Genomic DNA, 68,433 nt, shown 5'->3' on the forward strand with positions numbered 1-68,433 from the left:
AGTGAAGACAAATTATTAACACAATAAGAAGACTATAGTCTAGATGCTTTTGGTTGATGGTTCATTATTTGTACATGAAAAATATTTTAACCACAAAAATATTCCACAAAATTAATCCCAAAAAAGTAAGCCTACAAGCTGACATGGCTTGTTGTGGTATGTTAGATTCTAAAGCTACTTTAATTATAAAATAGACTTAACGTATCATATGAAACCATGACAATTTGTAAGTTTACTTTTCATGTGTGATCTATTTGTACATAACTTTACTGTATTGCATATTATTTGTACTTTATCTTGATCGATTGGGTTATGCTAATTCATTATTTTTCACAATGTTAGAAGGCCTGAATTAAGGAATATTAACTTAGATATCGAGTATTATAAAAGGAAGTTAGAACATCTTTTAACTTGAAGATACATACTTGTGAAGGGCTTCCAATCCATAATCTTTTCTAAAACAACTCATCTTTTATACCTTCCAATAAGGATGGTCATTCTCGAAAGCAAAATAGCAATTCATCCAAATGGTCGTGTCTGCCATGTTCTGAAATAAATTATTGAATGAAAATGGGTTGTGTTTACACAATATGGTGATACTCCCGTAAGAATATTTGTCCCACAACTTGCTAATAGATAGAGGAATTGCAAGTGCTCAAATTGTGCACAAATGGTCTCTATTTTTAGATCACAAGACACTGGTTGGCAAGGGGCACAACCATTGATAAGGAGCAAAGCTCAATCAAATAATTGTGTTTCCTGAGATTTTCTCAACCAATACCTCCATAGGAACTATCACCATGTGGAAAATACAAACTTAAGGGGTACATCATTTGGTATGTGATCACGCCTCAAATCTATATCACCCACTTGAGCACACAACAACGGTGTTGAATCCAATTGAGTGTTTTACGCTTGTATGGATATAAGTTTTCCACAATTTAACTCTCTTATGCAACTTCTACAGATCAGCGTCAGAGCATGACAAGCTTTTACGTTTGCACGATTTTGTCATTATCTTATCTGACTGCACTATTTACCATATTTGCTCACACTAATCACATATGTGGCACCTCGTCCCTCGTGAAAGACTAGGTGAGGTTCTGTGGTACCAAAGATGTCGGTCAATCGATCAACACTCTAGAGAAAATTTAGGCGTGTAGTAATCCAGAGAGAAGTATATGTGTAAGATATTCGATTTATGACATCGTGGTGGAATGTAAACAAAACATGATGTGGGAATAATGTTAACAAGCAAGTACCCAAATGCTAAACTCCATAGAAAGGGGCTTCTTGCCCTTCATTAACCTCAAAACATTACATCATTTAGAGTATATAAAGTTAGTCACCATAAGTGACAAACTGATTACAAATGAACGCTAGGTTTAGTGTTGTACATCCTACGAAATGCACAAGACAACTATGGCAGGTACTGGAGCTAAGACGAGTCCTAGTCTTCTTAATCAGAACTCGGGCGAGATTGATTCTTCTTCCTCAAGCATCATGCTAGGGTCTATGCCTGCATCAAAGTCTATAGTCCCGAGAACAAAATCATAGGAAGGTTAGGTGACTATGACAAGATTGTTAATGCGAGATAATACTGCCGAAAATGTTATGAAAACATTTCAGGAACACGTATATCCTTGGAGAGGAATCACCCTCACTCTTACAACTACATGTATTCTTAAAATCTGGCAAGAAATCAACCTCTCAGTGAATATATATATATATATATATATATATATATATGCATGGTAAGGAATCACCTTGGGGACATTACCTTCTATTTGTGTAAAATAGACAAAAACACATTACTAATATTATGGTGAGGAATTATCCATCTCCATATAAGTAGAAAACCTGTAAAAACCAATATTCGGCCTATTCCAGCCAAGTAAAATTCTTTCAACACACGGTTGCTCGCTACACAGATATTTTCTCATAGGCTTTGCACATAGGCATTCATTCACCACACAGGCAGACATATTTGTTTGTAGGCATACAAATTTGCTTGTAGGTACATGCACACACATACTTCTTGTACCAAGGATGCTACTATACACAACCAACCAACTCAAAGACGCCAGCACGTGATATGCTGGGGGTCCTCACATCCTGACTATCAACTGAGGCCATATACAACTTCATTCCACCCCACAAGGCATTCTTCTTCCCATGTGATGCACATAGTAACGCTTCGTGGAATGGTCACAATGACTTCTACGTCTCGTACCATGAATAGAGACTCACACTGATTGCTCACACACACACACTTCACATACTCACAACGATATCCAGGGTGCCCACATAGGGTCTTATCATTAAGTATAGAAAACAATTAAAACATTGAAGCATTATAAAGCAATGAGTAAATATAGTTAGAAACATAGTGTTAGAAATATTTATTCATACTTATAGAATGGGGAAGAAGTTACAAAAATAATGCAATGCCTCTTACACAACATTCACCCCCACATTACACAGCACTTTCTTAGAAGCTAACCTACCTTTCCACATTAGAAGTTCTCTCATTGCCTCTCTACTGCTTACTTTCTGCAGCAATTGCCTTTTCGAGCTTCTTAGTGAATAAAGTCTCAAAAGTAAGATCTTTTCCCATGTCTAGTTCATTTAAATAGAGTGATATTATCATATGTCCTTTTTGATGTTTCTCTGACTCCAGCTATGCTTGAATGGGAGTCCATCATCCCTATATGGTCCGCACATCGTACTGTCTGCCAACTGCTCAGTCCTTCCTTGAATGAGGGTTCTCCACATAGCGCCATCCATACTTCTGAGTTCTAACAACACAACTTGTTGTGCCTTCACCTTTCATTGTAGAGCCACTCTAGATGGAGTGTGGGCTTCGGCATCTGGTGCTGACCTTTTTCTAAGCCCTTCCGTGTTATCTCGAAAAGTTCCCATGTCTGGTTTGGGTCAATCATTGACCGTTGCTCCTCTTTCTGGAAAGTAATCTTATCTCGCATTGGGCATGTAGCTTGTATCTCGCTCGAGCTCACCAGTCCCTTCAACTCCTTCTTCTCGTCCTCATGGTAGGCAACTTTTCTAGCTCTTCTGCCATGGTCGAGATGCTCATCTCCACCTCGCTCTAGGACATGTCAGTCGACCTCTCACAAAATGCTTGCTCGCCCAGATGTTAATCAAGTTGCACTATGCATCTCTCGATGTTGATTCCTTAGACCATTGGAGTGTTGTTCTTCACTTTTGTCTTTCCGTCAAATCCATGACTGGTTTGTGCTTTTTCGCATTAGATGAGGCCCTCACAACTTATTAGTGGTGACTTCATTGTACTAAGTCTTTAGTGAATGGAATCAATTCTCCATAAGTGAATAAATATTTATGTCACAATTGACAATTTCAGTCGAATACATCAAACATGTATTGACATGCACTAAACATTTAATAAGTACTTCCTTTAAAGTCCATTCCTAAGACTTTCTTTAATCACCTTATCAACGACTTTATAAATGTTCAGCCTTTCACCTAGGTAATCCACCTGCACTGAACTTTTATTAAGTACTTTCTCTGATCTCATTCTTGAGACTTTCCTTAATTATCTTATCAATGACTTTACAAATGACCAACCATTTATTAGAGTAATTCCCCATAACTCTATTTATTTAGGCATCCCCAGAACTTCCTAAGTTATATATGTTAACTAAGGGGTTATTTTACTCGGGTATCTTCAACCCCATTTTGGCAACATGTTCACTAAATTTCTCCAAATATAATCTCTTGGTCATTAGATCTACTACCATCTCGGTCGACGGAAAAAAATTAACATTGACCTCACATATTTCCACTATATCTAAAATATAGTAATAATACACATCAATGTATTTTCCTTTAGAACTCTATGTTCCATTTTTTATTAACAAGATAACGGACTGATTATCACAAAACAAATTGATTGGTTCTATGGATGTTCATATACTTAAAATTTCAATAAAACGTTTCATCCACACCACATTACTCATTGTAGTACTGCAAGTAATATAGTCTATTTCCATTGTAGACTAACAACACAATCATGTTTCTTACTCAACCAATAAATGGTGGTTCCATAAAATAGAAATATATATCCACTTGTAAAATTGCTTTCATCTACATCACTTTCAAAATCAACATTACTATAGCCGATTAATTCTAGATCATTGATTCTAAAGCACAATCTCATATTTTTTGTACTTTGTAAATACCTTAATATATGTTTTCCTGCTTGCCAATGTTTCTTCTTGCATTAGATCAAAACTTACTTACTAAACCTACTACATGGCAAATATCAAATTTTGTATTTCTTATTGCATACATGAGGCTTCCCACAACTTGAATTTAGGGAATTTTAAGCATTTGCATGTTTCCTCCTTATTTGGGCATAGACTTTTACTCCAAAATATGACCTTTGCAAACAGGAGTATTTAAGGGTTTACAATTTTCCATACCAAATCTTATAAGTATTTTTTCTAGATATTTTTCTTGATCTAAATATAAGCGTTTTTTTAGTTCCTATCTCTTTAGATTCTTATGCCAAGAACTTAGGTGACTTTACCTATGTCTTTCATTTCAAACTTAAATCTCAAAAATTCTTTTGTTTTATACATCATATTCAGACAGTTACTTGCTAACAATATATCATCAATATATAATGATAATATTATTATTTTATTGTCATTTTTCCAAATATATACACAGTGACTTAGTGGACACATTTCGAATCTAATTTCCAAAATTGTCTGGTGAAACTTCAATTACCATTGTCTTGAAGAATGCTTAAATCCATACAATGACTTCTTCAACCTGTAGACTTTTTTTTCGTATCCTTCAATTTGGAATCCTTTTAGCCAAATCATAAAGATGTCCTATTCTAATTCACCGTTAAGAAAAGTCTTCTTTACATATAGCTGATGTAATTTCAAATTCATTTTGGCAACAATAGACATAATTATCCCCATGGATGTGAGTTTCACCGCAAACGAATATGTATCTTCAAAGTCTACAACTAGTTGTTGAGTGTATTCTTTGGCCACTTATCTTGCTTTAAATCTTTCCAAACTTTCATCAACTTTAAATTTTCTTCTAATTCAATTTTCATGGCCTCAAACTATTTATCTGAATCGACGTTATTAATTGCCTCAGAAAACTTTTATGGAGCATTTTCTAAATTTTTCAAACTAATATTTAGAGTATAATAATCTTGAAAAAATACTGATGGTCATTTGGTTTTTTACTTCCATTGACTCTAACATCCATACCTGAAGATTGATTTTGATCTGAATTTCTCTTATTTCCATTACTCTGTGTCTGAGTAACGTCAAGATTTCATTGTTAGATTCTGTGGAGATCTATTGATTTTCATAGTCATTCAGTAAGTCTATCCGATCAACTGGAGTAATCGGGTCTATATTTCGCAAGAAAATAACATCTCTACTTTCTTTGAATCCCCTATCAGAGTGATAAAATCAATAGTCATTTCATTTTTCTACATACCTAATAAACCTATATTCTTAAGTTTAACTTTTTAATTTATCCCTTAGTAACCTTGGGATGAGCACTTGTGCTAACCCCATACTTTGAGTTTACTTAAATTTGGTTTATCGTCTGTCCATATTTTGTAAGGTGTAAGAGGTTTCTCTTTGGTTTCAACTCTATTTAATATGTATGTTGTAGTTGACAATACTTCTCCCCAAAAATGTGTTGGTAAATCAACATATGTCATCATTGATCTTATCATATCTAATGGAGTTTTACTTCTCCTTTCTACAATGTCATTTTTTTTAAGGCTTATATGGCATAGCATAAATATGTGTTATAACATTCAATTTGCAAAAATTATCCAAAGTTTTAAATTCTCTTCCTCTATCACTATTTAGATTTTTAATGAGTCTACCCAACCAGGTTTCTACTTCTACTTTATATTTTTTAAATTTTTTAATTGTCTTAGATTTATATCTGAATAAGTAAATATACCCATATCTTGAATGGTCATCAATGAAAGTAATAAAGTATTTCATTCCCTTTTGTGTTTTAGTTCTAAAAGGTCCACAAATATCAAATGTTTTATTTCAAGTAAATCTGTAAGTTTTCAATTTTTGAAAAAAGGATTTACTACTTAGTTTGCCTATGAAACATGGTTCACACATATCAAAATGATCTTAATGTAGTTGTGGTATTAATTCACTTTTATACATTACGATCATTTTGTTGTTTTTATTTATATGACATAATCTTAAATGTCATAAATATATGCAACTAGTAGATACATTCAAATGATTAGAAATAGATATTGTATTAATATTAATATTTAGTACATATATATTGTGACTTTTGGCACCTTTCATTGATAAATCACCCATACTAATAATAATTGTTCCAAATTAAAACTCAATTATGTAGCCCTTCTGATCTAGTACAAAAACATATACTAAAGTCTTATGAATATTAGGTACATACAATCCATCATTAAACAAAATAATGGAATCAGTTATATACATAAAATTTGCATGTACCTTACCCCAAGACATCACAATATGTTTTATTATCCATGTACACTTTGTGTTCAGCTGTTTGTTTTCAAGTTTGACAAACAATTCTTTGTTCCTGCAAATATGTTTTGTTGCTAGAGAGTCAACCGGTCATGAATCTGACGTTAGTTCCACGACCATTACTTTTAAAACTGTCATCACAATTTTCTTTACTTTTCTTTTATTAATACATTGTGATTTGTAATGTCCATTTTTTTCACATGTAAAATAGTTACCAGTGAATGTTTTATTTTGCCTCTTTTTCAATAATTTCTTTTTCTTGAACTGTTTTCACTTTATCTTGTTTTGTGGAGAACGTGTGTCTTGAGCCATCATTAAATTGGATGATCCATTCTCTCTGTTCCTCAACCGCATCCTTTCTTCTTCAAGTACCAAAACTACTGGAAGTGAAGTCATTGTTATTTTCTTTGCACTATGTATTAAGGAAGTAACGATGTGATCTCAAGATAAAGAAATATTATTTTGTAAGGTTGGTACTTGCATTTTATTAGTAAGAGGCTGACCAACATCATATAATTCTTTCGCAATCAATTTCATTTGTAGTACATGATCGCTCACACTTCCATCCTTGTTCATGCAAGTCCTATTATACTTATCTAACAATAATTGTATATAAAAACCTTAATCCATACTTACCTTCAACTATATCCATGATTTCCTTAGCAGTTTCATAGTCGTCAAAAAGATAAATAATTTCATCATTCATGCAATGTAAAATCAAGACTCTTGTCCAACATTGTATTCTTCCCATTTGTCTCTGGTCCTTGCGCTGCTTCCACTTCCATTTTGACCATTTTTTTCATTTTCATATGATTTTGGTATTGTATTGTATATTAAATCTTTTCATAGGTTATAAGAAAATATATATGCCTTTTGCAAGTCCAAAAATTTCCTCCATTTAATTTTTCTATCCCCGAGAGATTAATACTTTTATTCAGTGCCATAAATAATAAACCTTAATATTAACAACAATATGTAGAAACAATAGATGTGTTCTATTGCATATATAGAAATACAATAGTTCAAACTGTGAGAAAATTAAATAATTACAAAATTAATAAATCAAATCAATGTAGGCAAATTAATAACACAACAAGAAGACATTAGCCTAGATGCTTTTGGTTGATGGTTCATTATAATTTGTACCTAACTTTTCTGTATTGCATATTATATATACTTTATCTTGCTCGATGATTATGAAACCTTATCATATGCTAATTCATTATTTTTCACATTGTTGGGAGGCTTAAATTAAGGAATATTAACTCAGGGATCGAATATTATAAAGGGGAGTCACAACTCACAACATCTTTAATTAACTTGTGCATGGCTTCCAATCCATAATATTTTCCAAAGAGAAACAAACTACGTTTGGGTAGTGAGAATATCTGAGAAGTGTTGAGAATGTTTGTGAATAGTAGTGAAAAAGTAATTATTGAATAGTAATAAAAAATAATGAATAGTAATAAAAAGTATGTGAAAAGTAATAATAAAGTAATGAATAGTAGTAGAGAATGTTGAGAATATACTTTTGGTACCCAAGTACCAATACAAATTGGCCAGGTAGGAGGTGCAACAACCAAACATTTGCACCCGCACACGAATTACTCATTTCATTTTCTACTCACTCTCACCCACGCATAACATTCCTCTTCTTCCCCCACCCTTCAGAACCTCCCGAAGTCCCCTCCCTCGAGAATGTGATTTCTCCACCCTTCCCTCTCACACAGTCACGCAGCTAGCATCGATTGTAACGTTAATTTTCTCACCCTCACACAGCGCATCGTCGATTTTCAAATGCCATTTATGGGTAATTAACCGTCAACCTACCACAGCTGGGTGACATTGTCGACCTATGCATTTCGCACTGCCACGTATCACCTCCATTTGACTATCTGTTGCCCATGCTATTAGTCATTCTCATCTTATGGGCTAAATCTGCTGAAATTATATACTGGATATTTTTGTGTTCTTGTGCATTGATTATGTTGTAATTGCTTGAAGAGAATCAGAAATGGTTACGTTTGTTGGTAAAGTTATTGATTTTATCCCAAACTTTATTTTGTTCTCTTTTTATTTTTGCTGGATTTTTGAGAAATCAAGTGGCAGCTTCGAATTTTTCTAGTTGTGGGGCTCTTTTTTTTTAAAAGTAAATGTATACTGAATGCGATTCTAATATTTTATTATCCTGATTTCCATTACCTGGCCGTCTAAACCGATTACTATGTGATAAATGGGTTGAAATTTTGCGAAGATGAGTGTCGTTGGTTTTGATTTCGGGAATGAGAGATGAGTGTAGTTGAGACCTGCTCGATTATTCAAAACATTAGATTGATTGAGATAATTAGCTAAAGGCATATTATCTGGCAACTATTAAAATCTCAAGTCCCACAATCATAGCGGTAAAGTCAAACATAAATACCAATCATATTGCTGAGAGAGGGAGGGATAGATGAGGGGAAAGTGGGACGGTCACGTGAGTGGGGGATGGATTCAATGAATTGTATTTATCATTGAATAGAGATACCTATGTGGCAACCTTCTAGCTGATCTAAAATTGTTTTTATACCCTCCAAAAGGGCTGTTATTGTCAAAGAAAAATAACAATTTATCCAAATGGCCATACCTGCCACGTCCAAGTCCTTTGTCAGGATGCTCGCTACTAGGCCATATTTGGTGTTGTCGGCCCTTTTTAAAACTGTTGTAGGAAGGACCAACTCAAACACGCTACATTGAGTCAAGCATATATAATAAAATAAAATAAAATAAGAGGAGAGAGCAACTCAAGCTCAACCACTACTCCATGCATTTATTTTATAAGAATTTTAATAAAAATAGTCAATTTTTTACTATATTTTTATCAGTCTATTATACAAATATATTTTTTTTATAAATTGAAATTATAAAAATATCGTTATTTTATAAAATATACCCACAATTTAAAATAGAATAAAAAAATAATTATAAAAAGGTTGTCTCCATGGAGTTACTATGAAGTAACTTGTGATTTTGCTCGCACATATATGTTGCTATACCTTCTTCTTTTTTCTTTTTCTTTTTTTTCTTTTTTTTTGTCTAATCAAGCTTGAGCATAATATAGAAGAAAATATAAAATCCTAGTACAGTTTTGAAAAGGAAAAACATTACAAACACTATAAAATTCCAGAACATATTCATGTAACTTAATAAGGGGTATGTATCCAAACATCTTGTTTGTAGCGGCCCATTGTGCCAAGTTATGTGCCCATTAATTTTGATGTTGATGAATTTTTTGAGTGGAACATTCCTAGAAGGACTCCAACAAGGATTAGTTGATATCTGTGGGTACATTGAGAATGGACCAATTCAAAGAGGATGAGGGGTTTATCAAAGCATATGTTATCACTTGACAAACCCTTCAATGATGATTTTTGAAATCTGTCTTATGGCAGCTTCTTTAATTGCTAATTTGGCTGTCATTGCTTCTCCAAAAGTTGGATTGGTAGATGCAATGTGTCTAGTGGCTGCGAAAATGAGTTCACCCTCAGCTGATATGCATATTGTAGTTGCTGTGGAATCCTCATAGGAGAGGGAGAAATGTCCTTGAGGGGGTGGAGACCACTTGCGCACGCGCCCCCACCAGGGGGGGGGGGGGGGGGGGGGGGGGGGATTGGGGATTGGGGGGAGATTTATTTTGCTTTTTTTTTTTTTTTTAACTCCACATGAGAAGGTGCTCATTGTAGATCTTGACCAATTTTTGAGAAGATGAGGGGGGATTGGCACTACTACTTTTGGATTATTTGATTTCTTAGAAACCAAATAAAGTCCATAGCAATAATGGCAAAAGGTTGGAAACTGTTGGTCAATTATGGGTTTGAAATCTGCAGCTTTGAGGGATTCAGGATGATTTTCAACCATTCAAAAGAGAGGTTGTGCTGCAAATTGAGAAATGTTGAGGGGCCATGGGGAGAGTTTCCAAAGGATTTGAGTATGAGCACATCTTAGAAAGAGATGGTCAAGGGACGTTTCAGATTCAGATTGGCATATTGGGCAAAGAATATCAGAATCTGAAAGTGATAAAGGGAATTGAAGTTTGATCCTGGTAGGGAGCATATTAGTGCAGACCTTCCAAAGAAATAACTTCAATCTGTCTTGGATCCTAATTCTCCATAGTTGTTTCCAGTCAGTTTTTGTGAATGGACTGGAGGGTTGAGAGGTATGCTATGATAATATGAAATCGTATGAGGATTTGACAGAAAATGATCCTGAATGATGATTGATCCAGATTGTTTTATCAGAGGCTTGTGGATTGACTGTTTCAAGAAGGTGGATTTTTTGAATTTCATTGAATGATTTAGAGGGGAAACGAGTGTCAAGAAGGATATCATTTCATCTCCTTGGTTATTCCAGACTTTTGTGTTTGCCCCATTTACAATTTGATAATAGAGATTTGCTGTTATGAGGGGTGTTTTAAAACACATTTCCAAAACTAGGAGTCTGAGGCCTTGGGGGTGATTTCCACGAAAGATGAGTTTTTAAGGTATCTAGAAGAAAGGAATTGATTGCACAGATTTGGTTTTTTACTGGCTAGATTCCACCAAATTTTTTAGATTAATGCCAAATTGTAATCACTGGTTCTTCTGATACCTAATATGTTGCTATACCTAATCTGTCGTTAATAAAATTGTTATTTACTGATAAAATAAAAATTGCCTGTAATTTTGTCAACTTTAACTGTTTTTATAATGGACTATGATTATGCCATCTCAACTACTCCATTGAATAATTGCCCATGATTTTACCGACTTATCACACTTCCATAGAAGTAATTGGCTATAAAGCGCAACTAAAGAACTTGTGTGTTGCAAACCCATTGACTTGAAACAAACTTCTGCGTCCTTAGTAGCCTACCCAAGATGGCCTCAAGTTCAAGCCTTGATCAGCATGAGCATGCGCAACATTCATCCGCCAATGGCACCGATATTAATGAAGTACTACAAGATCCATCTGCCAATGGCAACGATATTGGACTGCAAGATCCATTTGTCACTGATATCATTAACATATTCAGCACCAATCATGACTTTGAAATTCCTCCAGTTTGTGTCTTCTCCGTGCCCAAGTTCCTAAGCAACTCCAAGCCAGAAGCTTACTCCCCTAAGGTTATAGGCTTAGGACCCCTCCATCATTCCGAGTCACCACTGCAGATGCACCAGGTTGGTGTAGCGAGGAACATTCATAATGAATTCAGACATATTAAGTTCCAAGAACTCATTCAGGGACTCGTGAAGCTTGGGCCATACATCCGCGCTTGTTACCAGATGTACTTGACTGATAAGGACGAGAAGATAGCATGCACAATGGCGATAGACGGTTTGTTTTTGTTTGCGTTGCTTTGTCACCACAACAGAGGTAAAGTTGCTCTAACCTCTTCGGATACTTTGCTTCGCTTATTAACCCATACAGATATGAGCAGATTCCCCAGGGATGAGATCCTAGGGGATACGATAATGCTCCAAAACCAAATTCCGATTTTTGTACTGAAACATATCTTGCTCATGGAATGCTCGGAGCCACTAATCGTTGAGAAAAATCTTCCACGATTATTGTTGGGTTATTGTAAAGCAGTCTCTCCATTCAAAGTGCTGCAAAACTACCCGGATTCCATGGCTTTAAAGTGCACGCATATGTTGGATCTTCTGTACCACTTGATCACGCTCACAGAGCAACAATTGGAAATATTAATTGACAAAGAAGGAAGAGATAAAAAAGAAAGAAGAAAAGTCGAGGAAAAAAAGGATGATAAAAAAAAGAGTGATGATGGTGCAGCATATCATCCATCACTGGGGCCAACCGGAGTCCTGGATTTTCTCTCAGGTCTACCTCTGCCAAATGAACTAAAAAAACCAATTGAGTTGGTAAAAGGTTTGCTTGGTCTACCGTGGTCTTTGCTACTTTATCTATCCTTTATTGGAAACAAAGCTGGGGTTGGAGATCAGGAAGGGTACTTGATGCCTACAGCATCAAAGCTGTCTGATGTTGGAGTGAAATTCTCCCCGGATCACATCAGACACATTGGGTTCAAGCGTGAAACAGCCTCGATTAAGCTCCCGGTCATTAAAGTGAATGTAAACTCAGAGGTCATTATTAGGAACTTATTGGCATACGAAGTCATGTTCAAGCCTGTAGTCTTCCGGCGTTGGGTTTTTAGAGGGTACATTCAATTGATGAGTGAGCTGGTAAAAACTGGCAAGGATGTGAAGGTACTTAGGGATTATCATATTCTAGAAACTAATTGGTACATGAAGGATGACGAGGTTGCGAAAATCTTTAGTGGAATGAGGGAGCCCCTTTTCTCAACACGGGAACCAGCTGATTTGGACTGGATCATGAGAGACATTAACCACTACTACAATGGTTTACTGAAGGTTAAGGTTCGGAAATTCGTAAAGCAGATTCTAAAGCTTTTTGTGACAATCCTGCTCTGGTTGGTTGTGGCTCTCTACCTGTTTGGCTCGGTCTACGGCTATCCGCTTGTCTTCGAGAAGAGCAAATCTTTTTGTGGGAGTGTTATCTTGGTGCTGAGCAAATTACTTTCCTTCCCCAGTACGCGTATATCCTCATCTCAGCTGCTTTCATCAGGTATATATGCCCACTTCCTAATCTTGCTTATATATATATGCTCCCTGTTAATTAAGTTAAATATGAAAACACTAATAAATCATTTGTTTAGGTCACATCCCTCTTTCTTATTAATGCATATATCTGGCAAGTAATAATATACCTACAATCTTGTTTACCACTATAACCATATTTTAAAACGGAAATATTTATATAAAATGTAAATAAAACAATCCCAATATAGTCGTCTAAAATGTATCAAAATGGTTATATATCTATCATTTTACGTTCTCTAAATAAAACAATCCCAACGTCCTATCTCTTAAAGCTCTATAGCCAAGGGGAAGGGAGAAAGGCGCTCCCCCTCTTCTCAGCCTTGTACGGTGTACTTAGATTTCTTTTTGTCCAATTTTTCTTTGTCTCTTTTTGTTTTATGGGTGCATGGAAGACAGTACCTGGCTCAGATTTTCAAGATCTGATGTTCATTACTTCAACTCTACTGGTGTATAGGCTCTATGTGCGGGTGCAACGACACGCCTTTGTTACCAGATGTACGTATGATCGATCAATCCAATTTTTTAAGCTTCCCTTTAGAATTTAGATTAAACTGAAATCAATTCAGTTGAGTCTAATTTTAACTTGAGTCTAATATCTAAATACCTAACACTCAAATCATTAAACTCATATCAATTCAAAACATCTGTACATGTGAGAACCACAACTTTTTTCAACTCAACACCTCTTTACACGCGGTATCTACAATTTTTTTTCAACTCAACATCTTTTTACACGCGAGACTCACAACTTTTTTTAACTTTCTATAAATACATCTGTAAGGGCATTTCTCCCTCACTCATAAGCCCACTAGGCACTCAATCGAGAGTAGTGGACTTTGCCCTAATACCTGACCCCAGGGCTCAAACTTGCCCACGAAGCAACACGCCTGTAAGGGAAAGTAAGCAATGATGATTGATGGAACAAATAGGCCTAACGCCACTCGGCCGCATCCAACTCATGGGGACTCGTACAGGGCAAAACAGTAAAGACAAAGAACCTTTGATCTTCTGACAAGGGAATATCGATGGACCACCGAAGACACCAACAGAAGAAAGGGAATCGGGGGGAACCACACCACATTAGAGGTTGCTTTGTCCCTCATGCAGAGGAGTACGGGTCAGCCCTCGGCCACCCGAAGATAAAAACGTACCTTACTCGTGAGTGTCAACAAGGAGGAACTGGTCTAGTTACAGATTGCCCAAATAACATACCTCCATCGGGCCCATAAGGGCTGGTTAAGCCAAAACCCACCTTGTCCCTCCCGCAACGGAGAGCAGGTCTAGCCCCAAGGTTACTCGAAAAACTTACCCCAACCTTCGTAACGACGAAGTGTGGAATCAACGTCAGCCTGACCCAAACTTGCCATTTCTTGCAATATCAACAGGTGGGAGCGAGTCCAATCCCAAACTACCCGAACAGCCTACCTCCCCACGAAAGATGATAGGTGAGTAGAAGGCTCAACCTCCTAATCCAAGAAAGCGGGACCAGCCCCCCGGCGGCCCAAAAACTTACCCCGACCCTCATCGTGATGAAGGAGTGGACCAACCACATCACTGTCCAAATTACCTCCTCTGATGGATACCAGAGGGAAAGGCAGGCCAAACGGTTGTCTTATCCCTCCTGCGGTGGAGTGCTGGCATTCCTTAACTACCCGAAGGCAAACACTTACCTTCCTCGTAAGCGTCAACAAGCGAGAGTGAGTCCAGTAGTTGGCTTCCCAAACAACCTATCTCCCTGCAGATCAAGGAGACGGGTCCAGTCAAAGGCAGCCTTGTCTCCCTGCGGCAAAGAACGGGTCTAGCCCCACGGCTACCAGAATAACTTACCCCTATCTCCGCTACGACGAAGAGTGGGTTCAGCGTCAGCCTGCCCCAAAACTTACCCTTCCCTACTGTGTCAATAGGCAAGAGCAGGTCCAGTAGTAAACTGCCCCAATAGCCTACCTCCTGCAGGGAACAAAAGGACGGGTTGAGCCAGCAACCACCTTGTCCCTCCCACAACGGAGAGCGAGTCCAGCCCTAAGGCTGCTCAAAAACTCACCCTTACCCCCATCATGGAGAAGGAGTTGAGCAGCCACATCTCTGTCCGAATTACCTCATCGAAGGCAAATGGGCGTTTTGGCTTGAGGCATTTTGACCCCTCCCCGACAGAGTGCAAGTAGTCTTCAACTACTCGAAGATGAAAACTTACATTTCTCATAAGCTTCAACAGGAGGGAGCGGGACAGTTACAGACTGCCCTAACAATCTACCTCCTTGTGGACCAAGGAGACAGGTCAAGCCAGAAGCCGCCTTGTCTCCCCACGGTAGAGAGCGGGATCAGCCTCTAACTACCCGAATAACTTACCCTGACCTCCGTTACAACGAAGTGTGGGATCAACGCCAACCTGACCTAAACTTACCCTTCCATGCTGTGTCAACAGGTGGGAGCAAGTCCAGTTACAAACTACCCAAATAACCTACCTCCCGCAAGGAACAAAGGGACGGATTGGGCTAGAGGCCACCTTGTCCCTCCGGCAAAGGAGAGCGGATCCAGCCCCGAGGCTGCCCGAAAACTTACCCTGACCCTCATCGCGGTGAAAGAGCATACTAGCCACATCGCTGTCTGAATTACCTACTCGGAGAGCAAAGGGGCGGTTTGGCTTGAGGCGTTTCGAACTTTCCAGGATGGAGCGCAGGCCGGGTCCTTCGACTGCCCGAATGTTGCACTGGTAAAAAGTGGCAAGCACATAGCGTCATAGGCCAAAAGGCCTAGTTGCATATCAAAATGAAGCACAGCAACGCAAAATGGAAGAACTAAAGGACTAGGCGGAGTAAAGTGCATCCGAGAGATCGACGGCAAAAAAAGAAGGAAATTGGCTCAAAGAGAAAATGGAGAGATATCGGCCTCGTCAACAATACCGCGAAAGCCACCAATAGGATAACTGACTAACAAAGGAAAACGAGGACAATATAAGCATGAAGCAACCCGTTCCACGAACACTTCATCCTGGGGAAGCTCCCGCACACTCAAAACCCTCAGATTCCATAGAGATTCCGAAGAATATGAGTCTTCATCTTTTCGAAGCAATTAGTGTAACCAAAGTGCCAGGAATCATCACGAACACCATGGACATACGAAAGCTCCTCCCACAGACCCCAGATGGTAGCATCACGGGCCTCCAAAATGCATCTAGCTTCAGCCTGATCAGTCTCCAAGTTCCTCATTTGTTTCCTCTTGTCTTCCAGGGTCTTTCTCTTGTTCGTCAGAGACTGAGAGATTTTCTCAAACTCCCCTGACAGCCACTTGTATGACTGAGCGTCAGAGCCTTGCTGCTTACGCAGCTCCAAGTTTTAGACCTTCAGCCGCTCAAGCTCCTGCTAACAATTGTCGAATGATCTTTGTAGCCCATCCCTCGCCTCGGAGGCAAGCGCCACCTCAAGATGAAAAAGGCCAGCCTCATCCCGGGACTTTGATAAGTCAACAAGAGCCTCCTCAACCTCTTCCTTCTTCTTCCGCTCCTCCACTGCACAGCGAAAAGCCAGATAGGCAAGCGAGTGAAGTGCTCTATTCTTGCTCACCACCTCTTCTCAGTTTTCCACAATGAATGCCACCAAACCCTCCAAGCCCTGCCATAAAAGTCTTGGCCAAAATCAAAGAAGGAAGCAAACAAGAGGCACAGAAAGCTTACAAGTAAGGAACTTACCCCAGTAAAGAGCCTCTTGAGCCTGCTATCCGCCTTACGGATGCCGTCGGCGCAGCTCTCCATAGCCACTGACCAAAAGTCCTCCAGGACCTCATCAACAGCCTCCTCATCTGTACCAATGACCGCGGACGTCGTAGCTACCTCAGCCACAAGAACTCCCCCACCACCTCCTCGGCCTAAGCAATGGCCCATGCCACTTCAGCACCGATTGAGGCAACCTCGAACTCAGGAGAGCAGAGTAGAGGAGACTCCAGGATGGAAACCCGCTTAAGGGACCCCCCCTCGCCCTCGGTGAAATGATCCTAGGATAAGGGCGAAGGAACCCAATCGAAGGCAGTGCCAAAGGGCGAGGAGACAACTAAGGACCCCCTCACAACCAAAGGGCCCGGCAGGCTCGCAAGGACGGTTTCAACAACATATCCGAGAACTAGCAGTGCAGGTTGAACATCAGCAACAACTCCTCGAGCTAGCAACACAGCACGAGGAAGGTTCGCGATCGTCATCATTTTCTTCTGCAACAACGGCTCTGGCCGAATAACGATCACCTCCATGGAAGGACCTCTAGGAGGAATGGGAAAGTTGCCAGAGTCGACTCTGGCGAGAGAAACCCTTCGAGGTCTCTTCCCTTTCCCCTCCACCGGTGGGCTTGGAGAGTGGCTTCGGACTTGGGGCGTGACCTCCATTAATGGGAAGGCTACGTCGGAACGCAAATTGGTCGGAGGGGCCAGATGCCGATGAAGGTTGTCCTCAGCTAGCAAAGCCTCTGAAAGAACGTCGTCTCGATGGGCCTTCACCCAAGCACGGATGACCTCGATCTTGAAAGCCTCGCCTGGGGTCGTGGTAGAACGACAACTCTTGTCATCGCCCACAAACCCTCATATGGTGCAAACGGGGAACGCGTGCCAATTGGCTTGGCTAATAGGGAACTCCTACCCCTTGCTAGACAAAAAGAAGAATAGGCAACCCCACCCCCTCGCTTTGGTATACTACTACTCCAGCCAAACCAACAAGTGGACTGATTTGAAGCTGCAAATATTACGAGCTCGCCTCATAAGGTTGTGAGTGAGGAGGAACTCATGCGCCGTGAGGTCTGGGTAGTCAGCCCCGGCCTCCTCCAACGCATGACGCCAAATGACACAATACGATACAAGGATCCTCCACGCGCTAGGAGGAAGCTGAGTAGTCACCAACTGGAGAAGATCCAACACTTCTCACACTAGATGATAGAAAGACAATCTGAGACAACTAGAGAACATGGTGGGTACACTGCCACTTTAGAGGCAAAACCCTCGAAATCTACGGCTCTTTTGGTAGTGGAAGGCACCTCGAGTTTCAAGGTCCGAGAAATCCTATAGGTCTCCTTCAACAACTCCAACTCGACGAGAGTCACCTCCAAAGGCCATCAGAAGCCAGCAAACTCTTCTAGAATGGTGTCGCCTTGCCTGTCTGTGGTACGGACAAAGTCATAAGATCTAGCCATCCTGGAAGGGCACAAGGATTTCTTGGGGCCATTAGCAACTATGGAAAAAGAAGAGAAATCAGAAAGAACAACGCAAGGGGATGTGCTTGAAAAGGAGAGGAGAACACAGGATATTCAGTAGAAGAGATAATAGACTAAGTAACCCGTTATTGAGAAAGAAAGGGACCCTATATAGGCAAGCTCAATGGTTGACATCCCGAGGCAGTACAAACCCTGCCTCACGAAGTACAAGAATCACATGATCGCTGCGATTCCAGCAGAGCATATCCAGTGATGCGAAGTGGGAAAGAAGTAACCGCCTGAAGTGAATGGTGACGAAGGGAATGACAAGGTGCCATTTAATGCAGATCGGAACTGTCGAAATACAACCATAAAAGCTGAAGGCAAACCGTTTCCAGGTATTGTATAAAGACGAAAATGCCACTTGGATATGGTTGGAAAGCAGAAGTGCGACACGTGAGCATCATGAAACCCACAACTCCCCGTCCTCGGAAAGAAAAGGCCGCTTAGCCGCAGTTGCAAAAATTAATTAATCAAGGAAAGGAAGAATTCCCATCAGACCCATCCTATAGGAATTGGCTGGGTAACTGTAAGGGGATTTCCCCCTCACTCATAAGCCCACTAGGTGCTCGGCCAAGAGTAGTGGGCTTCGCCCCAATACCAGACCCCCAAGGCCCAAACTTGCTTTCGAAGCAACTTGCCTACAAGGGAAAGTAGGCAATGATGGTTGATCGGATAGATAGGCTTGACACCACTCAGCATCATCCCGCTCATAGGGACCTGTACAAGGGAGAACGGGAAAGAAAGAAAACATTTGATCTTCTGACAAGGGAACATCGACGGACCACCGAAGACACCAGCAGAGTAAAGCGAATCGAGGAACCACACGGCATTAATGGCACCACTACCCAAGCAACATGCCACATTAATGACACAATTGCATAGACACGCCGCATTTAAAGGACTCTGACAAAATGGACAATAAAAGGACATGAGCTCCACAAGGGCAGGCATGATCTGTCCCCCTAAACTCCCGGTATAAATAGCAACTTCCAAGTATAAAAAGCTCTCTAGACTCTCTGATTATTTACGAACTTCCAAAATAATTTACTGACTTTAGTATCGAAGACTCCCCGGTCCCAAGGCCGCCCTCTCCCAGCTTCTTTCTTCTTCATTTTTGCAGACCCAGTTTTGAAGTCCTGAGTTGATAAAACCTGGCCCAAAGGCGTATGAAACACAACGTTAACAACATCTAAACTCATCTTAACATCCAAACACATCTAAACTCATTTTAAGTGGGCCCCATAAAACTCATTTCACCATCTCAACTCACTATTATTCATAAAAACTCAACTCAACTCAACATCAAAATAAGACCTTGTCAATGATTTGGGAGTAATGGATGTTGAAAATTTCATTCATCAAAAGCCTTAAAACAACTGATCATATTAGTGCTCCCTTATAATTAGTAGCAATTCCCTATTGCTTGCAAACAACAGTATATAGAGGTGATCATCTCCTTGACATGACCAAATTAAAACATGTTGGCTTAGGCTATGTTTGGATATTGAGCTGATTTCAAATGATCTGTGAATACTAGTAAATAATGGCGAAAAAGATAGTGAATAGTAGTAAATTGTTTGTAAATAGTAATGAATAAGACTACTCTTACCAAACACAACTAGACTCTCTCTTCTTTTTTTTTTTTTTTTTTATCTAAATCAGCCTAGCTAATCTTTTATTATTTTCTTTATACATCATATAGAACTATGTATGATTTCTTTTGTTTCAGCATCTCATCTTCTTGAACGTAATAATCATTTAAATATTAATGAGGAATCTCATTCTTGTTCGTTTATTATAAATTTTCAGGCAGACCACCTTTGACCCTTCCAACTTAGCCATTCGGTCAAAAGATGCTGGAAAATTTAGTTTGAGGAGCAGATCAAGCAGATGAAGTGGAATAGATAAAAACAAAAAAAAATATGGACCACTAATGTATATCTACATGCAATATGTTTTGAGTACTGCTACTATGCCCTTCCATTTTGCCCCTTCATTTTGACCGCTCATGCATTTAGTTTTTTTTTTTTAATTTTTTTCTTTTACTTACTGATTAAGGAAGTGACTATTTGTAATGCCCCAATGGAAAGCCCAAACCACATGGCCTATGCTCCAAAAGGACTAGTCAATGATACAATTGGAGCCTCATTGGAACCTTATAAAGAGCAAGAACTTCTCCTTCCCAAGCAATGTGGGATCTCATACACCACCTACCCTTTTTCCATATCATATGGGGTATCACAATCTACCCCCCTTAAATTCCCGACGTCCTCGTCGGGCCTGTCCATTATAGGTGGCACGGCTCAAGTCCCACATTTCTGGTTGGGATAGTCTCTGATGCCATTTGTAACGCCCCAATGGAAAGCCCAAACCACATGGCCTATGCTCCAAAAGGACTAGTCAATGATACAATTGGAGCCTCATTGGAACCTTATAAAGAGCAAGAACTTCTCCTTCCCAAGCAATGTGGGATCCCATACACCACCTACCCTTTTTCCATATCATATGGGGTATCACACTATTAGTATATTAGTATTTTTTTTATATTTCTTAAAAATGTTTAAAATATTAAAAAAGTATGAATAAAAAAAACTAAAAAAGTAAATTTTGCCTAGGGGCAACACCCAGCGAATCACTGTTAGGCCTAGCAGCACTCATATGTTTTTGGTTCAGGGGTCATGTCACAAAAGCAATGGACAAAGTTAGAGCTCAAGTCTTTGGCTTTTAGTGTGTATATATATAATTAATAATGAGAAATAATATATACAAGTTTCAAATGCACAAGTTTCGCATAAAATATTTATAAAAAAAAGAAATGGATTCCATCGTAGAAAAGTGTGAAAAGCTTAATTTTTCTTGATGGAATCCACATTTTTATATCATATTTGTACAAAATTTATACATGTACGACTTATACCGAACATTACTCATTTCATAATAGGCTCTATTAAATATATCAAGTTGTGTGTGGTTTGTTTTATGAGCCCTATTATACATTAGCCACTGTTTTACCCCACATCCCACACTTTTTATTTTTTTTTTTCATCTTTATGTCAGCTTTAATCACTTTCAAACTCTCTCTCCCCTCAATCTCTCTCTCTAACCTCTCTTTCTCTTCTCAAGCTCTATCTCTTCGACCTCTCTCTCTCCTCTCAAGCTTTCTCTCTCTTCAACCTCTCTATCTCTCTCATCAAGCTCTCCTCGACCTCTCTCTCCGACATCTCTCTCCTCAAGCTCTTCTCAAGTTTTGTTTTATAATGTGTTAAAGGGAAGAGAAGAAAATAAAAATAAAAAACAAAACCCCACACATCAGGTGTGAGGTGTGGGGTGTGGGATCATCAACAATTGCTAATCCATAGAGCTTTTCTTGTTTTATTTGCTGAATAAAAAGGGTTCGTAGTCTTTGTTTTTTTTTCCCCTGAACTATGTAGTGTGATGCAATCTCGTTGCATCTTGATGCGAACGGCTCTTTTTTTTTTTTTTTTTGAAAAAGAGTTGATCTCATTAATCAAAATAAAACTTACATCGAATCTATGGTCCCAAACGACATAGAGCTAGAATATTACATCATTTCCTTAGCTACAATAGGCAAAATACAAGATGGACACAGTTCAATGTCATACAGATCCTCTAAACACTTAAGGGCAACTTTTGCAAGTTGGTGAGTTGTCATGTTTGCCTCTCGATACGCATGTGATGCTATCCAAATGGCACATGAATCCAATACTTGTCGGGCATCTCCTATTAGGCAGCCTCCCAAACTCCAGTTTGAATCGTGGCTTTGCAACAAGTCCACTACTTGTTTTGAATCCCCCTCTAGACAGACCTGCTGCAGGCCTAGTTTCTTGCAAAAAAACTGCTACTATTAGTAGTCCATAAGCTTCAACATCAAAAGGGCTTCCTCTGAGAGACCTATTGGCACGAAGGGCACCAATGACTTGGCTTTGGTGATCTCTGATTATCACTCTTATCCCAATTCTCCCCTTCCCAGTCTTTGTAGCCGCATCCCAATTAATCTTAAAATAATTTTCAGCAGGTTTTGACCACTTGTGAACCACTGCTGGAGATTTGACACTGACTTCTCGTGGCTATTTGAGTGCCTCTTTGTGAGATAAGAGTTATACGTACTTTGGCCTGTTGACATACCATTGTAGGGTGCTTGAATTCCTTGCCATGAATAAACTCATTCCTCTTTGTCTAAATTCCTCTCAGTATGGCAACAACCTCCTCAAGTTCTGTAGAATCAAGAAGATCCACTAGAACTAACCAGATGTCAAAGAACATCTCACTGTGGAAAGTCATCTTTTGCACTTTCTTACCACCTTGATTCCATACATCTTAAGCAGCAGCACATCCCCATAAAACATGACCAGATGTTTCAGGACATTGCTTACAAATTTAGCATGAACTGTCTTCCACTATTTTCCTCCTTCTCAGGTTAGCTAAAGTGGGGAGAGCCTCACTACATGCTCTCCAAATGAACATCTTGGTAGCAGGAGCTACTTCCAGTTTCCAAAGGGTCTTCCATACCAGTTTCTCCCTGGATCTACTTGATGTCTCCCTTTCCAAAGCCCTTTCCATTTCTCTGCTGAGGTGATAGCCACTTTTTATAGTATATAGGCCATTTTTAGTGAACTGTCATTCCATCCTATCATCTCTCCCACCCAGACAAATAGGTATTACTTTGATGGCTTCAAACTCCTGCGGGGAGAATAGTTGATGAATGAGGTGTTCCTTCCACATTTTCAAGTGGGGATCAATGAGATCACTTACTATCTCAGACCAACAGTCTACAGCTTGAGGGGACAGAACCTTGTATGAGGGAAAGGATGGTATCCAGCTATCAGTCCATATATTCACTTTGTATCCATTCCCCTACCCTCCACATGAGGCCCCTCTTTACCAAATCTAATCCTTCATGAATGCCTCTCCAAGCAAAGGAAGGCCCTAACCCCAACTGAGCTTCTAACAACCCAACCTGGCTGAAATATTTCTGCTTGAGGACCATGGCCACCAAAAGAGGATGGGTTCTATTGAATCCTCCAACCTTGTTTTGAGAGCAAGGCTAAGTTAAAACTCCTAAAATCTCTGAAGCCAAGGCCTCCAGAGTCTTTGCTGTAGCTAAGTTGTTTCCAACTGACCCACTGTATCTTGGAGGTGTCTTCATTATAACCCCACCAGAATTTCCTACGCATCTGGTTTAGTTTCCTTGTAATTGAAACTGGTAGCAGAAACATTCCCATTTCATAGGTAGGTATGGCTTGAAGTACTGCTTTGAGGAGGATTTCTTTCCCTGCAGCAGATAGATGTTTTGTCTTCCAGTTTGCCACTCGAACCCAAGTTTTGTCAATAAGAGAGTGGAATGCAGCAATTTTTGCTTTACCCACAAAAGCAGGTAGCCCTAAGTACCTCTCAAAGGTTCCAGATGACTTTACCCCCTGCCAACTGCAAAATTTGTTGTTATGTTTCCTGCTAAGTTTGCTAAAGAAAATAGAAGATTTATCTTTGTTCAGTACCTGTCCTGAGGCCTTTTCATACAAACCAAGTATGTTGAGGACACAAGTGAGTTCCTTAGAGGTTGCTTGACAGAATAGGAGGATGTCATCTGCAAAAAAAAGTTAGTTCATTGTGACTAGGCCTCTTCCTATTTGGGAAGGTGTTAAGGCACCACACCTCTCAGCTCGATTCAGTAGTGATGTAAGGGCTTCAGCACAAATGATGACTATGTAAGGGGACATGGGGTCCCCTTGTCTAAGTCTCCTAGAAGGCAAGAACTTCTGTTGAGGCTCCTCATTAACAAGTATTACTATGACACTGAGTTAAGATGGTTTTGGATAATGTTTATCTTGTGCAGAGGGAAATCCATCTTAAACATAATTGCTTCCACAAACCTCCATTCTACCCTATCATTAGCCTTGCTCATATCTAATTTAAGGGCCAAGAAGCCTCTTCTCCCTTTCATTCTTGAACTCATGGAGTGGAGGACCTCATAGGCAACTAATGTATTGTCTGAGATGAGCCTTCCAGGTACAAAGGCACTTTGATTCAAGGAAATGAGCTTGGGAAGAATGACTTTCAACATATTTGCAAGAGTTTTTGATACAATTTTGTACAATACATTGCACAGGCTAATAGCTCTGTATTCAGCTACTTTCTTAGGGTTTTTTACTTAGGGATGAGGGAGATATAAGTGTCATTTACCTCAGTAAGAGAGCCACCTTGGTTGAGCATCTAGAGAGCATAGTTGCACACTTCCTCACCCACCACCTCTCAGTGCTTCTAATAGAACTGAGCTGGGAACCCATCAAGACCAAGGGATCCTAATGGGTTCATTTGAAAAATAGCAGCTTTGATTTCCTCTCGAGTGAAGGGATTCATGAGCCAAGCTTTCATCTCCACAGCCAATGTAGTATCCAGTGCATACAGACATTCCTCAAAATTAGTAGGGAGAGAAATAGTAAAGAGGGAGGAGAAAAAACCTATGAAAACATCACCAATGTCTCCCTGCTCAGTAACAACCCTCCCATGTGGATCCTCAACACATTTGATTGCATTTGTCTTCCTTCTTTGGCTTGTCTGCATATGGAAATATTGGGTTTTTCTATCTCCATGTTTAAATCAATGCTGCTTTGCTCTTTAGTGCCATTTCAAATCATTTTCTACAAGTGAGAGCTCCACCTCCTTTTGTAGTTGCTTCATGGGTACTAAGTGATGACCAATGCCAGTGTTTTGGAGATGACTAATCTTAGCCAGCCCCTGTGTGATTGCCAATTGATTATGCTGCTTGTTTTTCTGTTTCCAATGCAGCAGGCCCCTTTGACATAATTCAAGTTTATGTCTCATTGACCTGACCTCACAGCCTCTTACACTGTCCTTCTTCCATGCCTCAGCCACAACTTTCTAGCATTCTTCTTTAAGTTCACAGGCAACCTCATATCTGAAGCACAGCCCTCCCTTTCTCCTCCCATGTACTAGGTTTTGTTTATTAATATGTAGAGGAGAGTGGTCAGATTTAATGGCAGCAAGAGCAGTGCATGAGGCAAAGTTAAACATATCATTCTATTCCTTGTTGGTAAGGGCTCTATATATTCTTTCTTTTGTGAACTCCCTTCCACTTCTGTTGTTTGACCATGTGAATCTCTATCCCTGTGAGTGGAGATCATTGAGACCACAGGATTCAACTACCTGCCTGAAAGCCTCGATTTGGTTTTAGGGTCTGATGGTTGCACCCAGGTTTTCCTTTTGATGGAGGATTTCATTGAAAGCCTCACAGCCTCTTACACTGTCCTTCTTCCATGCCTCAGCCACAACTTTCTAGCATTCTTCTTTAAGTTCACAGGCAACCTCATATCTGAAGCACAGCCCTCCCTTTCTCCTCCCATGTACTAGGTTTTGTTTATTAATATGTAGAGGAGAGTGGTCAGATTTAATGGCAGCAAGAGCAGTGCATGAGGCAAAGTTAAACATATCATTCTATTCCTTGTTGGTAAGGGCTCTATATATTCTTTCTTTTGTGAACTCCCTTCCACTTCTGTTGTTTGACCATGTGAATCTCTATCCCTGTGAGTGGAGATCATTGAGACCACAGGATTCAACTACCTGCCTGAAAGCCTCGATTTGGTTTTAGGGTCTGATGGTTGCACCCAGGTTTTCCTTTTGATGGAGGATTTCATTGAAATCACTTGCACGCAGCCAAGCCATGGGATTGGAAGGCTTTAACATCCTAAGTAGTGGCCAACTACTGCTTCTCTTGGCAGTGTCTAGGTGACCATAGAACCCTGTGAACTGCCACGTAGGTCCATTATCCTCCTCTTGTATCAAAGCATTGATGTACCATCAAGTATAGTTGATCACTTTGACATGTCAATCTTCTTTTCATAGTAGAGCAATGCCCCCACTCAACCCCATAGTGTCCACTACAAAATAGCCATCCAGCTTCAAACTCATCCTTATCTCCTCAATTATTTTGTTTTTACACTTAGTTTCCACAAGGAAAACTATATGGAGACACTTTTCCTTAGTTAGATTTCTAAGGATACTAACTGTCTGAGGATTCTCAAGCCCTCGGCAGTTCCACACTAAGATGCTCATTGATATTCGCCACACTAAGCTGCGAATGGCTCTTAATAGAATGTGATCATGACTAGCAAGTATCATGTATATATATCTTCTTGTTTATAGCGTTATAATAAAGCCTAAAAATAAAAATAAATAATAAATAATTAAAAAAATTAAAGCTTAAAGCTTAAAGCTTTTGTTGTCTTGTCATGATATTCTTGCGGCTTCGCAAAAGTCTCTTGTAAGTTGTAATAATGTCAAAAATTATACTTATCATTTCTACACTATATATTAATATGTAATTTATTATTTTTATCTTTTTATTTAAACACACACATTTTAATGCAGAAATATATGTATTTAAATTAAAAAATAAAAAATAAATAAATCACATATTAATATATAGTGTGAAAATAATGAGTAGCATTTCTCGAATTTTATTATAAAGCTCTATAATTCAAAAGTTATTTACAGTTCAATGAATAAGCATCTAAACTATTTTTAAATTTAATTATTGTAATTTTTAAAAAAATACAGTTATCTGTAGGAAACTTTCAATAAAAGTTTCGGTTTTTGGCTTTTTTAAAAAGTGGACTCTCGATTTTCTTTTTTTCATGGTTAAAGCACTTTTAAGTTCTTTTAAGTTTCCAAACTCAAACCAAAACAGAGTCATAGAGAGTAGTTTGGAGTACTTTTTTTTCATTTTTTCAATTAATAACAGTAGGGCTGTACAAGAAACTTAAGGACCGACCGGAACCGACTCAAACCGGCCAGCCGATCTTGGAATCGATCGAAACCAACAAGGAACTGGTCAATGGACAGTGAAATTTTATCAAAACCGACGACAGCCGGTTCGGTCTCTGTTCGAACCAGTAGAAAACTGCTAAACTGGCCAACGTCTTAAACCAATTTTTTTTTTACATAAAATCCATTCAAAAACAACACCGTTTCCAGGTGAAAAGGCATCATTTTGCTTATGCAATTTAAAACAATAAAAAAAAAAAAAAAGGAACGGCGCCATTTCTGCCTAGAGTTTAAACAACCATGCTCTGTCTCCTCATTTAGTCGTTTCCAACCCTCAGGACTCAATCCTCTCACTGCTCTCAGTCTCCAGCTGCACACCAACTCATCCCTTCCAGCGTCCGCAGCGACGCAACCCTCCACATCCCTCCGTTTCAAGCTCTCACCCTCCACTCCACTCTCCACTCTCCAAATAAAAATTTTTTTGTCTAATATTATTTCTATTTTCTTGATTAATGATTCTGTTGTTTACTATTTTCTTGGATTCTTAGATGATTCTGTTGTTTATTGAATTGTTAGATGATTTTGTTATTTACTATTTCTATTTTCTGGATTTTTGAATTTGGTGGTTGTCTAGTTGGATTGAATGGCTACTTTGGGCAATTCTTTTTTTTTTTTGAAGAGACACAACTAATTTCCAACAAACCGACAAACCGACCCTAAACCAGTCGGCAACCGTACTAGCCGGTTTTACCCCTTACACGGCCAGTTTTCAGCCGGTTTTGGTTTATGTACAAAACCGAACTGAGGGGTCGGTTTTTCACCCCTAAATAACATAATATAGAAAAATATTATTCTATCTTCATTGTAGTCATTAATATGCAGTATTAAATTATTGAAAAAAATATTGTTTATGTTTTTTTACTTATATACCAATTGCTAATGTCATACCATGAAATAATAAAATAATGATAATTAAAATGCTCCTAATGAATAATATTCATAACAATAATAATCCTTATCATAAGTATATATATTGAATCAAATCGTTTAATGTCATATCCTCCTCAGTCGGAAGAGGACTACCAGAGGCCGCATACAAATTCCTTAATTAGAGAATATCTTCTAAGTGGTGCTTCCGTTAAAGCCTTGAAAACAGTCTCTAATAAATGGTTGCCACGTCATCATCCTATGGTACTTACATTCAACCGCATAACACATGACCCTCCACTTCTAGAACCTCACGGCCTCGCCTGAGACCCTCTCCAAAACTAACTCTCTTTTCCAAAAATTCGCCCTAGACCGTCTCTCCCAGAACTTGACTTTTAGTAAGTGCAGGTACAAGCTTTTAGGCATTAAAAATACAGGGATCTTTATCTTCCTTAAACTTGGCTGTTTGTCCAAAATTAACAAGATTAAGATAGATTTCAAGCTTAAGTTGGACTTAAATGGAAAACTCCCGACTTGGATCTAAAATTCAAACCTGGGTAGGGTGGAGGTCAAACTCGATTGAGTCCGGCTAAATCCAAAAATTTGGTTAATGTTTGTCAATTTGAATTTACAAATGCAATTAATATTCACACTAGCCAAAAGAAAAAAGAAAATAAAGTTTTCTGCAATAGAATTTTGGCTTAGAACGTGAAGAAGAAAAGGGGCTTGGAGGTCATCCATAGTGGCGTGGTTTTTGGTTTTTCTCTCGGTAAAAATCATTCCCTGGTAACACACCTACAGGAGAAATCCCTAGGGGTTGGCTCAGATGGTAAACACCTTGGGTTTAGAGGTATGCTTCCCTTAGATTTAAGGTTTAAATCTCCTTGAGTGCAAACAATCTCTAAGAGCTATCAGACTGGAAGATTTTTTTCTTGAATTATCTGATGTGCACTTGCGGGAAATTTCTTGCCGAGGGCTTGTGCACCCCCGGGATTAGTCCGGACATTGTTTCGGACACCCGGTGCCAATAAAAAAAAAAACACCTATAGGAGAATAAGAACGAGACAGAAGCTCTTCTCGATTCTCAGTACTCATGTATGACCCAATTGCTATGCTCTTCTCTCTTCTCTTCCTTTGGAGCTCTTCCTCTATAAAACATCAACATCTTCTTCATTCCCACAAGAGAACCAGTCTTAAAGCTATAATCTCCGACTAGCACACCACAACCACCATCGTTACAACCAAAAGCCGCCTTTAGCCATTTCATACACTTGTCGTTAGGGGCTGAAATATTAAGAACTAGCAGGGTTTTTTTTTTTTTTTTTTTTTTTTTTTTTTTTTTTTTTTTTTTTAATGCCTTCTCAAAGTTCACCTACAAATTGGACAAGGACTGCTTTGCTTTGTTTGGACCTTTACTTGCGTTGATTTTATCAGATGTAAAGAGTCACATAATATGCAGTGGAGTATTGCTGATGTGGCCAGCTTTTATTGGGGACTGTTAAAGTCCCAAGAATGAAACGACCGTTCCAAAGAAGAACTCAAATATATATAACAAAGAAAACTTATGCAGTAAAACTGATCATACTCGTGGATGGAAATCGAAACATCCTGTTAGGCGTGAATGTACATCATGTGCAAGGAAAAGCCGTAAGACGAAAAAAAGAAACATCCACATAAGTTTACATGATATCAGGTAAGTAAAGGTTGAAACTAAATAAAATGCATCATTTGGAGATCGTAGGATAATATAATGAGTCATCGTGGCTGGTAGGGTACCTTGCCCAATAAGGCTTATCTCATGAGAGATTCACGCTAATAAAATAGGTCCTACAAAGATATCTTCACCGGCGGGACACTATCATGTCTAGTATCGTATCCATGAGAAAGACTTCACCATGTGTGACACCTTAAATCTTATAAGTACACCTCCATGTACATACTGCAAAATTATTACATTGATGAAGAGACTATAGCTTCTCTAACTTAACCATTTGAGGTGTCCCTCACTGAGATCACCCGAAATTGTTTCTTTGATCTAGTGCCGGCTCAAGAGCAAGGCCACAGAACTCTCATTGGATTATGCAAATGCAAATACAATGGAGGGCTTGGCTAATAGAGTCCCAAAGTAGGTTGTTTTGGATTATGCAAATGGAAAAATAAATGACTTTTTGCTAGAATAACTTAGTTCTTTTCGTCATATTTGATAGTCACTGTAGTATGACCAAAGGAACTAAAAAATATTTTCTTCCTTGCAAGCTCTCTCTCTTCCCTCAATTTTGGCTTCTACTGAACTCTATTTTTATTTTTCATTTCGTCCCACGTGTTCTTCCTCTCTAGCAGCACTTGTGTTTCGTTGTCCTTCTTTTTTTTTTTCTTTTTTATTAATAGTAGTAATTGTTAAACCCAATTTTTTCTCCGTAACATTAAGAGCATTAATTGTTCTATACTAAATGATTGTATTAATTTTCCTATTAATGTTTTATCATGAATGGTTGTATACTCCAAGTCTCATATTATATAACATTAATATTTCCATGTAGTTCTTAATTTAGAAAAAAATAATAATAGAACAAAAAAACTGAAAAAAAAATTATTAAATTTATAATATTTTATTATTATTTTAACTAATAGATAGATAATCTTATGTGGGAATAAGTTTTAAGTAGAATAGTCAAATGTAAAATCATGTCATATTATTCAAGTTTTAAATTTACATTTGCATAATTCAATGTTAATGTTCTTAGGCCATTGTCTAAGGCCCCACCCTATGCAAGGCCTCCAAACTAAAAGTGAGATTTTTTATTTTAGTTTTTTTAGAAAAAAATATAAAAACCATTTCATTAAATTTAAATAATTTTATATTTTTCAATGTGTTCAAGGCCCCATGATACAAGATTTAATATTTAATACAATGAGTAATTCATATCTTTAAATAATGTTTTCTAAGATCTTGCACAAAATTTATAATAAGCCTCATTTTTAATTGTTGTATTAAATATAAATTCAAAAACTTTTATTTAAAGATTTTAAATGAAGCCTCTAACAGGTGACCGTATAAGAGTTGCAGGCACAGCTAATAATTGCATCAATACATACCAACAACAATTTATCATTTATATGGCTATAGTATATATTAAGTACCTAATTGTTATACTTGCAAGTAATGTTTAATAGAACTTGAACAGAGAGGCATTTTTTAAATGGAAAACACTATATGCCGCCGCAACTTGACTGTTCTTTTTGACCGTTTGGCAAAAAAATTTTTTTTTTTTTTTTTTTGTTTTTTACTTAGTCATTAAAGAAGTATTTTTAAGTGTATTGATATATTTTTTTTATTTTTTAAAAATATTTAAATATATTAAAAAAATATGAAATTAAAAAAGCAAAAAAAAAAAAGACTAAGCGGCACGTTCAACAGTAAATGTTGGGCCGCATAGTAGCATTGCCCTTTTTAAATAGCCACCTAATTTTAAGAATTAATTTAAAAAGTTCCGAACCTTGAGAACTTCGATGATAATCATCCCTGAATAAAAAGATCATATTGATTGATGTTTCTTTATCCATAAGCCTAAAGTGAGAGAATATGCTCCGCACATCAGATTTCTCTTCAAAAATAAGGAGATGCTTTGCGAATAAAATGAGATAAAAATTTTGTAAATAGTATTATTAAGATGGTTTTTAAATAGTAGTAAGATAGTTTGAAAAAAGTTAAATTATTTTTTATTTTTTATTTAAAAAGTTGGGAAAGTTATAATTATTAGTTTTAAAAAGTTATAATGATTAGTTTAAATGATATTTGAGAAGGAAATGAGATGGAATGAAATGAAATGAGATAGAATGAGATGAAAAATATTTCTAAACATTCGCTATTGTAGACCGTACTAAATGCAAAGAAGCATATAAAAAGATTTTAGTAAAAGACTTTATAAAGTTTCTTTGATATGAGATGCATGTCCTTTTATAATTTATTAAAAATATATTTATACAATAAAAATATTTTACCATAAATTAACGTCACTTTTGCTTTTGAGTTGGAGTTTTGTTATTCATCATTCTCATGTACTATACATCACATATTTTTTTATTATTACTAAACTAATAGAATTATTATACTCATTATTCATATACTACACATTTCATAAGAGAAAAAAATTAAAAAATAAAAAATAAAAAATTATGTATAGTTTGTGATGTAAAGATGATAAATAAAATTTTTCTTTGAGTCGTACTACAGCCCGACAAAATGTTGATAAGGCTAAATGTCTTTTTTTATTTTTTTTTATCTTTTTAAAAAATTATAAAATTATTAAAAAATATTTATTTAATCATTAAATTAAAAAAAAAAAAACGATAGAAATGTTCGGTATCCAAAATGGAGAACCAACCATTTTTGCCGTATCTTGTCAAAAAGAAATGTTTTAATTAAATTATATAAAAATTAAATTTATAAATTAATATAATCTTAAGGTGAAATCTATTTTTAAAATATCTTTCTTGCGACGGCATTCTAAAATAATTTATATAAATTTTAAATAAATAAGTCTCACATAAATTATTCATAAAAAAAATAAATCTCTCTTTAAAAAATATACAAAGTTTTATTATTTTTTAATTTTTCACAAATACTTACGTAAAAATTGCGTCCCGCTCCAAAGGCGAGAAAAGAAAAACCAAAAATATCAGTCCGACACTACGACCCGTAGCAGTGGGCGGGAGAAGGTGGAATCGGATCTCACGACGTATCCAACTACCGGTCAGACAGGGATTTGGAGGATGAGCATTGCGTTCCAAATAAGGGGTAATTCCTACGCATCGGAGCAAAACCTTCAACGACTGTTAGGCGGTAACGCCTCCTCCATCTCCATCCATTCCCGCAAAACTCACAAAAAAATCAAACCCCTCTCTCTCTCTCTTTTACTCTCTCTCTCTCTCTCTCTCTCAGCCAACCCAAAATCACAGAGAATTTCCTAGATTTTTAGTATAAACATTCCTCTCTAAACCTTCCTTACGTCAATGTCCTCCGACTCCAGCTCCTCAACCTCCGGCGACGACCCCAAAAGTGGGCAAGGTAGCCCCAAACCACTCGAACATCAATTTGCATCCGTCGCATTGAGTGAAGCGCCGGGAACTGTGGGTGGTTTCGAGCAAAGAGTTGACAACAATTTTGAGGTTGATGAGGTGGGACAGAGTGTCGAGCATGGCGTGATGTGGAAGAGGACAAATTCGGAGCTGGAAGTGGATGGGCAGTCGAGCCCGAGTAGCAGTGGCTATGCCGGTGAAAGGGGCAGTACCGGTGCCAGCAGTGCTGCGTCGGGGATTGACGGGATTGTCGAGGATGAGATACAGCAAGCGAGGAATGATGATTCAGTCGATGGGTCTTCGGATTTGTCGTCATCTGGGGTGCCCGGCAAACGGCACCTCGATGAGGTAGTGCACTTGGGGAACTTCTTGCGGATTCTTTTATCGGTCAATTATATCCATGTATATGAGAATTCTATGTTCTTTTGGATCAATTGTGCAGGCTTCATACATACACACTGACACACACATCGGATTGCATTCATACTTCATTGCACAAATATTTGGGAAAAGATTTATTGCAATGCTGCTGAAAATGAGAGTTTATACTCTTGTTGAGGAGTTCTTAGTGGGAATGTATGGTTCCAGTAGCTCTGTTGTGTATTTCAGTTTTTTAAGCCTTGCAAAGTTACCACAACCAAATTATGACAATCCAACATTAGTTTATATCCATCAAAGATAACTTTTTTATATAAGTACATATAAACCAAGCAACCGCTCAAACCATTAAAGATAAAATCATAAAACATTAGTCTAAATCCATCAAAGATAAAATCATAAATGAAAATTCCCCAAACCGAACTTTCATCCCACTATGATGAGATGATATTGCCCATCAAACTTTGATTTTTTTCTTTAAAAAAATAAAGGATGATCCAAGAGTGATAAAAGTGTCACATTTGATATAATGGGATGGAAGTTTGGTATGTAGCGTTACTCAATCATAAAACATTTGTCTATATCCATCAAAGATAAAACTGTTATCATATGGGCAAAGAATAATTTTATTGATAAGAGAAGTAGGCATAGCATAGCTCAAGTACTCGTGACATATACAAGAACAACACCTATGCATGACATCAAAGATAAAATCATAAAATACGCAATCATGCAACATAACATCACAATGCACAACCTTGCGGACAACACAAGCACGCACACACAGTATTTGTAGTTGTATCACATACAACAAATTACATCAAATGGACCAATACACATAAACCTACTACAATCTCCAACAACAAATCAACTCCCTCCCATTGGTCCACATCTACTAAACCAAACCACCACATACATCCTGAATCCACCTTGACATTCATCAAATTACCAAATAAGAAAACTATCATAATTAAACAATTTAAACTACAGGATGTCTTCAATAATTCAAGATAATCCATCTTCAATCTCCCATTTCCAAGTATCCTGCATTGTATTAAACCAAAAAAAAAAAAAAATATAGTAAATACAACACCAAACTAAATGATAATAGTGAAGTTAATTATAACCAAAAAATTACTATCAGTCCACCGGCACCAAGCTAAGCAACATCTCTCAGTCATTTACAAGTATTGTGGGATTGACAGATAGCTCTACAACAAGAGAAAGCATAAAACAATAAATTAATCTCATAAAAGTAAAATATGATTCATGTATACTCCCTATGTACTTGGGCTTTGCCTATTATTATGAATAAAACTTCTTGATTACCGATCAAAAAATATATATAAGTAAAAGAAGATATAAGATTATCTATATACTAATTAGCCATTAAAACTGCCATCACACAACGTTAGTTATTTACCCAACTCAAGCCAATGGCTCTCGGCATCGTGAGCACCCTCTAGTCCAATAGGTGAAGACCTTAACCGATTCTGGGGACAAATAAGAGCCTACCTAGTTTTCGGAGACAATGAACTCTAATAAGCAGCCATACTAGGTGTGAGGGTGGCTGTCGAGGGGGCAGGTGTAGAATTCCGATTAGGTGTAACATTTGGAGTAGGTGTAGCATCCATATCCATATTCTCTTGAAAACAAAAAAAGCAAGAATGGTTACAGTTGAAGCATACTGCATACATCAAATAGGCAAATACAAATTACAATGGTCAATCAAACCTTCTAAAGCACCATAAATTAAACCCTAACAAGCCCTAATAACATGTAACAGATTCCATTTAAATCCTTAAATTCAATCTTAAATTTAAGTGACCCCATCAATGATTCAGTCTTAAATCGTTAATTTCCCTTCTAAAAATTGAAAATAAACAAAGTTGTCACATCCAACAAACCCTAATTACACATGCAAATACCAAAATCTGTAATAATCATTAGAATACCTAATCATTAGAATACCATACTTATCAAATTACAAATAGCAAACTTTAACATTTAACAATCAAACCAACAACACAAACCGTCAGCCTTAACAATCCTTAAAATCAGTTACAACCCCTAAAAATCAGATCAGTAAATATGGCCCAATTGTTCCAATGCTATTTTAAACCAAAAGATGTTCATTCTTAATTAAATCAATAATTTAAGGAGTTTTATACCGGTTGCTTGATGATTTACGGAGGCACAGTGGCAAAACCAAATGAGCTCCAAAGTGTGGTGGGTACTGGCTGCTGGCAAAGACACCTGAGACCTGAGAATGGCAGAGAGAGATGAGAACTGATTCAACTAAACTGCAGCGTGAAGCTGAGGTAGACAAACACAGACGGCGGTGTGTAAGGTCGAAGGCACGGCGCTCAGGGGGTGGGGTAGGTTGAGGTTGAGGAATGACTGAATGAGGGTTCAGGGTTGAGATTCATTGTTTAGATTAGGAAAATACATATGAAATGAAACGACGGCATTCTCATTTAGACAGAACGGCATCATTTCAATCAATATTCATTCAAGCCTTGATAAATGAACGACTCAAAATGGCTCCATTTTTAAAAATAGAAATGCCAGAGTCGAAGTTGGAAAGTAGTCGAAGTTGGAAAGTAGAAGCTCTTTCCAACTCTTAACTCCGATGTTTTTCTAGCTAGACTTTATACACCAAACTTCGAACTCTGAATTTTAACTCCAATCGGAGGGGAGTCAGATTAGGCATTGGAGTGAAGCTGGAGCTCCGGAGATTTTGCACAATTCTAAGGAGAAATATATTGAACATAGTTGAATACAAGCATTAAGGAAAGAAATAAAGTGGAAAAATGTGTACGTATTTGTGTGTGTTGGGGGAGGGGGTGATTTTTCATGTGTGTTTATATATAAATATAAACCAAGCAACCGCTCAATCCATACATACATACATACATATATATATATACATACATATATATATACAAGTCAAGGTAGAGTAATTAATAAGTGGCCCATGCAGGTCTCAAACCTGCAACCTTCATGTTATTGAATAACACCTTCCTTATTCTAGTACTTATTTCTTTGTGATGTGTAATAGTTTGCTCTATCAGTTCCTTCCAAAGTGAGTATCAAACTTGCAGTAGATTGCCTCTTGTACTTAAAAAAAAGCAGCTAACATGTTGAGCAAGAATTCTACGACTAGGGAAAGCCTGAATGGAAATGAAGGTTTAATAAAAGGAATTGAAAACCAGCAAACAAGTGGCAATTTTGATGGAGTCTTGCAAAAGAAGAGCCTTATTGGGGCGCTAGTGCGCTACGCCTATGGAACGCCCCCTTCCCGTAGTTTAGGAGTGTTACATACTTTCATAATTGTGCCCTTTAAAGAGACCCAAATTTTAAAAAATATCTCATTTATTGAAAATAAATAAATAAACTGGAAAATATACATAAAAACTGTCTTGAAAAATATTTAAATAAAAATTGTCTCATAGCAAGAAAATTTCAAACTGTTTTTTTTTTTTTTTTTGGACATTTTAAAAATATAAAAACAAACGAACAACCAAAATGAGTCAAATACTCAATAAATAGTACATCATACAATTACCTATAAAAAAAGCTAGTACATCATACAGTAAACATAATAAACATAGGTTATTCTTGAAAAACATGCATACTTAATACTCATATTAACACATGTAACATGTACTATGCATAACTCATTAAACTTGTATTTCCCTTTCTTTAATGGCCAACACGCCTTAACCCCGTGTGCAGGGTTGTGCACCAGTTCCACGGCCTATGGCTACAAGGGGAACTACTTAACTTATCATAACATACTATGGTAGACCACGTGGCTAGCACATCTACCCACAACTGCATTGGTTTCATGCATCTCTTATGGTCATCCTTAAAGCTAATTTCATAACTTGTTTTTTTATCTTTCTTATCATGATGCGTGTAGAACACATAATAACATACCTCATGTAATCATAAATGAAAAACATATCATGACACATGTAAAACACATAATAACATGCATTGAAACTCACTTTCATCATATTATAACTTCATACGTAAAGAGGGGCTTTAAATAAAGGGTCATACATACATAATACTTTAAAAACATTGTTTACCATACTTGTAAGGGTAGTAGCATGTAAGGGTATGATCATGCTACTTACCTCTTTGCTTCTATCGATAAAAAAACATGTCAATAATCACCTACTTGAAGTTGCTGGAAAAGGGTTGGACTTGATAGGGTGAGGCTGGTTTGTTTCAATCTCCTGCAATTGCAGCAACTTTCCTTGGGTGTTCTTTAAAAAGATCAAGCAATAACTTCAAGAAAACAAGGCTGACATCTTCATTGGTATTTGTAGCAGTTATCTAGGGTTAGGGATTGGTGTTCTTGAAGAACATCACATGGGATTGCTATAAAAACTTTCCAGACTCACAGCAGCCTCTGTTTTTCTAGTTTTGAAGCCATATACAGTCCTTTTAATGAGACCTGAAGAACCTAATAATACGGTTGTAAGAATTTAACTCATAGTTTTGTTTAGAAAAGGGTTCTATGAATCCTGATGGCTAGGAGTTACAGGGAAAAGATGTTTTTAATCCTTGGATCCATTTAGGAGTCATATATGGGACTGATTTCTACTTCTCTAGATCTGGAACAGCTGAAATCCTATCTCAAACGAGTCCTAGCAGGCTGTAATATGGGTGCAAGAATCTTTCTAAACCTAAGTGGAGATAGCCTTCATCTAGAGGGTTTCTTTGCAACTAATCTGGTTCTAACTTATCCAAAAGGGCTGGTTTCTAATTATCACGAATTTAACCACTAAAAATCAAATGGGCTTTTGGCTGGTAAATACTTGGGCTTATCCATTTATGAGCCTGATGGGCCGAACGTACTCCATTTTGAATCTAGGTCCATAACTTCACATCCAATCATATCTCCTCAATACTAGATCCTCAAATAATACATACAGGCTAATGGGCCCAATAAAATAATCTTCCTTGTAGCCTTAACAAAATTGAGTCCATGGTCCAAACTTATAAAATCTTTTTCCAAGCCTATAAAATTGGGTCTGGATGTTACACCCTAGCGGCCCCTTACAGAAAAGATAGGTTTCCCTTAATTATTAGAGAGGGGAGATATCTAGCACTGAAAGGTTAGTAGCTCCTACCTACTGGAGAGTCTGCCTTTTCTTTTGGAAGATTGAAAAGAGTGCCTGTTTTGAGTTCTAAGGTCAGCGTAATATGTCACCCTGATTTAAACTTGCTAATGGAAAGAATACTCTCTAAATGTTATATGTTACCCTGATTGAGAGTATCTTTCAATTAGGGGATTTCCCCAACTATGCCAGGCTACTTCCCTAATGAAGCCAATCTAGAATAAACAGAGTATGAAATTCATATGGCAAGCAAGGGAATGCCCAATTTCTTCATTTAATGTTAAATCGATTCCAAAACTCAGTTTTCTGTCTACTTATCAGAAAGCTCAGTCTTCTGTCTTATGAGATTAGGCTTGGGCTCAATACAGCCATTTAGCATTTTTTTTTTTTTTTAATGGTGCTCTTATTTTACTTGTACTGCCTTTCTGTACAAAATTATATTTATAACGATACCTGCAATATTATTTTTTTATAAGTAATACCTGCAATATTATTGGCTGCTATTGCAGGATGATGCTTCCATATCATGGAGAAAAAGGAAGAAGCACTTTTTTATTCTAAGTAACTCAGGCAAACCAATATATTCCAGGTTTGTCTCTAACTCCTGCATATATCTGTATCAGAAAGCTGCACAGTTTGCATTCAACTCAATGCAAAAGGAAAAAAAAAAGTCCAAGCTTATAAATTCTTATTTGGACCTTCTGTTGTTTTATAGATTGTTTTGAATCTCTTATGAACTACCAGATATGGAGATGAACACAAGCTAGCAGGATTTTCAGCAACGTTGCAGGCCATTATTTCCTTTGTGGAGAATGGGTACCTGGCTTGTTCTTCCTCGGTTTTATTTTGTGAATTCTTGTCTATGATCATACTCCTATTTATACTCATAAAAGAAATGGTTATACTCCTATTCTTATTATAATAACTTCTCTGAAGCCATCTATAAGGCTCTCAATAGTTTATTCCGTAATTGCTTTTCAGGGGGGACCATATCAAATCGGTCAGGGCAGGAAAACACCAGGTCTTTTTACATTCTTCTGCGAGTTGGAATTTTCATTCTTCAAGTTGTCTGCGATTCTGCCTGATAGCTATGCTTGTTTAGGACATAAAAGCGGACCCTTTATTCGTTCTCCCCATGATATAAATTGTGCGTCATGCGATTCTGAAGTGTGTTTTCACTTTCCTGAATGCCTACTTTTCTTCCTACTGCCATCCTCAGCATTTGGACTTGTGCAAAATGATATGTGCTGTTTCAGAAAGACATTTACTTGCTTGGGAAATTTGGATTTTTTTCTTGTTTGGTGTATATATTTGTCAATGAATATGTGTGTATGATTGTATCTTTGTTCCCCTTTTTCTAGTTTTTAGAGTTGGAAAAGGCAGAAAGGCAAACATTTTCTATTTTGAGACCATGGCCAGTGTGGAGAAATTTCTCACTGATTTGGTGAGATCAGTGTTAAGTTATCCTCCACAAGACTCTTGATATTCTTCCAAGGCTTGGGAACGAGAACATCCCTGGAAGAAAAGGATTGAAGTTTAGGGCATGTTTGGATACTTAGTATCTTAGAATTTTGTAAATAGTAGTGAAATGATTTAAGTAAAGATGTTTTATTAGGTTTTGGGAAATGAGAGAGAAAAAGTTGAATAAAAATATTATAAAATTAAAATTTTTTAAGGCCCCATTTGGATAATGAAATTGTTTCATCTCATCTCATCTCATCTCATCATTAGAACTTTCCCAAATTCCCTCACAAAATATAATAAATAATTTAATTTTTTCAAATCTCAAAATAATAATAATATTAAAAAATAATATTCTAATAATATTTTATTTAACTTTCAACGTTCATCTCAACTCACTATCCAAACGGCACCTGAATATAATTTTTTAATATTATTTTGTTTTGAAGTTTGTAAAATTTGTATTGATTTTTGTGTTTAAATAATGATTAGGTAATGATTAAATGAAAATGTTGAAATTTAGAATTGAAAAGTGTTTTGTGTTTGAGTGATGTTTGGGAATGAAATTATGAAAAGTTTTGAGAATTTCGAGAATTCTGTGTGTCCAAACAAGCCCTTAGACTACTCGCAGTTGTTATACCAATAGAAAAGATCATCAGAGGAAGGAGACCCCGTATATGATTCCAGCTGAGAAATCCAGTAAAAGGAAGGATCTGAGCATTTTATTCAAGTTTCTTGTCAGAAAATAAACCATATCGACTTCAGGAGCCAATTCTGTCACTTGTTTCTTATTAAAAAAATAAAAAAAATAAAAAGGGAGCCAATTCTGTCACTTGTTGCTTGAGGAATATAATGCCTAGAAAGAGAAGCATGAATGTGCTTTTACAATCTCGAGGGTTTTCGAGGTCTTTTTGTTTATTAATTATTTCTTCTTTCAGTTTGGAAATCAATAAAATAAATTGTTTTGGATGTTCAGGTGATTTTTCTTGTGAAGGGACCCATATACTTAGTTTGCATTAGCTGTACAGAGGAGCCTTATGAGTCATTGAGGGGTCAATTGGAGCTAATTTATGGTCAGGTAGGATTGCAATATTTTCTTCCCTACGCTCAAAGATCCTTCTCAGGATGACGTGTTTGACTGTTTGACATGTTGTTCCCTTCTGAATGTTTTGGTTGTGTTTGGTATTCTTTTTCTTCATGACAACACCACTTCCTCATATGATTGCTTACGATATGGATGCAGATGATTCTTATTTTAACAAAGTCGGTAAATAGGTGTTTTGAGAAGAATCCGAAGTTTGATATGACACCCTTGCTTGGAGGAACTGATGTTGTCTTCTCATCTTTAATCCATTCTTTCAGTTGGTGTGTTTCTCTATTCCTTTCTTGGTATTGGAATGCCTTTGTTGTAAAACAATTGCATACATAATTGAACACACATATGCCCTTCTTCTTTTGCCGTGTAATGCTGGATCTTATTGCTAGAGGTTACTAAGAGAAATAATCTTAATTTGCTCGTCTGTAGAGGCTCCAATATTGCTTTTGTAAATTGTCTATCAAAAAATTATTGCTTATGTGAATGTATATGGTGCTCTTTTTTTTAGTAATGAAGAATTTTATTGATAAATAATGATAGGCATAGCCCATCACGGGTTCAATAAAATCTCACTATTGACCAATGAAATAGTGTGTAAAGCCAGAAGGCTCTAATTTCATCTATTGTCCACTTGCATTCTTTGAAGCTTCTCTCATTTCTTTCCCTCAAAGGCATCACAATAAACAAATAGGAGGTTGCCCTGTAAACTCCTCCAACTTGCTAAGAAATCAACTGCCCTTCCAGGCACACCCATGCCTAACTCATTCCATATTGTCCTTGCTATCCTGCAATGTAGTCCAAAAACACGTGCTGTATAAAGAAAAAATTTGTCACTTAAACTATTCAAAAAACTGTGAATGGCTGGATTTTTGGTTGAAACTTGGTTGCAAGCGTCTCCAGTATTTTTTTTTATGACGAGGGAACCACCCCATGGCAGAGCCCTTAGGACTCACCCTTGGAACCTAAACCCCCGGGGAGACTAGCACAACAACCCACCGCCATGGCCTCCCACTTAAATCGCAGTTTGATCCCAAGGGGAATCAAACCTGTGACATGGGGCACATGAACAAAAGTTCACCCTTACCACTTTGGCTACCCACGGGTGGGTACGCAAGCTTCTCTAGTATTGCTTGGTAAAGGTTATGAACACACACACACAAAATAGTAAAAAATTTAATTAGTATAATTAATTAGATTATGTGCTAATTATAGTCACGTAATTTTTTATTTAGATGCAAAACCAGCAATCTCAGTCATCAACTATCTCACACATTCTGGTCAGGACTTCATAGTTTATAATAACATTCGTCAAAATCAATTTTAATTTTCTGTTCTGTATGTGTTTCTATTTGTGATGTTTCTTTATCTCTTTTATAGTCAATGAAGTTGAAATGCAAATTGATATGCCTGGGTCTTATTTTTGGTAATTTTTCTGAGGTTTGCTTTGATCTTCTGTTAGCTATCTGCAAATAATAATTGGCATGCACCCCAACCAAAAAATATTAATAATATGTATATAGTATCTTAGTTTGATGGTGCTTATTAGTTTTGCTGCCCATTTCTTTGTTTTTAGGAATCCAGCAACATTTCTTCATGCATACACATGTCTTCCCCTTGCTTATGCAACAAGGCAAGCTGCAAGTGCTATATTACAAGATGTTGCCGATTCAGGTGTTCTATTTGCAATATTAATGTGCAAGCACAAGGTTAGCACCCTCTTGCCCTTCTTTTCATCTTTTTTCTTTTGCCTTTTCATCTGAATTTTTGCATCCTCAGGGACACCTCTATTGGAGCAGTTCTTTTACTTAATTTCCAGTCTATAAATATTTTTCTGTTTAGAGCCACTGAGAGGCTTGAAGCTTGTTTGCAGGTTATCAGTCTTGTTGGTGCTCAAAAAGCTTCGCTTCATCCTGATGACATGCTACTACTTGCCAACTTTGTTATGTCATCAGAATCATTTAGGCAAGTTATTTTGAATTTCACAAGTCTTGTTTCATTTTCGATGATCGTTCTCACTCGGACAATGTTACTTTGTAACATGGCTAAGTACAGTGAAGTGATTGAACCTCTCTCATAGATTTATTGTTAGATGATAAAATTTAGTATATTTTTAGGACATTTGCTAGGGAAAGTTAAAATAATGGTTCTGGCTCTTTTAAATTGCTCAACTGGGTTCCACTCAATTCTCTCTGCAGCTAACTTATGCTTTGGTGAATAAAGTTGTTGGCATTCTTGTCATGTCTTACTCTGTGTTATACGAAGAAATATCTATTGTATAAGTTAAAATTCAAAAGTAGAAATCTTTCTATTACCTACTGTCTTCTTAAGAAGTGAATTCATTTCATAAAAAGTGCAAAGGGGTGCAACCTTGGTACACTAGATGCATATAAGAGATAACTCATTTAATCGTTTAAAGAAGAATAGAAATCCAGAAATATTGGCAAAATGAGAGATATTATACGCTTGTGCATGTATGAAGTGACATGACCAAGATATTCTTAAGCTCTACCAATGACATCTCACTATCTTCTAGCATCTTGCTTTCTGTTCTCTCCATATGCTCCATGTCAAACACAAGGGGCCATCCTTCAAGCAACCATGACCAAATGATCTCCCAATTGACCAAAATCTACAGTTAACATTTCATGAATGTGTTTGTTTTTTATTTTTTTGATTGCCGAGTGTCCAGGAACAGTGTCTAGATTAATCCCAGGGTGCACAGGCCCTCGGCAAGGAGTTTCCCACAAGTGTTATGCATTTTCTTTTGTTTGTGCCACACTCTCAATGTCCTGATTTTGGCGAAAAAAATTTCTTTTGAAATATGTTGTTCCAATATTTGTCTAATGAAACATGCCTAGTTCTGTTTTTCTTTAGTTGGGAACATTTTCTTCAAGTTGATAAACTTATAGCAGGCATCACACCCCAGAGGAATGGTATCTTCCTTGTCTAGTTTCTGTGAAACATGCAAAGGACAACTTCCTTCTGTTTGACATCTTTTTTTTTTTTTTTTTTTTGTTAATATTTGAGCCTGATAAATTAGTTCATGTATAAAAACTAATAGAACATAAGATTATCCACTATGAGGAAACTAATTCTTTTACTCTTGTCTTTTCATTTGTGAGCTTTTTCCAAGACTGAAACCTTATGTGTGCTTTTTGGCTTTATGCAGGACTTCTGAATCTTTTTCACCAATTTGCCTGCCAAGATATAATCCCATGGCATTTTTGTATGCTTATGTGCATTACTTTGATGTGAGTCTTGGATTCACAATTCACGTGCAAGTTTAACTGCTTAATTTATAAGGTTCTCACTTGTGGTTGCTGGAAAAGCTGGCCTTCGATTGATTTATACAAATTGTCTGTATGCAGTGTAGACGTGCTTGTTTACTGGTTAGATCAATGACACAGTAAATTATGACACGTTTTGCTCATGGCAGGTTGATACATACTTGATTTTACTTACTACAAGTTCAGATGCCTTCTATCATCTTAAGGATTGCAGGTAAACTATGGTGTGAAAATAATTTCAGTTGGGTAGCATGCATTTGTTGCATTTTCTCAGATGAAAGACACCGTATATTTTTTGTGTAACATGACTTACCATAAAAGAAATAAAATAAATATAGGCTTACTACATAGTTTATAGTGTTATTTTTGCTTGCATATAAAAATAAATAAAATAAAAAAAGTTCGTGTATTTATGTTGAGAAATCTTACCTGCAATTTCATAGGATTCGTATTGAAGTGGTCCTTTTGAAGTCAAATGTTCTCAGTGAAGTTCAGAGGTCCATGCTAGATGGCGGGATGCATGTCGAGGATTTGCCTATCGATCCATTGCCTCGTTATGGATCTTTATCTTCACATCTGGGCCAACCTACAGATTCTCCTGAGGGATTCAGAGAATTTACAGGCATTGGGGGTCCAGCAGGACTTTGGCATTTCATGTATCGCAGTATATTTCTAGATCAATATGTTTCTTCCGATTTCTCACCACCAATTAATAATCCACGACAGCAAAAGAGGTATGAATTGTACAGAAACATTGCAAGAAAAGCTAATACCCTTCTCTGGTGAAGCTAATTATTAAGTTTTTTGTTGTCAATGACAACCAATTTCTCATTTTGCAGATTATACAGAGCTTACCATAAACTTTATGCTTCTATGCATGATACAGGAGTTGGTCCCTACAAAACTCAGTTTAGAAGAGATGAAAATTATGGTATGTAATCTTTCAGTTCATACTACAGCCGAAACATGCAACTTGTGTCGATAGGTCTTGCTTAAAAATTATAGTTAACATCTGCTTCTCTTTTGGTTTATGTGCTTTAGGCCCGGTTTGTATTCGCAACCCATCTCAACTCATCTCAATTCATCTCAACTCATCCCACTACTATTCATTACTATTCATTAACTTTAACTCACAAATCTTATTACTATTCACAACCCATCTCACTACTATTCACAACCTATCTCAACTCATCTCAACTCATCTCAACTCATCTTCGAATCCAAACGACACCTTATTCTTTGTTATTTCATCTCATAATCTGGTTTTGGCTTCTTTTTTATAAGTATTATAAAATTTTATTGAAGTTTGTAAATAGGCATAGTCCAAGTACACAGGAAATATACAAACAGCATACACTAATTACAAGTTAGGAGCTAGAAAGTGATACAAGAAAATCATTTAAGCTGGCTCCATCAAAACCTCTGGCTGAAGCCCAAAGAAATAAATTGTGGAAGAAGAAACTTCTAACCTCATCCAGAGAACGTTCCCTATCTTCAAAGCTTCAAACATTCCTTTCAATCCAAATACACCACATGATACGTAAAGGAATCATTCTCCATACATCCGCAATATGGGAATTGCCCTGCATCCTTTGCCAACAAGCAAACAAATCTACCACATGATACTTAAAGTAATCATTCTCCATACATCCACAATATGGGAATTTGCCCCAAATCCTTTGCCAACAAGTGAACAAATCTAACAAGCGAATCCTTTACCATCGATTACCTGGTTCAACATAGCTAATAAGTCCTCTCAAGCTGGAATAAGTCCTGGGCTTTTACCCTCAATTATTAGTTGGAACTTATGGGTGAGATGGTGTCAAGCTAGAATGGAAGGGCGTCACCAGAATCTGAGGTCGGTGTGCTTAAAAATTAGAGGAATGTTAGCTGAGATGTTCTCTAAACTCAGCCAAGTGAAAAAAGTTTCCTCATATGACAGATTTATTATACTACAATTTCAACTCCCCAAAATAGAAGTTAAGAGACAGACCACACAAACCTTGTTTTGGACTAAACCACAAGCTGGAAAGGTAAAACTCAAATGTAGATCATTGCTCTATGGCCCTGGAAATTGTGGAGGTGGTGGTATAGTGAGGAATGATCTTGGACAACCTTTAGTGGCTTTTTCATCTTTTTATGGGCAGGGCACAAACACTGAGGCAGAGATGAGAGCACTCCTTGAGGGCTTAATGATATGTATACAGAAGGGTTTTCTACATGTGGAGGTAGAATCAGATTGTATGGTTGTGGTATGATGGATGCAAGGGCAAGGGTGCTGTCCGTGTTTTCGTAGGGAGCTGTGGGATAAGACCATAGAGTTTAAAAGAGATCTGTCTATCTCATGCCACCATGTGTTCCACGAGGTGAACCAAGTTGCAGACCATTTGGCCAAGCTGGGAGCTACAGGGGAGATGCGGATTTATAGTTGTTGGTCGAATATCCCACGGACAGCGCGAGGGGTAATAAAACTAGACAAAATAGGCCTACCATATCTTCGTTGTAAATAATTAGTTAGTGGGGTAATAAGGTTTTTATAGTTTTGGTCGAGATGTGACCCTTAAGTGATTTTTGTTACCACGATTTTCCTCTACCATGAGGTTGTTTTGATTTGAATAAAATACAATTTACACACAAAAAAAAAAAAAAGAGAGAGAGAGAGAGAGAGAGAGAATCCTTTACCATCCGCAATATGGGAATCCTTGGCTTCTTGTTGTTTGAACCTCTTTTCATAATTATTGCATAGGATTAGATGTCCATGTTCTTTTTTACTTGCTTCATTTGAAAGGCTTTCCTGGTGAAACATCATGTTCTTTTATTCTGGCAGTTCTACTCTGTTGGGCCACCCCAGATTTTGAACTATATGCTGCCTTTGATCCACTTGCAGAGAAGGTATTATTTAAGTTCATGCATCTGAGGTTTTTTTTGTTTGTTTGCTTTGTGCTAATGCACATACTTGGTGACCCCAGTTATCTTCCAAATATACTTAACCATCTAGTTAGAGCTTAATATTATGGACAAACTTTTGAAAGATCATGATAAAGTTGGACATTTTTTTATCCCGCATAACTAGTTTTATTGTTGCCCTTAAAATGTGTGCTTCCCTCATGAACTCAATGAAGATCTTGATGGTTCAATGTTGTAGCCTTCAATGTTCTTGACATTATATTTTCCAACTTCCAAAGGATTTCGAAGTATTGACTCCTTTGTTTGGTCAAAGAGATATTGACCTTCTTGGTAGCTTTACCTGGTACAGTCTGCATGAACTGTTGATCTTTACCATGTCTTTCACTTGTTTCATCATTCTATTTGGCTAAATGTAGTAAGCTTGTGTAGTTCATCCTAAAAGAAATACTGATCAAGTGACATCCAGCTGCTGCTGAAAAAGCAAGCAGTCAATCAAGCTATTATCCATATAATTTGCACTTGTTTTTTTGCATATGTTTGTTGGATGCATTCTGAGTTTTGATTGATACGACTTTAAATTTACAGGCATTAGCTATAAAGACTTGCAACCGGATTTCCCAATGGGTGAAAGATGTGGAAAATGAAATATTTTTGCTTGGAGCAAGTCCCTTTTCATGGTGATGCCGATCACTCTTTAATACAGGATGTACTAAGTTCTTTTGATATGGCTGCATGTACTATAGTTATTGTTTTATTTAATAGAATCCCAGAAAGTTTTTTCCCACACGCTTTCATTAGGATGATGATGATGATGATGATGATGTTGATAGTGATCTTCCAATATGTTAAGTTAACCCTTTAGAGGATTTCGTACTCTTATAATCATTTTGTAATAGTAGTGATATATCTTCTACTAATAATAAAAGGAAAATATACAGATCAATAGAAGGTATTTGGTGCAACATACAATTGCTGGTTGTAGTTCCGAGTGCTTAATATGACAGTGATGAACTTCTGTCCATGTTAGACATGCCATTCCATCAGAAATTAAGTCCTCAATGATACTCACAACTAGGTAAAAGCATCAAAGACATGTACCTTGTGGTTTCTGCTACAAATATTTTTTCTTTTGCCTGTGGTTGAGCTTACATTTTAATTATATCTTACTTTATTTTTCCTGGATCCCGACTTTCTGGAGCAAGTTGATGATTATTAAATTTTCTTATTTTCAACACGGATGCTTGAAACCTTCTTTGGTGTCGAGTTTTAATCGTAGCGATCGACCGAGCAACTGGAACATGTTGCAAAACTCTTGTTCTGTTTTGCAAGCTCGTTTTACTTGGAACATGTTGATATTTTTAGGTCCGAGCAACAGCCAAGAGGCCCTCCTAAAAGCTTGACATAAAATTGCAAGGGAAGTTTGTGGAGGTTTATGTTCTGTCAAATGCAAACAGCAATAGAGCATTCTCAATGGCCTGTTAGTTTTTATAACGTATACGCATCTGCAATAGTGGGTCATTATGTTCTGGTTCTTTCTTTCGTTCAAATTTTCCCAGAACAACTCTATCCTTTGAAATATATACATTTAAGAGAAAACCATTGTCCCTGCATGGGGTTGCAAAGCCAATGATATCTTTGCCAAAATTAAGAACAATACAAAAACTTGTTCTCGCAATGGGAGTGTGAGCATTGATTTGATTGTATGGAGGTGCTAGTTGAATATCTCTAATTCCACATCCTTCAGATTCTCAGATAGGCTAGCGGACAACAGCCACTTTCCATAAGATTGTGCTAGAACATGACATTTTTTTCCAAACCCTCGAAATTTTCGGAGTTTAGAGTATAGGAAATGTCTAAGAATATCTTAATAGTTCAATTCAGAGTTAGAGTTCGGATTCCAAGTTTACCATATGGTCTCGATTTCAACTCTGATTTAGGCTCTATCAGATAGTTTTAATTCATCTTATCTTATTTCAACATTTAAATATGATTCAAACACATACTTTTCAATTTTAAATTCTCAACTTATCAACTTTTTCATCTAACTATTATCTAATTAATCATTTATAATTTTTTTAAACTTTCAAACAAAACACAAAATAAATTTAACTTTTTTAAATTCTAAAATAAAAATATTAAAAAATTATATTCTAATAATATTTTAATTTTACAATATTTTTATTCAATTTTTTATCTATCTTTTTTTAAAATTTCATAAAATATCTTAATTTAAATTATTTTATTATTATTTATAAATTATCTTATTATTCATAAATTTTTTATTCAATCTGTATGACCAAACAAGACGCAGTGCATATTTAAAACATGTTAGAAATTGTATTCGTAGACATGACACGGTTGGTTAATGCGATTTTAAGACAAAAACACATACACAAAGGTAAGATGTTGTTGTGTTACTTAGCTTCATCCACTCATACTTTCAGGTTTGTTGTTTATTTGAGTATGGGTGGGAACTGGTCTGTGGTAGTTTGATTATTAATTGTTATTTATTTTGTTTTGTCTTTTTATGGGCTCTGACATGAATTCCGCCTCCATTTCAACTTAGTAAAAGCCTGTACAAAATAAAAACTAGACCCTTCTCGAAGCTGATCTCAATAAATCACTTCGGTTTGCGAGTGAAAGTAGAAGAATATTTTATGAATAATAATTATATAATTTGTGAATAATAATAAGAATTATTTAAATTGAGTATTTTTTAATATTTGAAAAAATATAGAATTAAATTAAATAAAAAATATTATAAATTTATAATATTATTTTTATTTTTTATTTGAAAATTTTAAAAAATTATAATAATTAGTTTAAAAAAATTGTAACGATTAACTTAAAATATTTATATTTAAATTATGTTTAAAAATGAGAAAGAAATAAATGAGATGAGATAAAAATATTAAGATAAGATTTATTTCAAAAAAGCCTCATTGGAGTAAAAAAGCTACCTAAATCTGACACTGAGTAAAGTAGAAGCCTAGAAGGTGTTTAAAGCAGGAAGGTGGTTCTAGAGGAGACATTAGATTAGCGTTTAGGGTTTAAAGCGATCTCAATCGGTCTTAAAATAAGAGTCGAGTTACTCTGTCGTCTAGAGTAATTCGTTCCACTTGACCGAAAGTGTATTTTATAAATTTTTTTTTATTTTTTTATTTATATTTTTTAATATATTTAAATAATTTTAAAAAATAAAAAAAATACATTAATACACTTAAAATCACTTTTTTAATCACTAAGTAACAAAAAAATAAAAAATAAAAATTCCCAAAGCGGTCAAATTTGGTGGGCAAACTAGCTTTTTCTCTTAAATTAATTATGATGGGATGGGATTCATTATTTTTTAACTTCTCGTAAAAAAAAGTTAAACTCATTTCAATCTATTTTATACATTCAAATACATTTTTCAATTTATTTACCTTCAAGTATATCTTATTGAGACCTATAAAATATTACTATTCACATATCAATTCAAATTATCTGAAATTACCTCAGCATCTAAACGCATCTTTAAACATTGGAATTGAAATCCTAATCATATTCAAGTAATTTCTTTTTACATGGTGCTGTGAGGAGGGGTCCTAACTTGAGCAAGTACTCTAATGAAATGTTGTGCTAGATTCAGAATGAACTCTTCTAGAATTTTGGATAAATGTGCTTTTGTTAGATTGGGATAAAATACTGTTATTGTGGCCATTTCTCCTCCCCTCGGCCCTCTCAATGAGTTGGCAATTATGAATTGAACTTCTCTAAACGTGGAAACAAAGTTTTTGTGGTGCTTTGGTCAACACAACTTCAAACTGCTCAACTCATTTAGTCATTTTCTCCTACTTTGTAATGATTAATGCTGTCCCATTAGATCATTTATCAACCTTTTATTTTGCTCATTTTCTTCTGATTTTTCCACCATGACTTCAGTTCTGATCTTTCTACTGTTTTTCTACCCTAATATTATTATGCAAATTGACCTCTTAAGATTTCATATTGCTGTCAAATGCAATAGATATGCAAGACTATTTAGGCTGTGTTTGGTTATTGGAGTGAACTCAATTCATTCCAAACTAACCATTGACGGAACTCACTATTTTTTCAACTTCTCATAAAAAAAGTTAAACGGGTTGTGTTCGGTTGTTAGAGCGAGTTCAACTCATCTCAAATCAATCATTGACGCAACCCACTATTTTTTCAACTTCTCATAAAAAAATTAAACTCATCTCAACATATTTCATACATTCAAACATACATCTCAACCCATTTATATTTAAATACATCTCAATGAGACTCACAAAATATTACTATTTACAGATCAACTCAAATTTTCTGAAATCACATCAACGTCCAAACACAACTGATCTAACTAACATTTGTTGGCTTGAGTTGCCATTATTGAGAGTCTACATTTTTATTTCCTATGTTTTGACATTCTTCTCCTATGTAATACGAGTATAGTGTGATAACACCATGGGTGCTCCTACCCATTTAGTATAATCCGATAATTCATGGGTAAGTGAAGGAAAACTATTTGCATAACTCGAAGATTGATATTACATCCTTAAACACTTGTTCTTCAAATTTAATTTTATCAACTATCGTGTCGAATACAGAGAATCAAATACATGTTTTACACATTCGGTAGACGCCAATCCTATGAATCCATGATGGAAGGTTTGGATAGTGAGTTGAGATGAGATGAGTTAAAATAAAAGTTGAAAATCAAATAAAATATTGTTATAATATTTTTTTTTTTACTATTATTTTTTGTTTTGAAATTTAAAAAAATGAATTGTTTATTACATTTTTATTGAAATTTAAGAAAATTATAATAATTAGATGAGATGAGTTGGGATACCTTTTGTATCCAAACCGGACCTTAAAAGTCATGCTTCTTTTTCAAATCGCGATATTATATTATTCATTCCCATTTTTTAGGTTTTTTTATTTAAAATAAAAAGCTTGTTTACCGAATCAATTTCTTTGAAGTTAAAACTCTATGCTCAATTTCATCATAGAGATATTCACATGGATCATACCATATTTTATAATTTTCAAATAATATTGAATATTATAAGTACTAATTAGTAATTATATCCATGCAATCCCTCTCTCTTCCAAAACATTTTTTTTCTTAAGATTCAAATAGAATATAGAGATGAATTTTGAGAAGCATGTGGGCTCTTAAATGGCTTCTCAAAACAATAAATGCCCAAGCCAATAAATTTTTTTTTCTTTTTTAGGGATTTTATCACTAAAATATTAATTACATTGAATATGGAAGAACTTTTCAAACATGCCATTTACTTTGGCCGTCTTCTCCTCCTCCATTTTGGACTTTCACAGCTTTCAAATTTTTATTTAAAAAAAACATTAAAACGCGTTTTTATGGCATTTTCGTAATTTTGGACGGTCAAGCTTTCACCAATATCGGAGATTAATAAAAGTTGGTTCCCCACTTAGTTTGTCCATGATAATGAAGTCGATCCAGTGCTTTTAATGATGTTTAATGACCATAAAAGTCATGACATATTAATGCACCTCCATCAACATTAGTGGTATGTGGGGGTACTTTCGTAAATCTGTTATCCTCGACCTCGACCACGACCACGACCATGGAGATTCCATGGTGCTCTTTGACTTGAGCATTATGTGTGTGTACATAAGTATTATCATTATCATGGTTTAATAAAAAGAGAACACCATGGCCACGTATTCACACTGCACCAAATACATAAATATTTTAGAATTCCAAGATATCTTCATTTGCTAAAAAAAATATAATGATTAGAGGATAGGAAAATGATTTCTATAATATTAAGTAGTGCAAGTCCTCTGCAGTCAAAGTCTATCGAAACTAAACTGTAATTCATCATTTTTCGTTCTTATTTTTCTTATTGTATAGTAAAAATAAAAAAATGAGTTTATCTCTTGGACGATTTGTCTGTAGAGGTTGAGTCATCCCTTTCTATGAAGAGTGCGGTTGAGTCTCTATGTAGATAGAGTGTTGTCTCTTTGACGTTTTTCTATAAAGAGTATCAGTAGTAGTAAAGTTCAAACCAGTCCAGTAATATACTAGTAGAGCTCCAAATGGTTGATATAGGGATATTCTCGCATGTATCCGATCATGGATATAAGTTTCTAATGAATGAATGATGACAATTTCCTTTAAAAAAAAAGTCTTATGCTATCTTTTATTGAGAAAAAAAAAATGGGACACACTCGGGACTTATATTAAAAGAAGTCATTTTTTTATGGTAGGCTCAGTATTTTTCCGTAATGACTGCATGGATCTCACACACCCAAAAATTATATATAATATTACCCGTTATGATACTCTTAAAAGTTAATTGAGATCCTCTATAATTGTTAATTTAGCTTCAATAGTCGGAGAGTAATATAATCTTAAATATTTAGATGTTGAAAAACTCATCCAATGATCTTTTTTTTTTTTTTTTTTGGTCAGAATTAAACCATTTAATTCGATGAATAATCAGAAATGATATCTATATTATTGGTAGTTGTCAAAAAAACTTAGGACCATCATTAATCACAGTTTGAAAACTTTGGTTGTGGCGTTGTGATCTTTATCCTTTCTATAAGAGGGTTTTCCTTCTATCGACCCGTACAGCAAGCCCACAAAGGACCATTGGGGAAGTAAGTCAGAGAGCTCGACCAAACCCAGCTAAGCCCAACGACCCCCTCTAGAAGGAGTCAGAGGGCTTCTACAGAGTATTCGGCTCATGAGCAAAACCCACCCACGAAGCAAACCACGTATGGGGAAAGCGAACAGTAGGGGTAGATGGGGCTCGCCGCTCTGACACCTCCCGATGACACCCTACCCTAGGGAACATGCGCAGGCAGGTGGATGGGAAATAGGAAGAACTATTGATCTCCTGACAGCAGGCATGGAAAGCCTTAACAGGAACATTCACAAGATAAAGTAAGACAGGGAGCCACGCTGCATTAATGGCGCCACTCTCCAGACTCTATGCCACATTAAATGATTCTGACTAAACGAACAGTTGAAGCGACATGGACTCCCCAAAGCCAGGTGTGAGTTGTCCCCACCCAGAAACCTAGTATAAAAGCTGACCCCCAAGTATAAAAAACTCTCTCTGATTTCTCTAAGCTCACGCACAAACTACTAAGCTGATATATTGACTTTAGCATCAGAGACTCTCCGGCCTCCACCAAGGATCCCCACTCTCCGTGTTTTCTTAATTGTGCAGGTGAAAGACTCAAGACCCGAATTGTTAGAACCCAGCTCAAAGGCGTATGAAACACAACGTTAACAATTGCGTCATCTGTGGGATCTCTATAGACTTCACATGTCTTTTGTATGCCTACTACAACCCATTCTCAGACAACTCGGGGACAAGAAGAAGCAACATCAACAAACATGGAAGCAAGACTCACCGCGATAAAACAACTGGCAGAAAAACTAACTACCAAAGTGGAGACCCTTCGAAAAGAGAAAGAGATGCTTAGAGTAGCCACCGACAAGCCAGAAAATGAAGTAGAACAGAGCAACAGCAAGCACGTAGGATCCAGAAATGCAGGAGGGAGAGGTAACGAGGAAGAAGAAAGGAGAAACATGCAGAACGAGTTGTATAACCTCAAGGGGAAGTACGAGGAGATGGGGAAAAAGATGGGCACGTCATCTTCAATAGACCAACTGCTGATGGGAGGATTCCCTAGCGGGGGCGCGACCTCATCCAGTCTGAAGGCGCACGCCAAGCAAGCGGGATAACGAGAAGTGTATTCGGCAGAGTACCACCCCACCAAGTACAGGAGAAACAAATCGACCCCCGTCATTTCCTTTGGAGAAGACGACGAGGAAGGGGTCCTCCATCCACATAACAATGCCCTAGTGGTGACTATGCTAGTCGCCAACTTCACCACTAGGAGGATCATTGTCGACAATGGCAGTTCAGCAGGCATCCTCTTCTGGGAAGCCTTTACCCGAATGGGGATCGACTCCGCCCGACTCCAACCAGTTCCCATGCCACTCAAAGGTTTCTTTGAGGAGATGGTCCATCCAGTCAAGACCGTCAACGGGTAGCGCCCCCTGTACGAATTTTGTCATCGTCGACTTCTTTGTGGTAAAGGCCCATTTGTCTTACAATGCCATAATCGACAGGCCTACCCTGAACAAGCTAAGGGCAGTTACGTCAACCTATCACTTGAAGATGAAGTTTCCGACACCTCGGAGAGTGGGAGAAATCCAAGGAGAGCAGATCCTGGCATGGGAGTGTTACGTGCAGGAATTAAAGCCCAGGGGAGGCGGGGTGCATGTGGTCCACACCCTAGACGATGACCACGTTCTCCCACCCCCGCCTGAGCACACCCCAGCAGATAGGGAGATTCGAGATGAGCAAGCACTTAGGAAGGTGGAGACAAACAAACCGCTGGAGTTGATCCCTTTGAACTCAAGCTGCCCGGAAGCTACCGCCAGGATTAGCAGTGGGATGACACTCGAAATGGGTAAAGTCCGAGGTGTTTGCAATGATCACGGCAAGCAACATCACACGCTTTTTGTAGAAGACGGTCATCTGCAGATTTGGCATTTCCCGCGTCATCATATCAGATAATGGAAGGCAATTCGACTCTGATCACTACCAAGACTAGTGCCGGGAACTGGGATCAAATTCTGTTACTCGTCTCCAGGACATCCTCAGTCCAACGGGCAGGTAGAAGCAACCAACAAGACACTGATGGGAATACTTAAAAAGAAACTTAGTGACAGAAAGGGCGCTTGGGCGGAGGATTTTCCCAGAGTTCTATGGGCGTACCGGATCACAGTGAAGACCCTGATGGGAGAAACCCCTTTCACCCTCACTTATAGTCACTAGGCGAGGCCACCAGTCGAGATTGGGATCCCTACCTACAGGGTACAACACTTCGAGCACAACTCCAATGATGAACGATTGGAAGAATAGCTTGACTTGCTGGAAGGGGTCGGGCTTGAAGCAGAAGTAAGGGCAACCATCAACAAGAGAAGAGTGGAACGATGCTTCAACAAACGTGTACGATTAAGGGCATTCAAGATCGGGCATCTCATACTGAAACAAATGGGAACAACTACTCGAGACAAAGGAAAGCTAGGCCCTTGATGGGAAAGGCCCCTATGTGGTCACCACCAACAATTGCCCGGGCTCTTACTGGCTCCGAGACTTCCAAGGGAACGACTTGCCACACCCCTGGAACGTTGAGCACCTGCAAAATTTTTATTGCTAAAAAAGGTTATGACTTGTAATTTACATTTCCACGGTGTATGCTCTATTAATGAAAGTGTGACTTTTTAGGAATAAAATATGTCTCGCCTATCTCGACTCCTTACTTCATCGACGTAATCTCCATCAATGTAATCTCCATCAATATATCTACATCAATGACTACTTACCTTTCCGCGAGGCACCAAATGGATGAGTTACGCCTAAGGCTGCTTTATCCCTCTCGCGGTAGAGAGCAGGTCAGCCCTCAATTGCTAGACATTTACCTTCCTCATGAGAGTCAACTGACAGGAGCGGGTCTAGTCCCAAATTGCCCAGTAATTTACCTCCCTGTGGGGCCCTAAAGGGCGAGATGCGCTTTATGGCCATCTCTTCTCTCCCACAACGGAGAGTGGGTCCAGCCTTTCGACTACCCGAAAACTTACCCCGACCTCCGCCACGACAAAGAGTGGGATCAACACCTACCTCACTCGACACTTACCTTTCATGTGATTTCAACGGGTGGGAGTGGGTCTAGTCCCAAACTACCCGACTACTTACCTCCTCGTGAGGACTAAAAGGTGGACAGGCAGCCCAACCTCCCTCATGAGGAGAACAGGTCTAGCCTCTCGGCTACCTGACAACTTACCATGCCCCCATCACGGTGAAGAGCAGACCAATTGCTCAGCTGTCCGACACTTACCTCCCTGCGAGGTACCAAAGGGATGAGTTACGCCTAAAGCTGCTTTATTCCTCTCGCAACGGAGAGCGGGCCAACCCTCGGTTGTCCAAGACTTACCTTCCTCGTGAGCGTCAATAGGTGGGAGCGGGTTTAGTCTCAAACTAACCGATAACTTACCTCTCTACGGAATTCTAAAGGAAGGGAGGTACCTTAAGGCCATCTTCTCCCTCCCGCAACAAAGAGTGGGTCCAGCCCCTCGGTTACCCGGCAACTTATCCCAACCTCCGCCATAACGAAGAGTGGGATCAACATCAGTCTGACCCAACACTTACATTCCTTGTGATGTCAATAGGTGAGAGCAGGTCCATTTCCAAACTGCCCAGCAACTTACTTCCCCGTGAGGACTAATAGATGGGCAAGAGGCCCAACCTCACTCACGTGGGAGGGGAATACAGCCTCTTGGCTGCCCGACAACTTACCCTACCCCCATCAACGCAAAGAGCGGACCAACTTCTTAGCCGTTCGACAAATTACCTCCACGAGGGAACCAAAGGGGCGGGCTTAGCCTAAGACATCCTGACTCCAACAGAGAGCAGGTTTAGTCTTTGGACTCCCTGACATGACTCCTAGGATGCCATCTCCACCAACGAAATGCCAAACGAGCAACATCTTGGACTCCTCATCGCATTCCTTCTCCACCAAACGAAATGCCAAGCGACTAGTGCCTCACATCTCTGGCAAAATAGGCCAGGTTTGCAAATTTTCCACTCGTAGCGATGGGGGAATCCAAGATGGAAACCCTTGATCCAGCGAAACTCACCCACGAAGCAACCCACGCATGGGGAAAGTGGACGATAGGGGCAAATGGGACTCACGGCCATGACACCTCCCTAATGACACCCTACCCTCAGGAATCTACACCAGTGTTTTTGATACAGTACCCTACTGGCCGGTATATGCCGTACCGGCCACTGGTCCGCTACAGGTAATATCTTCATTTCGTACCGTCCAAAATATAGGGTGCACCAGCCGGTATTTGATTTTTTAGCCGAAACACATATTTCGCCCGATATGAAATCCTGCAGCCTATTTGGATGGCATTTTTGAAATTTCAATAAACACTTAGGGGCTATTTTGGACTTTCACGTAACATGTATAACTTAGGGTTTACTCTTTTTTTTTTCACCCAAATCGATTTCAGCCTTCCTAGTTCCTTCAGCCGGCAACAGCACGGTAGCAGTAGCATCTGAGTCCCAGATGGCCAGACTTCTGAAATTTCACCCCGTCCGTCAGCTTGCAGTCTCGTTGCACGTTGCCATCCATCGTCGTCTCTGTCGACGATATGATATTTAAGTAATTTTTTATTAATTTGATTTCTCTATTGATTTTTTTTTATATAAATAAACCAGAATTGTAAGTATCTCTGATAATTTGATTATTTGAGACTTGCAGAACTTGCTCTAGTACTACAAGCAGGAAACTACAGAGGTTTATTGTTGGAAGGTTTTTCGTTAATCATAAAGATATATTTTTCTGATTGTCAAGAATTGTCATTTTCTCCCAATGTATTTTTATAAAAAAATAATAATAATAAATAAATAAATAAAAGGATTTGATGCAATCAACAATTGTAGTTATAATAAATTAGCTAAAAAATATATATGGATAGTCCCCAATCTATAATTTTATTCAATATTCATGAATAATTTCAAATATGTTGTGTACTAGTCTTAGTCATAGTATCATGCATGTCCCTTGCGCCTCTGTTGGAAATTTGGATTGCATCCATTGCGAAGCAAAGTTCATCTCATTATTTCTATGGCATCCTACTCGAAACTTGGTATTTTATAAGCAAAATTTGTGATAAAAAAAAAAATGTATATATCCTTGTTCAAGTATTGAACGTGGATGATTAAATTTCTTTTTTTGTCTACTCTAAACTTGTTTTGTCATGCATTAAGCCTAATTGTTTATTGTTTCTATTCCTTAATAAAAGTTAACATCCCCAAAGGGGTGATTGTAGCACCATGCCAAATGGACATCCATTATCTTCAATACGTTATTACGTATGCGTTAGGTTTTATTTGATCTTACATTGCATTAATGTCAATTGTCCATATATGCTATTACGAAATCTAATGAAATTGATGGTGATGCTTAATTATAAAAAATCTATGAAATTAAGGAGGGTGAAAAATAAGAAATTCAAGAATCTTTTTACAAATTTACAAAATGATTTGTATCATTCCAAAAATAATTTTTAAAAAATATATTTCTCATCTTTGTTTTCTATCATCCTCTCAAATGTTGAATGTTGCTGTTCATCTTTCTAAGTTTCTAAGTTTCTTACTTCTTTTGACTTTTTTTAATTTTGCTTACTTATAAGTAGGGGTGTATAGGAACCAACCAAACCGGCCGCAACTGACTAGAACCGACCGCCAGAGTCAGGAACCGGCCGGAACTGGTGAAGAACCGGCCTGCATGCGGTAGATATTTGTTCAAACCGAAGTTTTCCGGTTCGGTCTCAGTTCGACCCAGTGAAAAACCGATGAACCGGCTGACCAGTTCTACTATTTTTTTTTTTCATTTTATATCTATATAAAAACGACCATGTTTCACTTATATGAGTGAAACGACATCGTTTTAATTCCCCTAGTTGAAAAAAAAAAAGCAAATGACATCGTTTGGTGTCAACCAAACGGCGCCGTTTCATGATTAGGTTAAGATCCCCCTTCCCCCTTCTCATTCTCATTTCTCTGCGCCGTTCTCTGTCTCGACTCTCTCTCTCATATTCTCTCATCTCCCTATCAAGTCTTAGCTCTCTCAGATTCTCTCATCTCCCTCTCAGCTCCCTCTCTCTCTGATGTCGTCCCTCTCTCCCTCCATCCATTTGCGTCGTTTCAAGCTCCCATCTCCGATTCATTGAGGTGTGTTGATGGGGACCAAGGTTCTTTTATTTCTCTTAGAGAGGGTACCGATAGTATTGTGATAGTGTGATATTTATTGTGAATCATTTGATATTTGTTGTATATCTTGTAATTTTGTGAATATGTGATGATGGAGTTCGAGTTTACGTGTAACTTTGTGAATCTATTTCTGTGTTTCTCATTCCTCTCTCTCTCTCTCTTCAAGCCACCGATGATGCAGAAGAACCAACCAGTAGAAAATCGAGACCGACGCGACGGTTTTCTTCCCCTTCATCGACTGGTTTCGGTTGAGATATTCCTTTTTTCAGTGTATCGGTGCGGTCTCGATTTCGGCTCTAAACCGAACCGATAGGTCGGTTTTTCACCCCTACTTATAAGTGTTACTTTTTTATACTTTAATAGTTAAAAATGTATAATTTTCAATCAACCGGTGGTATGACTTCAACTCCAAAACTTGCTCCTGTAAGATCAAAAGATTCAGCATGGGCCCATGCACGTGCAGTGTCAAGGGCAAGAAATAATACTGAATGTTTATATTGTAATAAAGTAATTAGAGGTGGCGGGATCACTCAGTTGAAGTATCATCTAGTTTGGATTCTAAGCAATGTAGAAGCATATAAAAAGGTCTCTGGAGATGTAAAATGGCAAATAAAGAAGTTGCTTGATGAAATGAAAAAAAAAAAACAAAGAGAAGAAAAGAAAAATAAGGTCAGAGATTGGAGGCGATATAGATTTAACATCTGAAGATATTGATGATGGTAATAGTATGGAGGAACAGTCTCAGCTTTCAAAAGGTAGGAAGTCAAAAGAATCTGAAACTAGAAAGTAGGTGGGGGATTGAGTAGATTTTTTGCTCCAAAAACAACTCCTAGGACCCAACATTCAATTAAGAGTTCTATGTGTTCAAATGAGATGATTGTAAAAGCAAAGATGGTTGTAGCACGCTAGTGGTATGATGCTAATCTGTCTTTCAATGTAACTCAATCCAAGTTTTATCAACCAGCTATCAATGCCATGACTGCCATTGGGCCAGGATTCAAAGGTCTTTCTTTATATGAGTTGATAGGAAATTTGTTAAAGATAGTTGTGGATGAGGTTCAAAATTATTTGCAACAAATTAAGAAGATTTGGAATGAAGCTAGTTGTTCACTAATGGCAGATGGTTGGACAAACCAGAAGCAACAATCAATAATCAACTTTCTAGTTTATTGTCCGAAAGGTACAATGTTCTTGAAGTCTGTTGATACATCTGGTCTTAGAAAAGATACTGAAACATTTTTTAATATCTTTGATGAGGTTGTTCAAGAAATTGGAGCTGAGAATCTTGTGCAGTTCATAACGGACAATGATGCAAATTATAAAGCTACAGGAAAAAAGTTACAGCAGAAGTATGGCTCTTTCTACTGGTCCCCATGTGCAGCTCATTGCATAGACTTAATGTTGAAAAATTTTTCTGATCCAAGACATTTTCTCCTTATTGATGATACTATAAAAAAAGGCAAAAAAGATAACAAAATTCATCTATAACCATGGTTGGGTTTTGGTATTGATGAGAAAAGACTTTACCAAAAGTCATGATTTGTGTCGTCCTGCAATTACAAGGTTTGCGACAAATTTTTTGAGTATCCAATGTTTGCTCTTGTTTAAGAAAGAATTCAGACAAATGTTTACTTGTAATAAATAGATTGCATCAAGTCATTCTAAGAACAACATAGGGAAGGAAATAGCTGGGATTGTTTTAGAAGATAAAGAGTTTTGGGCTCAATGTCAATTTATTGTTAAAGCTAGTGAGTCTTTGGTTCATGTTCTATGACTTATTGACGGGGATGAGAAGCCTGCAATGGGATACTTGTATGATGCAATGGAAAGAGGCAAAGAGAACATAAAAGCAATATGAAATAATAAAATTAGTGTATTCAGTCCATTTATCAGAATCACTGATTCTAGACGGGATAAGCAGCTTCACAGTCCATTATATGCGGCGGGTTATTTTCTTAACCCTAAAATTTACTATAGCCCCAACTTTAAAAATAAAAATGATGTTGTAAGAGGCTTCAACAGCTGTGTTATGAAGATGGAACTTGATCCCGATAATCAAGATAAGGTCATTGCAGAACTTGACTTGTATAAGAATGCAATAGGTGAGTCTGGACATTCTTTAGCAATCCACCAGCGTGATAAGATTAATCCTGGTATTATCATTTATCAATATCATTTATTGAATAGTGTGACTTTGTACTTTAATTTTTATCTAATTTTATTTTTACTTGCATTTAATTAATAATTTATAATTGCATTATTGTTATAGTTACATGGTTGACCCATTTTGGTTGCGAGGTTCCAACGCTTCAAAGGTTCGTTGTTCGAGTACTAATTCAATGTTGTAGTGCAATTGGATGTCAAAGAAACTGGAGCACATTTGATTTTATTGATTTGAAAAAAAAAGAAATAGATTAGTGCATAAACGTTTGAATGACTTAGTATTTGTTCGTTATAACTTGAAGCTGCAAGAGAGCTAATTTTTTTTAATACTAATGTTTTTCACTGTTGAAAAATATATAACATTTTCACTTATGTTTGATTTTATTTTGACAGAAGCATAAAAGAGGGAAGAGATGATTTAGATCCAATCAATCTTGAAAACATTGACTTGATAGAAGAATGGGTGGGTGAAGAATTTGAGCTTCTTGATGGAGAAGATTTGGATTGGGCAAGTATTGAGGAGCCATTAGCCTCACTAAATGAGGAAGACGATGATAATGTTAGTGTTGATATTGATAACAGTGGTAACGTTGATGAAAATATTTTGATTAACAAGTCGAATCATGATCCTTATTGTCTTTTTTATAAGGATGAGTGATTTTTTATGATGGTGGTGACGTTAATGATTTTATCATAATAATATTAGTGTTTATGTTAGTTGTAACTTAAAACTTAAGACTTGTATTGAGAAGTATTAAGTTTATGACTTATTTTGTTGTTATTTTGGAATATAGTTAATGCTTGTATATATATAATTTATCCACGTATAAACTATTCCGAAACGGTACACAAAACGATACAGGTACCGAAATATTATTTCAAAACAGTACACGAAACAGTATCGATACCAAAATATTCCATTTTAGTGCCTTGACCTGTACGGCCTCCTGTACAGTATTCAAAACTTTAACCTACACAGGCCTGCGGATGGGAAATGGGGAGAACCATTGATCTCTTGACAATAGGCGTGGAAGGGCCTAATAGGGGACGTTCGCAGGATAAAGTAAGTCAGGGAGTCATGCCACATTAATGGTGCCACTCCCTGGACTCTACACAGCATTAATAACGCCATCTCAGAAGTCACGCTGCATTAAAGGATTCTGACTAAGCAAACAGATGAAGTGACATGGACTCCCCGAAGCCAGGTGTGAGTTGTCCCCACCCAGAAACCTATTATAAAAGCCGACCCTCAGGTACTAAAGTGATATACTGACTTCAGTATCGGAGATTCCCTAGCCTCCACCAAGGCACCCATTGTCCGTGTTTTCTTAATTATGCAGGTGAAAGACTTAAGACTCGAGTTGTTGGAATAAAAAAAAAAAAGGCGTATGAAACAAGATGTCAACACTTTCCATATGTTTTTATGCGTGTGATTTTAGAAAGAGGAGATTTCCTGAAGAAAAACATGTAATTGCATCCATCTTTTTCATTTTGCTATCATGTAGATTACCATAATGGTAATTGCAATAATTGCAATTGCCTTTCTTGAGTATGCAGTTTGTATCACAACGTCTAATAAGAAAAAAATAAAAATAAATAAAAAATAACAACAAAATAAAAATGACGTTGTCATGCGGTTGAGCCAAAATATTTTATTTTGAAGTGATTATTAGGCATCCTCAAAATACAGATATATGGTGTTTCCATTATATTATAGAATATCATGTCGATTAAATGACATGTGGTGATAGAATAGAAGTATCATATCATCCTGAATACTTAATGATATTTTCTTATTTTATGAGCAAATTAATATGTATAGATAGAAAATGAGATACATCTCCAATAAGATGTGATATAAAAGCAATTTTCTATCTTTCAATCTCCAATCGACGCAAAAAGATTCTACAATTTAAATAAAATAAGAAAACATAAATTGCACAAGATAATTATGCGCTTGAAAATATTAAAATATAAACTCAAATCCTAAAATCCTAAAATCGCAAAATCTACCCCAGCCATAAACCATTTTCTTACCGCCACCAGCAACAACATCCAGCTAGTCGTCCTTAGGGCGGCTGCGGCAGCGGTGGCGACCGCCCCGAGAGGTGGCTAGAATTCTTTAATTATTTTTAGATCACCCTTAACCACCGCTAGGCCCAGCAGACTTTAGTTGGAGAGTGTAAAAGCCTAATTTAGACATCATGTTTTAATATATATAAATTCATAGACAATTTATTTTTTTTTAAAGAGTCGAGAATCACCTGTCCACGAGTGACCCCGTTCTAATTTTATTAATAAATCCTCACTTATGGCAGAGGAAAATCGTGGTTACAGACCAATACCTGGGGATACAATATAAAGTTTTGAAACCAGGCATGAAAATAGCCTAGATTTTGCTATCCAAAAAACAGGAAGCCAAAAAAAACAAGCAAAAAACCCCACCTGCAAAAAGAACGTTAGCACAACAAAAATAGACAATAAAATCTTACCAAACCAACACAACGACCAATCTCCACATGAGGGATGACTCTAACAGCAACGCAAAGATGATAAACCAAGTTTATCCAAGCGAATTAATCCTCGAAGGAACCTAGGCAAATCCCCAATAATATTCCATTCCATGTTAAGACTAGCTGCCTCGCTCCAAGCCAACCAGTCAGCAACTTTATTTCCTTCCTTATAAAAGTGCCGAACTACGCAAACCATAGAGTCCATAAGGACAAGTACATCCTTCCAAAAATCCTCCAAGTACCATACTCCACATCTCCACCTATTCCACCACAAGATTACCACTTGAGAATCTAGTTCAATTTCCACAAAATTAATCACCAGATTTTTACAGGCTTTAAGACCCTGCATCAGAGCTAACAACTCAGTTCTATTATTTGAACCAAAGCCAATATGAGAATTAAAAATATGAACCAAGTGTCCTTGATCATTTCTAATAATACTACCCACCCCTGAAGAACCTGAGTTTCTTAGACTGCTACCAACTATATTCAATTTAAACCACCCTTGAGCAGGCTTTTGCCAAGCCACAAGCTTTAAATACTACCTCGCGGGAATTTTAGGCAGAATTTGCAAAGCCTATAAAACCTGCAATTTGTAATTAGAACATTTATTAACCTTTTTCATGTCTTGACTTATTGAACCCATCCAATTCTTAATAGTATGTCAAACCGCACTAATAGATTAAATGTGCCCCTCCATATGAGCAGTGCATCTTCTACACCAAAGATGCCAAGTAATAATCGACGGAAGCAGACCCACAAAAATCCCCACTTGAGAGTAGTTTGGCGCACGTCGAAACCAGGCCATCACCGTCTCCATCCAAGAATGACCACGAGGTAGACCAAAAATATTACCACAATAACGCCATATATTAGCTGGAAAATCTCCTCCAAACAGGACATAATTTTGGTCTTCGTATTTAACTATTTCACAGCAATCACAACACGAAACTTTCGGAATCCTAATCCGTCTAAGACGATTGTCAACGCTCAAAGCCATATTCCATGCTCTTCACATAAAAACTGAAATTTTAAGAGGCAACAACCTATGTCACATTCAAGGATGCCAATCCATACTTGTACCTCATATTCGAATGCAATTCCAAGCTGATTTTGTAGAAAAACTACCACTCTTGTGTTTAGTCCATATCAACACACCAGACCCCTCCTTACAACCAGCCAAAGCCTCAATAATATCATCCATATTATCCTACCCCACTAATGAAACCAAAAGCTCTACATCTCAAATATTATTCAGCTTACACTCTTTAACTTTAAGCAATGGATTCCCCACAATCTGGAAATTCTCAACTAACGGACTCCTATCCCTCCATTTATCATACCAAAATAAAATATTCCCCTCCCTCACTCTCCACTTTGAATTATTCAGCACATCAGGGATACTTTTAACTATCACTTTTCAAAACCTCGTTCATTTTTTCATATCAATTAGAGACCAAGGCGAAGAGCCCACATATTTTCCTTTTAAAAAATTTGCCCATAAAGATTTACCTTGAATTAAGTTCCATGCAAGCCGCAAATGCAATGCTTTTTGCATATCCTCTAAGTTGCGCAAACCCAGGTCACCTTCTTTTATTGGCTTACAACTATTGTCCCATGCCACCCACTTTTTTTTTTTTTTTTTTTTTTTGCTTTACCATTCACCTCACCCCAGAAAAATGTACTCATCATACGGTTTAACACTTTAATAATAGATTGGGGAACCTGCAAAACAGAAAATAAATGTAAAGTCATACTAGAAAGCACATGCCGAAGAATTATTAGGCAGCCACCCGAGGAGAGGAGCTTCATTTTCCAGCCGCTGATTTTGTTCCAGACTTTGTTAACCATCTCCTCCAAATGCACATGTTTTAGACACCCCAATACAATCAGAACCCCCAGATCTTTAAAGGGAAATGAGCCTTCTGAGAACCCTGTCAACCTTTTTAGAGCTCTCTTGCGAGCAACAAGAATTTTTGTAGAAAAAAATATGGCAGTTTTTTCTTTATTAATCATCTGGCATGATCATGCTTCGTACTTTTCAAACACCAATAAAAGTTCCCTAAAAGACTTCTTACTCCCATTCAAAAAATCACAATGTCATCCACGTACATAAGATGAGAAATCTGAGGAGTATCTCGAGTTTGGGAGAATTGCCCAATCTTGTTTGCCACCGCACTATGTTTCAATTTATATCTACATATATAATACTTGTGTTACTGTATATGTATATATATTATGCGTTTGTTGTTTATAATTTTTTTTATTTAAAAAAAAAACCATATAATAGATGCAATTTCATTTCATACCGGCCATTCAAGTTACAATAAACAGTTTTTTTTTTTTTTTTTATCAAACTTGATAATTAGTCATATTAAAGTTTCAATTTGAATAAAATAAAATAAAAATGCATCATATTTCCAGTTCATTTGCTTTCTTCATTGAGAAAAAGAAAAAAGAAACCAATTGATCAAGAGACTTAGGAGAGCTATGAGCATAAAAAAAATATTATGGGGTTAAAAAAAACATTTTTATATTTTAAGAAATGGAAAAGCCTTTACAAAAAAAATGGGCTTTTTTAAATTTATATCTTCAAATATTAAAAAATTTTGGGGCCTGGTTTTAAATTATTTTAGGAGTGCATAAATATTCATTTTTCTATTTTTGAGGAAATTTTTGGATTTTAAAAACTGAATCTTTTTTCATATTTCATGCAGTCTCAAGAATTCCAAATAGAGTTAGAAGAGACTTTTTCAAAAAAGAGAAGGTTTTCATATATTTGAAGGATTAAAAATATTTTTTCAACTTTTATTTAAAGCTAAATAAATTTTAAGAGAGTCTCTAGCTGTTAAGACATCTCAGCTCATTGCACCAGCCTCAAAGTAGTCCGTTGCAACATCTCAACTCACTGCACCAGCCTTAGAGCAGTCCGTTGCACATACCCAGCTCACGTAATTGTGCACCACCAGAGTACCATTACATGCTCTGCACAACAGAAAGCACTATCGTCGTCCTGCACATATAGCCAATAATTCTTCTCAGCCACCTGTCAATATTAAGACATCTCAGCTCATTGCACCAGCTTCAGAGCAATCTGCTGCAACATCTCAGCTCACTGCACAAACCTCAGAGCAGTCCGTTGCACACACCCAGCTCACGTAGTCGTGCACCACCAGAGTACCATTACATGCTCTGCACAACAGAAAGCACTATCGCCATCCTGCACATATAGCCAATGATTCTTCACAGCCACCTACCAATATTTGAGTGGCACACTTTGTAAAGGTTGTTACAAAATATACACTATAAATAGACACTCTGATATACACAAAAACAGCATTGAAAAGAAATGAGATATTTTTCCTATGCATTGATTATTTG

General features: G+C 37.2%; 1 protein-coding gene and 1 non-coding gene across 3 annotated transcripts; one reads left to right on the top strand and one right to left on the bottom strand.

The window, feature by feature from the left end:
- The first annotated feature begins 32,834 nt into the window (after nucleotides 1-32,834).
- Nucleotides 32,835-48,459, top strand: LOC121241119 (vacuolar fusion protein MON1 homolog). Of its 2 annotated transcripts, XR_005935665.1 has the most exons (15): nucleotides 32,835-33,600; nucleotides 39,275-39,354; nucleotides 39,510-39,581; nucleotides 39,747-39,786; nucleotides 41,203-41,304; nucleotides 41,470-41,591; nucleotides 42,896-43,028; nucleotides 43,193-43,284; nucleotides 44,492-44,573; nucleotides 44,759-44,823; nucleotides 45,053-45,343; nucleotides 45,449-45,540; nucleotides 46,757-47,071; nucleotides 47,437-47,501; nucleotides 48,102-48,161. XR_005935665.1 is itself a non-coding variant. In XM_041138740.1 (14 exons), exons 1-14 carry the CDS (start codon nucleotides 33,187-33,189, stop codon nucleotides 48,195-48,197), a joined length of 1,746 nt encoding a protein of 581 aa, XP_040994674.1. In that variant the 5' UTR covers nucleotides 32,836-33,186; the 3' UTR covers nucleotides 48,198-48,459. The 2 variants fall into 2 exon arrangements, 1 of the variants encoding a protein (XP_040994674.1); XM_041138740.1 differs by lacking the exon at nucleotides 46,757-47,071 and having other exon boundaries at nucleotides 32,836-33,600; nucleotides 48,102-48,459.
- Nucleotides 48,460-58,840: 10,381 nt separating this feature from the next.
- LOC121241746 lies at nucleotides 58,841-58,918 on the bottom strand. Its single transcript, XR_005935774.1, has one exon. It is a non-coding gene; the product is annotated as a small nucleolar RNA snoR104 (small nucleolar RNA).
- Between the last annotated feature and the right edge of the window lie 9,515 nt (nucleotides 58,919-68,433).

The sequence above is a fragment of the Juglans microcarpa x Juglans regia genome, chromosome 7S (genome assembly GCF_004785595.1).
Source record: "Juglans microcarpa x Juglans regia isolate MS1-56 chromosome 7S, Jm3101_v1.0, whole genome shotgun sequence".
NCBI classification, from domain to species: Eukaryota; Viridiplantae; Streptophyta; class Magnoliopsida; order Fagales; family Juglandaceae; genus Juglans; species Juglans microcarpa x Juglans regia.

Bases quoted from the DNA above. Each gene is read 5' to 3' on its own strand.
- LOC121241119 (XM_041138740.1), top strand. From the start codon at position 33,187: ATGTCCTCCGACTCCAGCTCCTCAACCTCCGGCGACGACCCCAAAAGT. The intron at 41,592-42,895 runs GTGTGTTTCTCT...CTTTGTTTTTAG, and splicing joins TTAATCCATTCTTTCAGTTG to GAATCCAGCAACATTTCTTC. The intron at 45,344-45,448 runs GTATGAATTGTA...CTCATTTTGCAG, and splicing joins AATCCACGACAGCAAAAGAG to ATTATACAGAGCTTACCATA.